The 72,089-nt window shown below is 37.8% G+C and overlaps 1 long non-coding RNA gene across 2 annotated transcripts; it reads left to right on the plus strand.

Annotated features, from left to right (window-relative positions):
* The first annotated feature begins 14,726 nt into the window (after positions 1-14,726).
* Positions 14,727-46,799, plus strand: LOC121830540 (uncharacterized). Of its 2 annotated transcripts, XR_013052428.1 has the most exons (3): positions 14,727-14,996; positions 22,771-22,858; positions 46,456-46,799. It is a non-coding gene; the product is annotated as an uncharacterized LOC121830540 (long non-coding RNA). The 2 variants fall into 2 exon arrangements; XR_013052427.1 differs by lacking the exon at positions 46,456-46,799 and having other exon boundaries at positions 22,771-23,339.
* Positions 46,800-72,089: the final 25,290 nt, after the last annotated feature.

Here is a 72,089-nt window from a genome sequence, read left to right on the forward strand (position 1 = left end):
CTGTGGGACTGGATGGTGACAGAGATTTGTCCTGACTGTGGGCAAGGCAGGAAAACTCAAGCTACACAACGGTTAGGAACACAGGCTGCTCCTCTAGAGAATGTAAGTTCAGTTCCCAGTTTTTATGTCTAGGCTCACAACCACCTGAAATTCCAGTCCTGGGCAATCTGACACCATCTTCTGCCTCCTTGAGCACTGTATGACATAATGCACAGACATACAGGCAGAGAAAATACCCAGACATATGAAAATAGTTAAAGCACCAGTTACTTGAAAAAGGCAATTGAAAGACAATTATTAGACTATTTTCAAAGAAAAAAATGATAAAAGTCATGTTGACTAAAGTTTTTGTTTGGGGTACTGTTTGAAGACAGAAGTATTTTTAAAGGGGCAAGTTTTATTTTCCATAGTTGTTCCCTAACGTGGCTATGCATTTTGTGTTTATATTAATAGTTAATCAAATAACTATTGGTATTAAAAAAGAAGTAGCTATTGTTTTGAGACAATTAGTTAAGATAAGAAATATTATAGTTAATTATGAGAGATTAACTTATTCACAATGAGAAGAGGGAATACAGACTTCTCTATTTATTTAACATGAAATCTTAAGTGACAAGATTCACTTCCATAAAAAGACAGGTGTCAACTCTTGCTTCTGCTACATTAGGAACGAAGCTCACTCCATTGTATCCTTGAGAGTTTGCACTCCAATCCCCAGTGAGTATAGGGACTGACTTACAGTGTTGTCTACAAAATAAAACATTCTCTCATTTCTTTAATTCCTTTGGGTTGAAGTACAAAATAAACTTTTTCAAGTTATATTTTGCACAAAATCCTCCACTTCTTTTGCGTAATGGTGCAGTGAGGTATCCACTTAAATACTGTTTGGACGTTTGGGTAATATACTCAATGTAGCAACATGAACAGCATGAATTAGATGCTCTGTTCATTACTTAAAATGCTCCAAATTCCAAGGACTCCCAAACACCATTCAGTCAGTGGATCAATGGTCATTCAGAATAAGGATGGTGTATGCAGGATGAAATTTTTATTTCTATATCTAATTATCTCATGAACTTTTAAGAGGTGAAGCCTGCCTTAAGTTACCAGGGCAAGCCTTGATGTTCAATAGCCCACCCCACTTCCTGTTTATTTTCTGACTATAGATAGAGGGTGACTAGAAACCTCTTTCTCCTACCTCTGTGCTTCCCCTGCCTGGAAGGGCCCTAGCTGGTCAAACTATCAACCAAAATTAGCCATCCATCCCTTAGGCTATCAGGTAGTTTTTCACAACAATGAGAAAGGTTACTACTGAAGGTGTCTAAAGTGGAGCTTGGTGGAGCCATAGTTGCTAGCCCCGAGGAAACCAGTGCTTTGTGTAATCTTTCTTCCAGTTCAACATGCTTATCATTTGTAGTGAAAAAATCTTCTAAGGTTCTCAAATCAGGGTAAAGGTTGGTGGCTCTAAATAAATTGAAAACATTGGGGGAAAAAACCTGTAAAAGTAATCCCATAAATCCATTGTTGGGTATTCATTTAAAGATGTAGTTTTAATAACTCTGTCCCAAACTGGAAAATAGTCTCTTCATTTCACAGGTTAAGAAGAAAATATGAATTTAAACTACTAAAGTTTAAATATTTCAACTCCAAACTTTCATGATATCAAAAACACACACTTGGAAAACTCTTACGATGGCACTTTGAGATTATTTAGTAACAAAAATAGGAATTTCCCCACTCTATGCAATAGATATATCCCTAATGCAGTACTGTAAATGCTGAGTTTATCAGGTTTGCCTTGAAATCCTCTGTGGTCAGGAGGCTTGGAATGCCATTGGAATGGTCAGCACACAGACACTACCTTCTCTGCTACTCCTCTTTCTTCTTATTCAAGAATTCTGTTATGCATAATTCTATCCATAAGGTTGTTGTAAGAACTTCAGATTTGTTGGTCATTGGTTGACATCAGCTTTTTGAGTTTCTCATATTCACTCATGAATAAGAAACAAAGGGTTAATGGCAGAACACTTGTATTTCCCTGTGCAACCAATGAAGGCAGAGGCAATAAATGACTTGTTTTAGAGCATTGTCTGGGAAAAGAAAGATAGGTTGGGATATTCATTCCTCTTTACACAGTGCTCTAGCTCCTGGCTGATTTCCTGCCTACGTCCTCTTAATCTGTTTCATACCCTGTTTCTATTCATGGAAGATATCTCCCAGTTGTAATTCTACTTTTGCTTTTCAAAGTTTACCATGGATTCTGCCTCCCTCTGATGGCTGTTAGGTCAGGCTTCCGCCATGGCCAAATCTGAGATAAGCTCCAGACCTAGTAGCGTATGTGAGACATGGTCCCAGGAAACAGAGAAAACAGGAAAGTGACGGAGCCAAGGGCATGAAAGTATGACATGAAGATAAAGGAGCAAGCATCTCTTTGGGAAACCGAAGTTCAGTTTTAAGAGAGACTTAGAATTTTCCTACCTAAAGATGAGGAAAGTGTCAAATATGTCTTAAAATATACCTGCCCTGAGATGTAACTGTGTTTTAATCCCCAAATATATCTGGTCTCACTAACCCTACATGAGATGCTTTTGTGTCCAGAATGTCAATGTTGTTGACAGTCAGAGGCCATGGGAGAGGGTAGGTAGACATACTCCTCAGGAAATTTGGGCAGAACACTGTGGATATGTGGCATGCCAACAGGGTCCCCAATTTCTTGTGTCTTTGTGGTTTCTGCTATAAAAAGACACACACAAGGCTGAGTGTGGCTGTGCATGCCTACACTTCCATCATGCCATAGGAGGTAGAATGCAATAGGTCTGAGACCAATCTGGCTGAACAATGAGAACATATCTCAAAACCATCCAACAAAAGAAACCAAAACATGTAGACACTTCCATTTTGCATACTACCAATCTCCTCAGCTAGTAAGGCCAGAAGAGCGGCAATGCCTTAACATGATTGGGTAGATTTTCTGAATCAAATATTCGTTGAGAAACCTATGCTGTTTTGTACCAGTTGCTCAAACTCTTTGAGTTTTAGCTTTCTCATGGGTAAAATTTGAATTCAGCACTTGATTTCCAGGGTTGTTATGAGATTCTAGGAGAATAACACATAGACAAATGTAGAGAGTCACTCTGTGACGTCTTTTTCACGCATTCTTCTTTTTGGTTTATTTTTCTAAATGTTTATTTTGTCATGTGCATGTTCACCTGTAGAAGAAGACAGGCACTCAATTCATATATTTCAGCCCTGCATCTCTCTTCTGCATATTGTCTTCTGTACCACCACTCCTCCAACTACTTCCACTTATGTACTTTGCAGAAATGAGAAAATTTAGAAGACTCCAAGCCTAAGGATGTAATTGAATATGTTTTCTTCAGATCCACTCTTGACTAGTTCCTCTGTGACACACAAGTGGCCTGCTACTTCAAGAAGAACCAGGTTGGAAAGGACCATTCCTAATGCCCTGTGTTATAAATTTCTTCTAGACTCTTCAACACTTTAATTTTCAGGTGATAGGATGTCGTTGAGGCTTAGTGGTTATCCTATTGTGCTTAGCAGAACAAATTAAAAGACATCATAGTTCTCGGCATAGTGATCAGTCTGTCAGTTCTATGAATGCAGAGCCTGTTGGATTTAGTGGCCATGTTTTCCCTCATACATTTTGCTTAGTATTTTTATTTTGAGGTCATAAATTGAGTTCCAATAGTCTAGAACCCATGTCTTTTTCAAAGCTATAAGATGCTGAGAAAGTGTCCAGTATCTTCACTCATAAAAGAAGATAACAGTACCCATTCTGAAAGGTTATGGCAAACATTCAGTGGGGAATTACAAGCAAAATGGTCAGCATAATACACAAGAGAAGCTGGGTGTGGTGAGTGTACCTGGAATCCCAACATAAGAGGTCGAGGAAGGAGGATTAGTAGTTCAGGGTCATCTTTGGCTGCAAAAGGAATTCAAGGTCAGTCAACCTTACTACAGAATGCCCTGTCTCAAAAAACATTGAAATATACATACACAATAGTAAGGTCAGACATTAACATTAGCTTTCTTCCTACTCAACTTTTAAGGTTTCTTCCAAAAGATGGAATGATTGCAGTTTATAAAAGTTTTTGTTTGTTTCTTTGAAGACCCAGTGTTCTCTGTTGGATTAAGTATATAAAAAACAGAAATGTCTGACTGGTAAGCACCATATGCTCTGATGGCTTTTATTTTATTTTATTTTTCAGATGATATCTCTTATCACATTAGTGCAAAGCCCATTTCAAAATGCTTCACAGAGTCTTTTGCAGCCTGTAATGAAGTTTTTTAAAAGGAGGTTTAAGTAAGCTTTTTAAAAATAGGAGTTTGCAGAGCTGAATAAAAGCTATCCTTAGAAATGTGGTTTCAGCTGGAAAAAAATCTACATGGAAGTGTTTACTGGTAAAGCTGGTTTGATTATCCCCACCTGACGTGTCTCACCCTGTGGTCACCACAGGGTAGATTACATAATGTACACTGGTTTTGAAAACATATAATCCATTCTCCCTTGCCACAGTGCCTATGTTTCATGCTGACACATTCAGCTAAAATCCTGTCTGATATATCAAGCTCTTTATTTTGGCTTACTTGATGGTCTGAGAAGGGAAAAAGTGGGCATTAGTACCTTCTTTTCAGCTCTCTTGGGTCCCTTTTAGAGTAATTTCTTTTCAGTAATGGACAAATGTGTGTACGTGCATGGCACATCATTTTTGTCTTTGATAACCATTCCCAGTACTAGAAAATTAATAAATAGCATGCTGGTCACTCTCAGGAGGAATGAGGTATTGTTGTTCTTGACAACCATATCTGCTTGCTGCTGTTCTGAAATCTTTCTCATTTTTGTTCACTCTCCATGTCCACATGGAAAGGCACTTATTGTCCCCACGTTTTCATGGCCTCAACATAAAATGCCCTACAGCGAGCTGCCATTCAAGTCACTATGATATTTGCATTAATGTCCAGTTTTTAAATCATGAGGTATGAAAAGAAGAATAAATTAAGCGTCTACTCAGCCAGTCCAACTTTATCTGAGCACACCACGGAACACACAGGATCACAGTTGCATGGGCTTCGTGTAGTCAAAGAGATGAACCTCTTACTCAGTTCTAAAACATCAGTGAGCTACAAAGCCAATACAAGATAGAGCCTTAAAAATGTGATTCAGGTCATGAATCTTGAAATAATCGATTCTGCTTAGAGTTTAAAACAACAACAGCAGCCGGGCGGTGGTGGCGCACGCCTTTAATCCCAGCACTCGGGAGGCAGAGCCAGGCGGATCTCTGTGAGTTCGAGGCCAGCCTGGGCTACCAAGTGAGCTCCAGGAAAGGCGCAAAGCTACGCAGAGAAACCCTGTCTCGAAAAACCAAAAAAAAAAAAAAAAAAAAAAAACAACAACAGCAACAAGATGCTTCCTCATTACACAGGACTTTGTATTAACAATAATTGTCTTTTATTTGAGGAGTAAGAGAGGTGCATCTTTAGGATGATGAACATGTAGTAAGTAGCCGATGTCTAGAGAGCTCTCCAAGATCCGGTGAACTACAGGCCTGAGAAGACAAATAGAGATTCCATTTACTTCTGGAATCTTTTCCTAGCAGTCAGCAATTGACTTGTGAGGGGAACTTGGCATTGTTAAACTTATTAGCAAGGGAAAGAGAATCCCCCTGTGCCTGCCATTGTCATATAGTTAACTTTGCCAACGCCAACTTCTTAATCTGCTTTGGGAATATGGAAACTCCTTGATAACATCTTCGCCGGTTATTATTTTTAGATTAATTTCTTTATGGAAGGACGGTTTCTGCATAAAATATATTGCTTTTCAAATGGTGGAGATGAGGGATGCTTCTGTTATTTCGTTACTAGACTTTATGATTTCTCTACTCTCTTCATCCTAACTGTACATTAGCCTATATTCTTCCTACTGGACATAAAGGAAATTTGAAGATAAGCATTTTATCAATTATTTTCCTCTTGTCTCCTTCCTTCTTCATTCCCTTAAATTACTATACTATTCCATATAAAGTTGATAACAAAAGTTCTCACTGTAGAGAACTTATTCAGTCCCGATAGGCATAACTTCACACTTTGAAATTGTCAAATTCTTGTACAGGCCGTCACTTCTTCAGTTACTGATGCATCCAACAGCCAAGAAGTCCTTATTTAAATATGGAGGGGTAATTCTTGCTGGAAGCATATGATTATGGTGAACTGAAGGGGTCTGAAAACACTATGAGTATTATCTATTGTCTACAGTCGCTGTAGACTTCACTTTATATCCTTTATGAGCATGTGTGCAAAATAAATCTCATACTTAACTATAATGGCAGCCTTTTCTGGCACATGTAAGCATATCACCAATCATTTTATGTTAGTTCCTATAATTGTGTATTTTTGTATAATTCCTGCCTACAGAGTGCAAATTTTTGTGAACTTTCTGCAAAAACAGAGAGATTCAGATCCCTAATTCTTTCCCTTTTGAAAGGGGTTCTGTCAATATTCCTTCAAGTTGGAAGAGAGTATGGGAGCAGATGGCTGTGGCAAACAGCACATTGAGATTGGGAAGCAGTATGCAGGTACTAGTGAAGACGACATTTGGTATTCCATAACAGTCTTGAAAATTAATTTTAAATCAGGCTTCAAAATCATAATAAAGAGCAACTCATATATAATTCATTTCTTTATTCCAAGGGCTAATGTTCAGAGCATTAAATACAATATATGCTGAAAGAAGGCAAAGAAGTGTGATTTTCAATTAAATATATAAAGTGTGTTTAAAAGCCACTAACATAACCTTAGTTATTTTCCTAGAATCATTGGATAAGTTTCTCAGCACCCTGAGACTTTTAGCCCCTAGGATTTCTTAAAATTAAAAGAGAATACGAAGTGAAAGATTGCAAGGAAACTATTTTGAGAGTTTTAATTTTATATTTTATGCAGACTCTAGTTGAATTTTTGAAGGTAATTAGTTGGTCAGATGCCAGAAGTGGTAAATATTTTATACTTGTTCACTGAAACAGGTAGTGGGAATGTCAAACTCACACACATCATCAAAAACCATGCAATTATCATCGATGCTAATGTGTACATGGCTGCCTCTGGGGTTCACAAGCAATCAGAACTTTTATGAAGAGTTCAGCACATATTTCTATTTCTGTTTAAAATAAATATAACTGTCTGAATAAAAATTTTTTATAGAGATGGTTGCAGGATGGTCATATTATGATGAGAAGGTGATTTGTGACAATATCATCCATTTGGGTTATCGCTTCTGATTATATTAGTAGTATTGCAAGCAGAATATTCTTTAAATTAATAAAAACTTTCATAACAAAAACACTCAAATGCTATTATTTTGAAAATGGAGGTAATAAGGCATAGAAATTATAACTTGAGAAGTAGCTCCATAAACAGAGATTCCAGAACAGACAGGCATTGTTGTCATGATGCTCATTAAGTCATCTTGCTGTCTCTCTCTGTCTCTGTGTCTGTTTCTCTGCCTTCTTCCCTGTCTTTTTTTCTGCATATTAGCCTTTAAAACAGATTTCAATTGTTTAAGGCGTATTGATGTTTTCTGCCTTGAGAGTATCTCATTTAGAAAATCAGAGAAAAATTAAATGTAAATAGAAGAGTTATTTCATGGTGCAAATGATGCAGATATTGATGCCCAGAAGAACTGTGTTGGCTTGCTTAGCAACTACTTACAAAGCTTTGCAATTGGTTATGTAGCCTCTGCACTCCTCACATATGAAGTGAGGATAGAAGGAATAGAAACCTTATAGTGCTATAGAGTATATAGGTGCTGTAGAAAATTAAGATATTTTACTTACTTTTATTATTAGACTTTTGCTAATTGAGAGAGATGTCAGCATGGAAGAATTTAATTTTAATTATAAGACATTTATGGATAGTATAATGTGCTGTACCATTTTTGAAGGGTGTGGTATAGATTCTATTTGGAGTTTCACAATCTCTTGAAACAAAGATGCTAAGAAAAGCCTTTAACTTGCCAGATGTGCAGATTCCTCAAAGAAAAAAAGCCTGGTATCTACTTGTTGCTTTGGGGTATTCATTATGATAAATATGGAAATCTGTGCCTCCAATCAAAGATGAAAATTCTCCTACATTCACCCCATGATCACAAAATACTCCCATACACTGTACTCCCATTATGGGTTCACTGCAAAAATCATGTTACTTGTTTATACTGACATATTACTTCTTGATTCTCTTCTCTATCCATTATTTCAAATTAAACTGAAATTAAGCTAAACTTCAGACAGGGAAGCCATGTGTGTAAGAGGTAATGCAGTTGAATGAGACAGACATTTATCTTATAGTTGCTCTGTGTAATGACACTTCTTGCTGTAGTGTTAGTAGGTGTGCATTAATGTGTAGCTCTACAGTTGTACCATGGTGTCCAAGAAGGAAGTAGCTTTGATCTTGTAACAGAAAGAAGTCGCACTCACTGTTCATCTAGTTCATGCACATGGAGTCTAGATGATGTTGCCAAAGACTGATGTAGAGAATAATTACATTGAATCCCTAGGGTGCTCATCATGCTGGTCTGCTTGTCTCTCCCTTCATCACAGCAGATTCCATTCGTCTTTTCTCTCACCCTTTCTCCTCTCAGAACAACCACCTTTCTAGAAACACAGCTATGTCATTCTCCATTATTCATTGTGACAGTAGGTGATCTAGAATTCTTCAAAGAGTAATAGTTAACAGTCCAATCAATTCTTAGAAGAATTGCTTTTAACAGCAAGGATACTTTATTAAATACAGAAAAGTCTATTTTAATAGTAAGTTGTTCCTAGCTTAAGGATATAGATTTAAAAGCTGTTGCATTTGAATTGTGGTTTCATCATAGTTAGCTGTGTGATCTCAAGACTTATGCAGTCTCTCTGAACCACTGGCCTTCATTTGTAAGGTGGAAATAATAATAGGATAATATTTTATGGTTTTCTGAATGGTGCATAAATTAATAGATACAAAACTTCTTGATATAGCTAGGCACTTAAGAAATCCTCCATGTGTTGTCACTTTTCTATAGCTTTTAACTCTGTTTGCTCTCCTCTGCTGAGGAGAAAGGAAAAAATGAGGGAGCTAAAAGAGAAAGCTAGCCACTATTCACTTACATACACAAATGGTCAAATGCTATATTTAACAATTCAAAGTTTTAGAATTCTTCTTTCCCATAAGATTAATGTACATATTACATATGTGCCCACACAATGATTCACTGCACGGTCTTTGTAGATTTCTAGGAGAATATACATTTTTCTGGACTGCTGTGGGATTAGATAGAGTAACTGGTTTTGTTTGGTGTGATGAAGGATAGAACAAACATGATCTTGAACTTGAAAACTAACCAGGAATTTGTTAAAACTTGGAAAAGAGCCTTTTGAGATGAAAAAAGGAGAGAAAGAATATGTTAAAAATCTTAGGAATATAATATACCTATGCTATAGAATGGTGTCACTAAGGTATTACATGTGTTTTAATTTGAGTTCTTTGGTAATAGGCATGAGATGGATAATTGCATGTAGGGATTTGTTGAGAAGTACTTTTAGAAGAAACTCCTGTAAGCAAGTGAGAAAACAAAGAAAAACAGTATTGAGAAGCGACAGAAACTGACCCACACAGCACATAAAATTACATCTTCATCCTCCATGATTCTTGTATGGCTTCATGAGTTGTCCCTTGTGGATGTGTGAGGACCACATCTTTTGTTTTTATATCAACAAACTGAGGTGTGGGCTATGTTTTGAAGGGGTATCCTTGGAGAGGTCATCTTCTACTGCCTATAACAGGCCTGTTGCTGTATTGCTTCTATATGACTACTTTGATATGCTGACATAGTATTAAAACATCTACAAACAAAACATAAGTAAATTGCACAGCCAGATTCAGATGCAAGTTTGGTTACTAAAAGGCCAACCGGTGTGGCATGGAGTAACTATAACAGCTAGAGGGCTGAGTACTCAACCCTGGAGGAAGAATTTGGGCAGTGACACTGGGTACAACTCATTTTGTATGTCTCAAATTTATTTGTTCTTCTATGCATGCCTCACCTTCCTTTACTATCTGTTAGAACCATCCTTCATTTTATGTTTATTTGTCCAGAGGCATCATATTCCACCAGTCTTCCAAAACTCATCATGGCAGCATGTAAAGAGCATCTTATTGAGCCCCATTTAGAGATCACATTTTAACAAAATAAAGACTTCTTTATCCAAACTAACTATGAGTTAAAGGGATGAGTCATCATCCCTTTCTTGATCTAGTGTCCTGGGGATCTAGCTCCGTGCAGACTTTTTTTTTTCATATACATGGCAGCTTAGACTTGCAGCTTCTTTCTGGCTTCATTCATCTATCAGGTTCAGAAAGTAACTAACCAAAGCTATGCTAGGATTTGATTTTAATTAACAGTCTCGTTCCCAGACCAATTACAGAGGGTTTACATTCAGTTTTGTTGTTTTATTATTAGAGCATCTGCAAATTGGCATCTTATCATGGCATTATCCTAACATTCTCATTTAATCTTATGATAAAGCTATAAACTGCCTATTTGTGAAAACATATTTCGACAAGTATGAGGAGTGTATCTACTGCATTGGATATGACTTGGACTTTGCAATGGATGTGTTTAATGCATTGTGTAATCAATTTGAAATAATCATCAGTTCAGTCCTTAAATCAATCAAGACTTGGGTCTTTCCTGTCTACCAGTGGCTTTAAGACTCTCAGAGGGTATTAAGAGAATGGATCCTTGTAGGTAGGAACAGTACCATCTGAGAGCTGCTGATTTGATTACCAAATGCAATAGGAGGGTCTTAGAAGCCAAGCGACTATTGACTTAGTGGTTAATATCACTGAGTTAGGATAATAGGAACCTGAGCAACGATGTCAGCATGCATTGTTGTGGCTTACTCCCTGTTCTTAATGTTTCTTTTTTAAGTCATTGAAGACTTGAAAAGATGATTTTGGTCTCTCTTCTTCCCATCTATTATTCTTCCCAATAGGTGATGAGTAACATCTGACTAGGGATCAGAAAGGAAGGGACAAGTACAGACTAGACCTTTACTTTCTTTTTTTCTCCCATGAATGAGCTGGCTGGACTAGACATGTGTCTATTTTGGTGTTCAATGTGGTAGATCAACATTCTTACTGCACAAAGTAGGTAAATCAATACCACTTGTAAGTTTCTTTTGAGGAAGTCCATGTACTTATATTGTAGTAATCTTCTAAGATAAAACATACATCCAGAAAAGTACATAATGTATAAGAAGTATGCTGAGTTATTAGAATACACTTAACTATCACCATACCAAGAAATACAACATTGCTGGAACTTACTTAAGAGATTATTTGTCCATTCCAAATTCCAGCTCCGTTTCAACTGCAATAGCTCAAGCCAGTTAATATATATCTATGAAGCTGTCCCTTTACTATCTGACTTCTGTTACTCAATGATTATTCATGCTTCTTCATTATTGAATGAAATTGTAGTTTATTTTCATTCTTCTAACATATTTCACAATATGCATGTTAAATTTACCACTATAGTCCATTTTGTTCTTTGGCTATCTCTTTTCAATATGTCTGAGAAGCCAGCCAAACTGTCCAACACCGACCATCAACCCCTGAATTATTTTGGACTCTTACTCTTTCACATGAAGTAGATGACCAGAATCATTGTTTGCAGATCTACACACTGTGAAGATTTCCTCTCATTATTTTTTAAGCCCATCCCTAAGTGAGGTTGCATTTTAGCTGTCACTCTTGTTTACACTGCACCTACAACCCAAGCCAGTAAATCTACATTAATTATGGTTCTTCGTTTCCATCATATTCTTCAACTTCATCCGATACCTCACCAGAAGCACATTTGGCTTTCAAATCCTTGACAATATGCTCTTTATGAAAATAGCTGTACATTGCTAAGACAATAGTCATATCTCTATAGTACACTCATTTTTTTCTGAGTCCTGCCTGGAATCATATCTAATGTTCATATTTAACCAACAATCTCTGAAAAAGTTTGTTTCTCTCAACTTTTTCAAAACTCTTCCAGCATCCACCGTTATTCTGTTCCAAAGCCACACTACATTTTTAGTAACTGCTAGAGTGTACATTTCTGTCTTGTAGTTGTCTTCATTTGTACTTTTTATACATTATGTTCTTTGACAATTTCATAAATGTATATAATTTTGTTTGTGTCCTAGTATCTTTCTAAAGCAATGGTTCATGGACCCTCTGGGAGTCACAGATCAGATATACTGCATATTAGATACCTGCATTCCTATTCATAACAGTAGCAAAATTACAGCTATGCTATAGGAACAAAATAATTTTATGATTGGGGGTCACCACAACATGAAAATCTGTGTTAAAGGGTCAATGAATTAGGAATGTTGAGAACTACTGTTCTACGGGTATTAGTTGTAATAGAAAGGGGAAAAACTACCTTGTTTTACCTTAATTGCCTTGGTGAACCCTCTCTCCATCTTTAGGACCTCACCATAGGAATTTTAAGTGGAACATTGCTCAGCCCATTACATCATGCAAGACCCAAGTTGACAGTTTTTCTGTCTCCATCTGTTGATTACTAGAGTGTGCAATTTGGTAGTAAGTTGATAATGTTTATGTTTTTTCCCAAAGTCCACAAAGACTTTAGCTGTCAATTTAACATTCTTTGGAGTTCAACTAGTCTATCAAGATTTGCATATGATTGAATATGAAGGGAATAGGAGAGAAGGGTATTGGGGAAGGAACATTAACACTAAAGGCCATTTGAAAATCCATGTACAAACCTACTTCTGCAGTAGCTTACACACACACACACACACACACACACACACACACACACACACACACGTCCATGGTACTTAAGGGTACTCTCTGTACTATTGAAGTTGAAAGGCGACTATAAACATCTCCCAGCTACAAACCCTGCAACCTACAACAGTGACCTGCCTGCACAATATGCTGGTGTAGTAACAGCACAAATGTCTCGGTGTGACCGAGCACTTTCTGATTGGATTTAAAGCCCACTCCATGAGCTGGGATCCATACCTGATATTGCTAAAGTAACCAAGAACCAGAGACCAGATAGGTCACAGGTCTAGGAACAAATCTAGTACTATCATACTGCTAAAGGAACAAAGCAATAAAATGATTCCTAACAATATTCTGCTATACCCACTAGTCAATGCCTTGCTCAAACCACACCAGAGAAGCTTATTCTTGCAGTAGACGGAAATTAATGCAAAGACTCACAACTCAGAAATGTGCAGAGTTAGAGACTTCTGAATATTTAGACTTAAATGGAATGTGTTCATCAAACTCCTTCCCTTAAGGCTCAGGAATCTATGCAGAATAGGAGGAGAAAAGCTTGTGTGACCTAGAGGTGATGGGTGACTCCAAGGAAACAGTGTCTTCCAGACACACTAGGACTAATGCACATTTGAACTCACAGGGACTGCTTCAGCGTGTGCAAGACCTGTACGGGCAAAAGCCAGACAGGGTCCCAACACTGAAAGGGAGATACAAAGACAGGCTTCCACCCCTAACCATGAAGCTGTCCACAGCTGATACACATCGGCAAGAGAAAAATCAATTATCTCAATGGAGAGTCACTGGGTATATGAAGCAGGCCTGGTGCCCATGGTTATTTGGTCAACACAAAATAAACTCCATGGTAGTATTATGTATTTTTTTTTTTTGCTTTGTTTGGACATATTTTTTTATCTTAATGGTCTTTTGCTTATTTGTCTTGATTTTTATTTTTTGTTGTATTTTCCCTTGTTTTTTGTTTTGAAATTTAGAAGGAGAGAAAAATGAGTAAAAAGTAGGGTAGGTAGGGAGGTGGGGAGATTATAGAGAAATTGGGGGAGGGGAAATATGATGAATTTTTTTCAATTAAAATTAAGAATTTGAATATGATCTTCATCTTTCTCCTATACTCTCAGTTAACACATGTAAATAAAAAGCCCCCTGGGTATCACAACTGGCTTTTAATTACCAGTTGATGATAAAAATCCTTCAGTATTTGTTCTACATTTGTTTCCAAAGTCCAAGACAGGTGCATTCCCCGGTATTAATGCCCATCTCCCAATTTCCTGCCAATGGAAGTTCTAATGTATGTTCAATGCTTGCACACAGGTGTTCACCACTCATGTTGAATCTCCATGGCCAACTGGGCAGGGAATGAGCTAGCCTCAGATTCCAACTTGTCAGCTGCATTCTCAGGCTGCCTCTAACACAAGCTGTCCCATGTTGATTTTCCAGAAGCAGGTGCTGAGATGGGGCTCAAGATGTGATGCCCTCAAGAGGGCTGCAGCAGGTGTGAACAGAGAAAAAAGCTGAAGTGAAAGAAAAACACAGGGAACTTTTAATCAGGAGCAAATCTGTAAGGCTCAAAATGGCCAGACTTTCAATATTCTGTCCTATTCTGTAATCCTATGAGTTGTTGCCCTGAGCAGGTGTTTCCTTCCTGAAGGTGAAAGTACTGTGATAAATTAGAGAGCAGAAGGGTGCTGGCTGGCAGTGGTCTATACAACTGGAAAGGAAGTCCTTCCTTGAAGGAATATCTTGCAAGGAAGGTACCCAAGTACAGCAATGGCACTAGTCTTCCAAGTGTGTCTCTAGAGTAGAGTTTCTGGACAATAGAATGTCCATTTTGCATTAGCTCATAATACCAAACTGAAAGAGTAGTTAGAAGACTCCTGAAAGTGTTAGTGGTTTTGTCGCTATGTCAACTTTTGGAAGAGTCTTTTGTTTTTGTTTTGTCATTATGATGTTGCTATTTCCTAAGAATCAAGATTTTCCATCCTGGAGACAGACATGGAGAGAGCTAAGTGACCCAGCTTTCCTTTGAGTTGGTGCCAGTGCTGCTGCGGGCTTAACACAGAGATTTGTTACCCTGGAGGGGCAAGCAGCGGCATCAGGGGAAGCAAGCAAGGGAGCAAGAGAAGGTGTTTTTGCAGGAGTGGTCTTTTAAGGGGAAAGCAGGTAGTCTGTGCTAGGGTAATCTGGTAAATCCTGATTGGACAAATTAACCAAATAATTACTTCTGACTGTTGGACCTTGGTGTTTTGTCTCAGGAATGAGTCAGTGGCCAAATAAAGGAATAGACCTGGGGAGCTAGAATAAGTAATTCAACAGTTTTTAGCAAGGGAGAGGAAAAGGAGTAAAAGGGCAAAACCTGCCTGCAATTGTTTGGGTGCTCAGGCCTGTGTTTGCCATGCTCGGGCTTTTTGAACCCCTTCAAAGAGAAATGGTGATTTTTGTGTTACCTGATACTATAGTGATTTTTTTTTTAATATATAAAATGGGAAATGGGTACATCTTGCTATTTTGTTCATAAAATCCTAGCAACATAATTGTGTGGCCCAACAATATCTGCTAAAAAATACTTTGGTCTTTCTGTGGGTATCTGCTCCATGATTAGCATCATGTATGATGTAAGGTAAGAGACAGGTCTGCTTTTCTGACAGCCTTGTTAGCCAGAAGGACTGTAGATAATATCCCAACTATGATAATGAGCAAATTTCCATTCAGAAAAGGCTAGATCTTTCCATAGTAGCAAATAAGTCTCAATGGTCAAAACTCCACAAATTTCACATCATATTTATGTCCTTCGCTTTCTTTGAGTAAACTGTAGTCTTATGTCACAGCCTGCATCTGCAATAGTAACATCTTGGTGACAGTAAGAAGAGGAGAAAGCAAACACAAGTCTTGAACTTTCTGATTTCAAGTCATTCATTAATTCATTTTACACTGGCCAAAGCTAGTATCTGGTGAACAAATCAACCATTTATGTGTAGATTATTTTCACACAGAGAAGAAAACAAATGTGGGATTTATGATAAGTGTGGGACTTGGGGATTAAGGTTTGTGAGGAAGTTGTAATCACTTGTCAGATTTACTATGAGTACAGAGTTGAATGTTGGAATATTGAGATGTAACAAATATCACTAGTATTAACTGAGATCATTTTTGCTACTATCATAGTCAAATTCCAAACTCTTGGAGGTACCAAATATAAAGTATGAAGTGATAAATGCAATGGGTATGGTAAAAATAAAACAAACAAATAAATAAAGGGAAACATTATTCCAGTGATTGACAACAGAGTATTCTTAGAGGAGCTAGGATGTGAGGACACTCCCTGATGAATGGTCAATAACTGCGTAGAAAAGGCTTCAAGGCCCTGCACCCTGATCTGGACCTACCCCGATTTCTTTTTAAGTTATTCATAGCTTATTTGTGGAGTTTCATGTTGAAAACCCTAACCCTTTTTATTGCAGAATTTGTTCTTACTTTAGGTGATAAATTCTAGGACAGGGAAAAGTGGGACAGCTACATTTATTGCAACAAGTACAAATTTATAAAAGGACATATAATTAAAATTCTGTTTGCTGAATTTCAAATCACACATTCAGAGAAAACCTATTGTAACTGCACTGTGAACAGAAACAGAGGAGGAGTGGATGGGGCAGAGGAGAAGTGAGGGGGGGACAGAAGGAGAGGAGGGAGGGGAACTGCAGTTGGGATGCAAAACAAATGAAAAAATTAATAAAAAGAGAAAAAATGCAGAGCTTAAAAAAATTTCTCTCATTTGTTTATTTTGTGCCATGGGAATTAATTATAAAACCTTTTGGTAATAGAACTTTAAGGGCAAGCTTTCTAAATTTGTAAGTCAAAAAGTTTCAAGTTATGTTTCCCTAAGTAATTGTAATGAATATCTATGTCCAAATAATAAACCACAACACTAAAACGATATGCTATTGTGTCAAAATAAATACAAAACCCTATATATAGCTACTGCAAACAACAATGAAACTTTAAAATTCTGGCATATTTTAAAGTCCTAACAGGTAATTTAAAACTTTAATACAATATAATATATTATAGCTTATTTTCATGTGTAAATCACTTTCTTTTTTATCTGTATAAAAGTCACCTTTTCAATTTCAATATGACCTCTGTAGATTTCATCTTTTTAACATGTAGTGTATTTTTGCATATTTAAATAATTATTTGCATATTTACCCCAAACTAATTTTAGAGAGAGGAAAAGAAATCAGTTTTTGCATTGGCCATATTGCTAGAAAATTGGGATTTTAATTGACTATGTGTTGAGATTGCTTCCTTTCAAGCAGCAGAGTTAAAAGTTCTCAGCTCTTACCACAATCTTTCTCATCTGATTTCTAACTACTTGAGAGAGTCTGTTCCTTATCAATGTTTGACACTGGTCTGAATAGGAACGAGCAGAATACTACAGATAAAGTAGTATGTATGTGTCCTTATTAAGCAGCAACAAGGAGAGCAGAGCATATGGCCTAGTGCTCAATAGAATCATCTTTAGGGTAAAGCCCTACCTCTTTCAGAAGACACCAACTTTCCATAGCTCCTTAGCTAGGGCTGGGAGCTCAGGAACTCCTTCCACTCCATGTTGGTTTGGTAGCTAGATGGAGAGTCACTTTTCTTTACTGATGTGGTTTCTGGTAGATTGACCATGCTCCTCCAGTGGCTGGTCCACACTCAAAGGTGTGTGGACAGCACACACTGGAGAACATGAAGCTGTGAGGGTGGGTCAGAAGCTGTGGGGGGGTCAGAAGCTGTGGGGGTGGGTCAGAAGGTGTGGGGGTAGGTCAGAAGGTGTGGGGATAAGTCAGAAGCTGTGGGAGTGGATCAGAAGCTGTGGGGTGGGTCAGAAGATGGGGGTGGGTCAGAAGCTGTGGAGGTGGGTCAGAAGCTGTGGGAGTGGATCAGAAGGTGTGGGGTGGGTCACAAGCTGTGGGGGGGTCAGAAGCTGTGGGGGTGGGTTAGAAGGTGTGGGGGTGGGTCAGAAGGTGTGGGGGTAAGTCAGAATGTGTGTGGGTGGATCAGAAGCTGTTGGGGTGGGTCAGAAGCTGTGTGGGTGGATCAGAAGCTGTTGGGGTGGGTCAGAAGCTGTGGGGATGGGTCAGAAGCTGTAGGGGGGGTCAGAAGCTGTAGGGGGGGTCAGAAGCTGTAGGGGTGGGTCAGAAGCTGTGGGGGTGGGTCAGAAGCTGTGGGGGTAGGTCAGAAGGTGGGGGGTGGGTCACAGGTGAAAAGAGATTTGAGAGGACTTAAGAAAAGACTGAGGGGATGAATATTATCAAAATACGTTGTAGAAAATTTTGAAATAATTAAAATGTTTTTTAAAATTATTTTCACATACTAACACGATCTGTTATTAGTAGTGCAGAATACAAGTAAGCTTATACATTAAGCCTCACAGGAAAGACATATTAGGCTCAAGGACTCCTGAAGCAAACATTTTTTGCTTGAACACATTTCATTTTTAAGGATTTCGTTATTTTGGTTTTTTGTTGTTGTTGTTGTTTTGCCTTCTGTATTCTTTCCTGGTTATGATATTATGTATCATTTAAAAACAAATTCCAGTGCCAGCTGGTGACTTACCTATGCCCATTTTTAAGCTACCTATCTTCTTCACCCATGTTTGGTCCTTTCACATTCTGCTGTCAGATCTTTACTGTCCAGTTTTCCACAGGCTCATCCTAGGACTGTGTTTGTGCTTTTCCTTTCCTTCCATGTTCTTACCCTTGCTGGCCACATCTTCCTGATGTCTTACTAATGCACAGTGTCCTTGTCTCTTCCCCAGTGCTCCCTTGTGATACTTAAATCGTGTAGCCACATGAAGAGGACATAGCACTCAAATATTGGATCAAAACTTATTCTAGATATGTCTGTGAAGTTATTTCTTTAGATGCCAGTAATATTTGTATCATTAGATGTATGATAAAGCAGATCATCCTCTATTACATGGGTAGTCAGTGCCCAAACTTATTAAGTATTTATAGACAAAGACTTGCTGTCCCAGAAGAGAAGGAGACTTGGTCAGCTGACTACTTTTAAACTCAAACTGGAAATCTTCTCTGAGCCACTATTTAGCCATATAACTTGGAGAGGTTGGACTTAATAAATCTTCCAATTTCCATGAGAAATCTTAAAATCAGTCCCTTAATGTCCTTGATTACTGTAGGCTTTCCATGTCTGTGTGTTGTGTCTGCATGGATTTAACCAAATTCAGTTTTATAATACTTAGGGGAAAATATAAGACAATTAATTGTGTCTATAAGGAATTTTTACACACTCTTTATGTTCCAAATACTCTTCAAGCAACTATTTACATTGTATTTTCATTGTGAAAGACATTATAAGAAATTTAAAGATGGTTTAAACATGCACGGAAGAATATGTATAGGTCATATGTAAATACTGCATCAATTTATATAAGAGACTTAAACATATATAGATTTTGATACCAAGCTGAATCAGCGAACCAATTCTCCCTGGATGCTGAGGGATAACTATACTCCACCCTTTGGTCTAGTTTTCTGAAGAACCATTGCATATCCTGATCTGGCTTAGTATGATCCTCCGCTCTGAACTCAAAACTTCAGAGCTGAAAAGTTTATCATTTCAGGCTGGTGCTGTGAATGAGTTTCCCTTATTTAACAACTTCAGGTCTTTGGATAGCCCTGACAACTTGTTCATCACAAATAATAGTCAGAAACATCATTAGGCTTGGCAATTGGTCTGCACTCTCAATCAAGGGCAAGGAGCAATATACATAAATAACCTGTTCATTGCATGTGCCCCCATGAATTCATGTCTCATTGCATGATGTTTATGAAACAAGTAGCAGGACCTTCTAAAAAGCCTAGAATATTCATTTCTCTTCACAAATAGCAAAATTATAGACAACATAATGATATAGACACCTCCCACCTGTTCCTTCCTCCATCTGTACTTGTGGGCAACTTGCAGATTAAATTTTATACATGTTATCATAAGCAGTAGTCTGGCTATTATTACTCCAGGTAGCTACCCACATTTAAATGAAGTGAAACTGATGGTTACTCATGACCTCTTTTCTGTTTTGTCTCCATTAATGTGGTCTCATATCTTTCTGATTTTTCTACTTGAGTGTTTTAAGAGGGGCAAATTTTCAAATGTTCAGAGTTAATGAACTCCAGGCTATCAAATATTTTTTAAAAAACTGAGGAAAAAGCCTAGAATATATTGAATTTACTGATTTTTATAGCATTATTTAGCAAATAGTTTAACTAACATGTTTGTATATATATATATATATATACATACATTTATATATACACATATATATACATACACACACACACACACACACACACGTGTGTGTGTGTGTGTGTGTGTGTGTGTGTGTGTGTGTGAAGTGATTTTACAAAGTTGTGAAAGAAATCTCAGTCATCACAACCTGTTGGTAGGCCTTCTCCATCATCTACACACCCTCAAAATTCCTCATGTCCATTTGCAGGCCACGTGGCTACTCCTAACCCTGAATATTAAAAACACCATCTTTTTTATTTCTATGCAGATTTCCCCTGTCTACTCATTTCCTATAAACGAAATTGCACAAGTAACCTTTTGCATGTGGCTTTTCCCATTTAGTATAATGATTTTTAGGTTCATCCAGTTAGTGTCTTGTGTTGGTGACTCCTTTTTTATGGTTAATGTTCCAAACTGTGGATACATAGCTTCTACATTTCCAAGGAGACTTTTCTGTGCATTTTCCATTTTTAAGCTGCTATGGATATTGAACTCTAAACCAGTGTCTTAACTGTGCATATCTTCTGTAGGTTCCTTGCAATAGTATCTCTGAGTCACATAGCAAATTTGTTTGTATTTTTCAAAATGTCAATGCATTGTACCAAATGGCTATAACATTTTACATTTCAGCAACAGATGTGGATGCTCCATGTCTTTCCGACTGAACCCTTATTATTTTTTGTCTGAGTATAGTCACCTAAGTGGATTTAAAGGAATGTTGAGTTAAATTTTAAAATTTGCATTCTTCTAATGATGAGTGTGGCTTATCATCTTCCTATGTGCTTACTGACCATGGCCTTATTTTCAGTTAAATGCTTATTCAAGTCTTTTTCTTATTTTTAAATTGGATAATGTGTCTTCATATTTTGAAGGATTTTTAATTCAAAGATGTGATTTCCAATGATTCTCATCCAATCTATGCTTACTTTATATTTTAATAGTATTTTTTGAAATGGAAAATTTCAAATTTTAATTGGTGAGTTTTAAATTTGTTTAATGTGTTTCTGAAATATTAAGAACTCTTCATGGAACTGAAGGTCATAAAAATGGTTTGTATGTTTGATGCACAGGCTTGTACTTTCTCCTCTTACACTTAGGTACATTATCTACTGTGAGTTAATTACTGCATACGGTGTGCAGAAAGGTTTTAATTTATAGTCTTGGATATCAAATTGACTATCCTTTCCCCATTGATTCCCTTGGCACATTTGTACAAGATCAATTGACCATAAACATGAGGGTTTATTTCTGGACTCGATTCTGTTTCGTTGATCTCTGTCTATCCCTTGCCAGCACCATCTGTGATGACCGCAGCTTATAAAGTTTTGAAATTGGAACATTTATTTCCTATGAGTTTGACTCCAAAATCATTTTCACTCTTCTAAAAACTTTGCATTTCCACATGTATTTTAGAGTCAGCTTAATTTTTTTTAAATCAAATGCATCCATTTGGTTTTCATTAATAATTGCAGTTATCTTTAGTTCAGTTTGAGAAACTACCATATTAATGACACTGAGTTTTCCAGTCCATGGACATGTTCTATCACTGCATTTGTTTAATTTATTATGGTCTTCTTTAATTAGTATAAAACCTATTTGAGGACTTAATACTTCAAATTTAAATTTTTGTAGATTCTATTTCCCAGTACTTTGCTCTTCTCAGTGTTCTTTTAAAAAGAATGTTAGATTTTTTTAATTTTTGTGATTATAATATAATTACATTTCCTTTTCCTCCTCCAAACCATATCATATGTCCATCCTACCTCTCATTCAAATTCATGGCTTCTTTTTCATTGTTATTATATGTATATATGTATATACAAATATATTCCCAAGTATAACTTGCTTAGTGTTTATAATGTTACTCATATGTCTGTCTTTAGGCCTGACTATTTGATAATGGATAATCAGTTGGTGTGCTCCCCCTTTGAAAAGACTATTTCTCCCTTTCTCAGAAATCCATAGTTGCCTTCAGTTCTTTGTGTGGGATTGAGTAATTTGTGGTCTTTCTCCCATTTTCAGATTATCCATTGCCTGTGGAGATGCAATTCATTTCTTCCTCTTTATTTAATTGACTTTGGATACTATAAAACCTTGTTCAAAACAAATACGCTTATTTGTATTACTAGGTATTAAATACATATTTATTTATTCAGTGTATCTGTGTGTGCACACACATGTGCAGTTATGCATTCCAACATCTGAATATGAATTCACAGAACACTTTCAGGGAGTGGTCCTCCTCATCTTGTTCTTGAGCAGAGGCTCTCTTGTTTTTGTTCCACTGTGCTGCTTTTCAGGCCCCTGTGGGTTCTCCTGTCTCCCTCACACACACACATAGAAATACTGCACACAGCCAGCAGGAGACCTACCCCATCTCATAATTTGACATGAGTTCTGAGGACCAAACTCAAGTTGTCAAGATTATACAGGGTGTGTTCTTATCCACTGAAGCATCCCACAACTCCTCAGTACATATTCTGAAAATTTGTTTGGCACGGATTTTGTTGTTTTTGATACACAGGATCAAGTCACTTGACAAGATATTTACTTTTTCCTTTCCAACTTGATTGAATACACTTTGTTTCTTTTGCTGACCTTACACAGATGAGAACACTGCATGTAATCTAACAAGAGTCGAGAACAGCCATCTTGCCTTGCCGTTTGTCTCAGGAGAGCACTGTGTCATCCACCAGTGAGTATCATCTTAGACACAGAGTTTCCAAGCTCCCTCCACACTGAGAACTTCAATCAAGATGAGGACTCACTTGCAAAAAGCTTTTCTCCATCTACTGAGTTGATTGAATGTTTTCTGTCTTCTCTTCTACAGAACTGACCCACAAAATGATGATGAATCAGCCATGTATCATAGAGGTGATTTTTTTGGTCTGGTCACAGTTACCATTGATTTCTTTCATTATTTTACTCTTTCCTATTTTTTTTATTTTCACACTAATTAATTCCTTACTTCTATCTGCTTTTGAATCATTTCTGTCCTGAATTCTAAGGCACAAATTAAGGTTATTGTTTTTGTATTTTATCACTTTATAACATAAATATTATAATTGTGTGATGGTGGCAGTGAAATAATCTTAGTCTAAAATAATATAAATTTGTTTTCATCCAAGATTAAACCTTTTTTTCAATCTGTCCTTGAATTAAAAACATGATGTATATTTTGATTAATGTGCTTTTGATAGAGTATTGAAACTGTTTATCCTTTCTTTGTATGACATAAATTTCTGGACTTAACAATGGCATTTTGGTGTAATATAATTTCGTCAGAAAGTTAGAAAAAAAGTTTCCTTGAAGGTGGCAATGACTTTTAATTATACTTCCTTGAACATAGCTATCATGTGGCTACTTTACGGTACAAGGGAAACTAGGCTGTAAACCTAATTGGCTTCGGTGTGTTCCTTACTATGAACTCTGTCAAGTGGGAAGCTTGTATTTCATGGTTTTAGAGTGAAAGCCATGGTAATGAAGCCTCTAAAATGTGCCTTCCTGAAGCCTTACCTACAAGAGTCTTCATTTTAACACCGTTAACTTTTTGCTCCAGGGGCTACTAAACATTAATTTTTCTGGGGCTTAAGGTCATATATGCAGAGGAGAGAGGGAGAATGCTAATTAACTGTGAACTGTGCATTCCGTGGTTGAAATGCATGGGATTTGCAGTCTTGGCCTTGGCCTAGCACTGTGTCAGTGGTTAGCCCCTGAGCTTCTCTGAGTCTTCCAAGTCCTCATTGCATCGTCTGTGCATAGTGTACACTCTTTCTCCTAGACTGTAGAAGACTAAGTGACTGTGGAGCACTTTGCCCAGAATCAGCCTCCAGCTCCTGGTCACCAAATGTTGGGTTCCTCTGCTCAGAGGCCATTTCTAGAAAACCCACTCCAGCGTGAAATGTAATGTTACCCTCCCCACAATATTGTTTCTGTTGTTATAAGATCACAAAGAAAAGAACTTTAATTTTGTTTCTTTTATTTTGTGGTGCTAGGGTTCCAACTCAAGACCTCAGAGAGGCTAGGAAGAAATGATAGATTCTGTGCTTTCAACTAAGAGTAGGTACATGCCTAACCCACATCACAGCCTCAGATTTTGTCCTTCTTGGACTGAGTCAGGAATCAAAAACCATCACTTCTAAATGAGCAATACTGTTACATGAGCTGGAGGATGGTAGGGGATTATTTACTGCTTAGGGTGTGATAGGAAGTAAGAATAAAAATTAGCTGATTAAAATATATCCATAAAACATATTGGAAGGATTATTTACTATATATTTGTATATCATACATGCAGAGTATGTATTTCTCATTGTATTCAAATATAAATTTCTGATGTTAGAAAATGTCAGTTTGCTCATAGATAATTGTGAAGGAAATGAAAAATAAATGAGATTCCATGAATATACCAACTATCTGCTAGAAAAAGTCAATAAATATGAACACACACACACACACACACACACACACACACATATATATATATGTATACATATGTGCATAATATAATTTTGCTTTTGCCCAGTCAAATGTAAATGATAAAATTAGTTCCAAAAAATGACTATTAGTGATAATGCTTTTTGTGTCTCTGTTAAGTAATCATTTATGATATCTACAGAGGATTACAAAACAATTTCTATAGTGAGTTAAGGCAAAGGTCCCACCCTTTCTGTGCCATCATTCTGAAGTCGCACATGTAGGTTTTATATTAGCTTTACTACATCTCACACTTTGTCCAAGGTTGAGAAATAAATGAAACCTGTGTCACAGTGTCATCTGAAAGACACTGTAAGGAGGGGTAGCTTTTCTGAGAAGCCAGGATTAGAAACAAAGCAACCTGGAACAGCTAAACATGAAGCAATCAGAAGCATCTTTTGTTTTGATTACAGCAATTACCATAGCTCTTGCCAATTTTTCTATCCACTGCTTACTTATTATCTCATTATTTCTCCAGAGAAGCTAAGGTTGAATGTATCATTGCTGACAACAGAGTCAGTGTGAAGACATTTGTTCTTCTCATGGGGTAGGAGTGGAGGGGGTAGGTACATGGTGCTATGGTGACTGTCTGTTGACTGGGATGACAGGGATGGTGTGTGTTTATAACTGGTCCCTTGAAATTAGGTCACTGTTGGTGCTCTGCATTGTTTTCATTTTCCAGAATTCATTGCTGAAAATTGCTGGCCACCTTTCTACTGTGTCCCCTTCCTTATAATAGCTCAACTATAACTTCTGTGTTTCCTTTGCCTGAAACTGAGCCAAGGATTGGTACCTAATAAATCCTGCACCTCTGACTGGTGGTGTACAGGCACATGGCAACTTCAGGAAAACTAGTCAAAACCCATGAATGGTAAAAATACACAGACCTTTCAGCAAAACTCATTACATGAAAAAAAAATCTTCAGTAAGACACATAACGATCATATTGTTATGTGTCCATAGCACACTGAAGTTATTCTACTGTATAGGAATGCGAAGGTGTAATACTCTCTCAGACAATTTGAGTAGAGGATTGGCAGAAGTCCAATTAATTCTTAGGTGAAATTTTCGTACTTAACACATAGAGGCTATCAAGTAAATCAAAAGCAACTGAAACTGAAGTTATGGAATGGCATAGCAGAAATGGAAATGATAGGAAAGGCAAAGGTAAATGATGTCTGTGTAGGAAATGGCTCTACACAGCAAGTGTAGGGAGCACTGGGCAGTGAACGTCTTGTAATTTCTCCTCAGTAAACCTCACAGTTTGTTCAGTAATTACTTTTTCTACCTGGAGTTGATATATACCTGCATTTTTGTAGCTCATTGAGTTTATTTAAGAAGAGTATTTTGAGGGTTTTTTTCCCTCTCTTGAAGGATTTTTTTAAAAAACTGTACCTATCATCATTGCCAAAAGAAGCATTCACTGTTCAATTCTTCATCATGCCTAAGTGTGTATGTGCATATGTGCGTGCGTGCGTGCGTGCATGTGTGTGTGTGTGTGTGTGTTTGTGTGTGTGAATATGTGTATGTGTACATTTGTGACTATGTGGAGAAACATGTGTGTCTGTCTATGTGAAGAAACAACTCTCTTTCAGTCTTCCCAAACTGCATTCCTTATATAGGTGAACACTATTTCCACTAGATTCTTACAAAGTAAGAGTTCCTTTAAAATACCTCGGCAGGTGGAGCTGGGTCACAGGCAGCTTCCATTTTATAGTTCAGGAGCAGAGTTAGTGGGCATCATATTGGAGGAGCAAGAGGGGATGATCTGTGTTTGGTCCCTGGAGAGGTAGTACTGCCCTGCTCCACAGCTGAGTCAGGCTTTGGTTGGGGTACAGTTAGGTCTCTGGTAGCAAAGCTAATACTTGGAATGTGGGTGGTTGTGGCTAGCCTCCATTCCAGGGGACAGACAGGGTTGACTCCAGAGCTGATGGTAAACTGCGTGGAGAGGAGTTGACAGGAAGAAGGGGCCCCTGCCAAGTCTAATAGATCCTCAGTGGCAGGCCTGCACTGGGAAATGGGTCTAGATTGTCACAGTCATTTTCAATGGTCACTTATTTCCTATTTCTACAAATGTTTAACAAATACTGCTTTTAGAGTGGTCCAGACATTCCTTGAACTTAATACACAAAGAAACAATATTCCATTAAAGTTTTTGTTTCCAGGGCTCATATGGCTTTTTGTGAATTTCACCTTGGTCATAGTTGTTTTTTTGTTTTGAATAATAGTTTTTATTTATTCATTGAGAGTTTCAGACATATATATCTACCTTGGTGATATCCATAACCCACTCAGTTCCTCCCCAGCATATCCTTCTCCTCTACATGTATCATTTTTTCATGGTGTCATTAACAAAAACAGAATACATCTCTGCCTTGGTGAGCTAAGGGTCAGGGGAGGCAGAGAATAAGAGGAAAAACACTTAATATGTTAGTATTAAGAAAAATATATATAAAGTAGCAGAAAATGTACTCTGCTATGCAAGTTTTTTTTTTAGAAAAATTTATTTAAATTACTTTGGAGAAAATTTCATTTCCATAAATCACCACTATATCACAATATGTTTTGGTGATTTGATCAGAACATAAATGCCCATGGACAGGCCCTGGAGAAGAGATTGAAAATTATAATTTTATTATTAACCTATGCAGTATTAGCATTAGTTAATTTTTAAATTGTACCTATTTTCAAAATTACAGACTTCAGCATTATTGTGTGTTCATTAAGAAAATTATTTTACAGAGACCATTTAGTGCATGAATAGACACATTTGAGATCATTGAACACAATATAATAGAAGCAGAGGCTGTAGCTATGTGACCACACAGCCGGTGAGCCACCCTCTCTGTGCAGGCATGGGACGCACTGGTGTTTCCTTTTTACTGCTTCAGTGTTGAAAGACACTCAGAGCATCATGTGGGTGTGAATCTTCAAGGCAGTAATGGAATAACTCAATTAAACAGGACACAATGTGTGGATTTTGAAGTACAATATGCAAATTAGCTAACAGATTATCTTGCTACAGAAACATTTTTTTTGCAGTTAAATATAATTTTATGATTCTTGCCAGTTGAGAAGTCTTCCTGCCCATTCATTTCAAAAAGTTTTTCTTGACTGAATTTCATGTGCCAAGAAGTACTCCTTTTACTTCCTCAAAAGTAAGACACTGGCCTGGGGAGGTAGCTCTGTCAGATGAAGCTTGAGTTTTACTCTCAGATCCCACACAGAAAAGAAGAAAATGGATGTCGTGGTGGGGTTGTGGTCTCGGGAGTGTGGAGGAAGAGACAAGTGGGTCTCTGAAGCTTCCGGCCGGAGAGCATAACCTATTTGACAAACCCTAGGCGAGCGGGAGACTGTATTAAAAAAAATGGCAGACAATATCTAAGAAATGATATCCACTGTTGTCCTCCTCTGGCTTACACCGCACACATGCACACACACACACACACACACACACACACACACACACACACACCACTGCACACATGCACACACACACACAGATATTCACACACACACACACACACACACACACACACACACACACACATACACACACACACACCCCTGCACGTACATGTACTCCCACATACACAAACATGCACATTTAACACAAAATATGATAGCATTTTTCTCGTCAAATAATTTATGCTTACTAAGTGAAATGGATATAAATATGTTATTATATAGTTAGTATCATTTTAATAAGCTCTCCTTGCCATTTAGTTTCATTTTCTTTCTTGCTTAATTTACCTTTTCATTTTAATTTTATTGTTTGTAAGTACTTTCCATCACAATGCAGGGAAGAGTTTGAGAGGAATTTCTCACATTATACAGTGAACATTTAAGAAAAAACACTTTTTTTCTTTTGTTTTTCACTTTTAAGGGGAGACAGCATCTCATTGTCCCCATGTATGCACACAGGCAGACCTCTGAAGAAGGGTATCCGACACCTCAACCCTTGTACAGGATCTAGTCACCTACTTCTCTTTGGGCCACAGTTCTACCTCTACCTCACAGTGGTAAATTGTTTTATTTCCTTTTTTCAAGAAGAACACAGGTCTCATAGCAACCTGCTTTGCCTGCTCTAACACAACAAGAGCACACTGCAGTTTTGTCAGAGAAGAAAAGACTCCTGCTTCATACATCAGTCATTTCATTTCCTTCTTTATATAGCATTTCATCTCTTGATCACAGAAATAAGCCCTAAAAGCATCTCTTGTCTTTCAGGTGATCTTCTTAACAGGCTTCTGTCACCCGTGTCTGAGCCTTTAATGGTTATAAACATTTCAACAAAGACTTTGACAGAGCAGTGGACATATAGCTTTCAGGAGTTGGAGAATAACCTAGAAACATTGTTGAAACACCAAATCCAGGGTCTCATTTTAGAGATTTTGATTACACAATGTAGTAGGAGCAGGGCAATAGATTGGATTTTTAATCTTCAAGGTCATGCTTGTCATTTAGGAGCACTTTATTAGAGTGATTAACATATTATAAGCTAATATTAAGTGGAGACAGAGAAGAAGTGATTAGTGTAAACCAGTGCTTAGGGAGGAGCCATCGAAAAGAGGAAATGCACCGAGTTAGAAAATTCAGGCAATGACAGAAAAGCGGACATCTCAGGGATATAGGTTGTTCTAGCAAACCAAATAATTAAAGGAATAGTAAGGGAGAGATGGGAAAATGTATTTGTATGGATGGAAGATAGACCATATAGGAATAAACATGGTCAAGAGAGGAGTTGAACATTAAATAGTGAATAATATTTTGTTATTTTTAAATGGTATTATATGGGCAGTATAACAACATGATAAACATCAACTTTTAGGAAGACGATGAGGAAGTAACAGGAGAAAAATAAAATGGAATGAGACTAGACACAGCAAAAATAAATGCATCAAAATGTGAAAAGCAAAGTCATCTGGGTAAATCAGGATGAGGGTTTAGGGTAGGACGTTGCCAAGATAACATAGAACTGTACTTGGTAGGATCTTCAGGTCATTGATTAGATGCAGGAACTTGGAATTGATTGCTTCATCAGTCTTTAAGATTACTGGTACTATTAATTACAATGATAAGGTAACTCTTACAAAGGAAACTTAGCTCTCCAACACTGACTTAAAGGTATACAGTAGAAACTTCATGAGAATAGCTATTTGACATACAGAGTGTACCAGGAATCTTAGAAGGTCTTATTAATAAGATCAAACCTGAGGCCAGTTATTGGGGTGAATGCTGGAAGATCATAGAAGCAGAACAAGCCACAGCTACCTCACCTCACCAGTTCCTCAGCTGATTCTGTTTCCTCAGACTGAGTCCTTATCCAAATGAATCTCAGCTGAACTGTTTCTCAAAAGCCCTAATGCTTAACCAGGCTAAGAGCTTCTAGTTTCTGGTCTTCATGCCTTATATACCTTTCTGCTTTCTGCCATCACTCCTTGGGATTAAAGGCTCACAATCTGGGATTAAAGGCATGAGTCACCATGCTTGGCTGTATCCTTGAACACACAGAGATTCAGGTAGATCTCTGCCTCTGGAATGCTAGGATTAAAGGTATGAGTGCCACCATTTTCTGGCCTCTGTATCTAATGGCTATTCTGTTCTCTGACCCCAGATAAGTTTATTAGGGTGCACAATATTTTGCAGAACACAATACCACCACATACAGAGTCATTTATTTCCTCTCTGGACAGTTTTGTATGCAGGCCTAGAGTTTAGTATAAGAGCCTACGCTGAAGGAAAACTAATTGTAGGAATTTTTAATTATCATATTGTCTTTGGGCTAATAGAATTGAACGAGATCATTCAGCAGACCATAGAAAAGAGAAACTTAGGAGAGAAAATGCAAGCACACTAATAGTTAAAGAATAATCAAAGAATGAAGAGCATACCATGGACCCTGTGAAGGTTTAGTGAGTTAAAAGGAGGGACAATGGCATACAAAAGGTCAGGGATCTCTAATAGCTCTGACATACGCATGGTTTAAAGGTTCCAGTTGCAGCGAGTACAGAAAGGACTCCACTGTATTTGGCAGTAAGAGAATCAGTGTTGAATCTAGTGAGAATTACTTTAGGAAAATGACAAATATGGAAACCTTATTTGTATAGCTTAAAGACTATGGTGAAGAATTTGGCACAGAGAATAGACTTTTTCCTGGGAAAGCACTTGAAGACAAAGTATTGTCCTCCCTTATCAAATAACACCTCAAATCAGTACAACCTATGAATTGGTACCAGTAGATAATCAAGATTAAGGACCAACCAGAGGTCAAACAAAGGATGCCATGAACTTGATGTAGGACGCTCACAGAAAGAACCAAATCAAAGGAGGAGAGAATGGCTGTCAGGGAGATGGAGAGGAACCCCCAGCAAGCAATGACTGCTTCTAAACTCATTCCAAACACATTTAGCTAAAAGAGACATGATCAAAGCTTCAGAGAACCCTGTCTCAGAAGTCTGATTGTGCAACCCCAACTTGGCAATTAGTAGCTGAAAAACCACATTCACTGTCTGAAAACCACCCACGAGTACTTTGACATTTATTATACGTAAGAGAATACACAACCCTGATCTGAACCGAAATGAATGGAAAACAGAAAGCTATTTGCAATCATTTCAATCAAGTTTCTCCAAACATCAGACCACAGAGTGATATTGCCAAGTCCAATAAATAATGTCTTGAGAAATAGTTCATTGCATTTTTAAAATATCTGTGCTCCCAACATTGTATACACACACACAGATAGTCACTCTGAAGAAAGCAGTCATCTCAACTGTTGAGGATGGCTGCATTTCACCGTAGGCAGCAAGTTATGAACAATTTACCTAAGTTTCTATTGTTGATTTTTAAATAATATAGGAAATAACTAGTACAGAAACATATTTAAATTGTGAGAGTATTATTATAGAATGTCTTAATTTATTGGATAGAGGGCTGAAAAAATGAAAAATTATAAATCTCTTAAGAGAAACACATCTAAAACATGATTATAAAAGCAGAGTGGGGCCAGGAAAGTTGGCTCAGCCATTAATATCTCAGGCTGCTCTTCCAGAGGACCCAGATTTGATTCGCAGTACCCACAGGGCAGCTAATAATAGTCTGCAATTCTAGTTTTAAGAGATCTGACACTGTTTTCTGGCCTGCATGGATACCAGGTAGACAGGTGGTATATGGACAAGCATGCAAGCAAAACACCCATTCAAGTAAAACATTAAGCAAAATCGAGAAGAAATTATCATAACCTAATCATTAACAAAAGTTAATAAATAAAAATGCCTGTCTCCCTTCATTAAGAAAATAAGTGATAAAAATTACTGGCAAGGAAGTAAACAGAAGGAAGACATCATACACGGCTGGTAGGAACGTAAACTAATCCAGTCACTATGGAAATCAATATGGACATTTCTCCAAAAATTAAAAATAGATCTTCCATAGGAATTTGTTCTACCACTCCTGGATATTTACCCAAAGGATGCCAAGTCAACACTTCACAAAGCTATTTATGCATCAGTGTTTACTGCTGCAGTGTTCACAATAGCATCATTATGCAGCAGCCTAGGCATCTGTTAACCGAAGAATGGATAAGGAAAAACAGTGCCACCCTCTCTCTGTGTATATGTGTGTATTTCAACCATAAACAGAAGGATATTATTTCATTTGTAGGAAAATGTGCACAAGTAGAGATAATTAAATTAAGCCAGCCTCAGGAGGACAGATGGCATGTTTTCTCTGATTTATGGTTCCTAAATTTTTATAGAGATATATAAAGTTATATGTATGTATTAGACATGAATATAGAAGAAAAACTGTTGAGGTGAGAAAAGGTTACTACTGGTAGACAAGAAAACAGAAGATGGAGGTGCTGAGGAAAGGATGCTCAGAATGAAACATTTTCCTGCATAAAGATGGTCAAAATAAATTTAATAAAAATAAACTTGACTAACTTGTTTTAGTAATACCCTGCTCTTGTTAAACAGCCTGCCACTTCTACAGTGCGACTCTGTTGCTTTAGCTAGTTGTCTCAAATTGCTAGCAGCCTTTAGGTATTCATAAATCTTCTTTAAAAAGGAAATGTTGCATAATGCAGTGGGTTAGCTTTCTAACAGTTCTGTAACTCATCACTGACCACATGGTGTAACCAACAGGGGTTTGTTTTCTCACCATTCTGAAGGCTGAAAGCTGGAAATCTAAGGACATGATGAGGGAAAGGTTGTTTTATTCTGGTGGTTCCACGAGAGAGTTCTGCTCCAGATCCACCACGCAAGAGTCACTTCTCTCAGAGTCTTCACAACCACTTCTTCCCCTAGATGTCTATGTCTAAATTCCCTTTTTTTAAAAATAATAATGTGTGTTGATTTGAATAGCCTCCATAGATTCGTATATTCAACAGCTTTGTAGAGGTGTTTGTGAAGGGATAAGAGGTGTGGCCTTATTGGAGGAGGTATGTTGGTGGGGATGTGCTTTGATGTTTCAAAAGCCCATGTCAGTCTGAGTGAGCTCTCTCTTCCTCTCTCTTAGTCTGGTACTTGTGAATCAGATGTAAGCTTTTAGCTACTGCTTCAGTGCCATGGGTGTTAGCTGGCTACCATGCCCCTGTCATGATGATCATGAACTATAACCTTATGGAACCCTGAACCCCTACATGAAATTATTTCTTTTATAAGTTTTTCATGGTGTTTCTCATGGCATTGGAAAAGTAACTAAGACATAGCACCAGTACTAGTATCCTCACTGAAACTTATCATGTTTATTAAAACCTGTCTTTGGATATAGCCAGGTTCTGAGATATAAGGAGTGAGGAACTGAACAAATAAATTGAGGATAGAAGAAATAATTAAACCCTAATACTTATCTTCAGTATCTATTACTAGGTTATTATACACCTGGATCATAAAACAGTGGCTTTGTTCCCTCATGATCTATGGATCAGGAACCTTTGGTTGATTCAGTTTCTGCGAGACTGCAAGCAAGCTTCCACTAAGGGTTGAGGTCTCTTTTCAAGACTATGAGCAATCAATTCTGATCTCACATGTTTGTTTGCAGAATTCAGTACCTTGCTACATGGGTCTCACCAACATAATCAACTTGTATTATCAAAATCAATGAAAGAGGAAGTTCCTTTGTGGGAGTAGTGTGCCAGACTTGCCATTACCCTTGCCACACAGGATGGTTAGAAATAGACTCAATGGGCAGAAGAAGAGACAGAAGAATTTGAGCATCAGAAGGGAGGGATGCTGAGGTTCAACTTAGATTCATTCTATAACAGCAGCCTTCCCTTGCAGAGTTACACTGATTTAAAGATATTAAAAGCTCACAGAACACCATAGGGGGATAGCCTATTAGGCAATTAAGATAAAGTATGTCTCTCATCTCAGCATCCAAGATGGTCTACAATTTGCTTCCAACCCAGTTTTCTAAATAATATTCTTATCTATCCTTTGATTACCATATAACTCAGTGCTTTGTACAGCTCACTCTTTGAGGTCCCAGGATTCTATCTAAAACTTTACTAAGTCGCCTTTCTAAATTCTTTGTATTCTTAAATTATACAAGCCCAGAGATTGTTTTCTTGAACTTCTCCAGCTGGGATGATATATCCCTTTAGTTTTTCATTCAACTGATAACTCTTTGGGGAAATGATAAGATGTTTCCCATGAAATTTATAGCAAGGAAATAATCCAAATTTGTCTTTGTCTTGAAATTTACATTCTAGAGGAGCAGACAAGCTTTACAAAGAGTCAATTAAGAAGCTGTAGACAGAGCAAAAGACTGTGCAGAAATATAACAGGGTGCTTTTGGATTGAAAGGAAGAGTAACATGATTTTGGTTGAAGTAGTCAGAAAAAAACATGTGACACTCAGCCTTCAAAAATGGAGGAAAAAATGAGACAATGATTTCCAGTGAAAGAGGACTGTGGGACTGTGAGAAAAGTCTGAATTAGGACAGAGAATGACGTTCATAGAAAGGAAGGAAAGCTGACCTACTCAAAAGGCCATACTTGTTCAGCCATGTGAACAGTGTGTCAGGATTCCAAAGAAGACTAGAAGTCTTAAAGATGGCTCAAAGCCACCTCCATTTCTATATAAAGTTATTGCCAGTAATCTTTGAGCACCATTAAGAAACAAGTGGCCCTATCACATTTAAACTTTCAAAAGACCACTCGTATGGTTTTCTTTGAATAGACAGAAGAAAGATAAAGAAGTAGGGAGATCAATTATCATTGAGCTTTTAGTATATAACTGGAAATTAGTTCATAATAGCATTGTCAGAACCAGAAGTTGAAAACTGTATCCCTAAATGCCATTGTTATTTATTTCACAGAACACATAAGCAAAAAATAATTTCCTTATTTTTATAAGTTGTAAAAATGAAACAAAGTATGTGAGATTGCATATAGCTACAATACCTAAAATATTTACTATCTCGATTTTTTGTGTGAGAAAACTTACATTGTGGTAGCCATTTAACAGTGATATGTTGTGTTGGATTCATTATATTCTTCAAGAAATGTAATCACAATTCTGTGAGTTTCTCAGTATCTCTCCAACAGTATATTTTTCTCCTCCAGCATCTATGTCTGATGCTTTTGACTAAGAACCATGACTGATGAAGACATTTAATTTGATACTCCTGTGGGATAGTCAAGTGAAGACATTAAACAGAGTCAGCTATATGAGCCTGAAGCTCAGAGGAAAAAGAAGTCTTGGATACACACAGAAATTTGGGACTTGTTGGTTTATAAATGTTATTTAATACTACAGGAAGGGACAATATTGTTTAGGAATGGAGTGGAAAGTGAGGGAATGATATAGAACATGGAATAGTCCTACTTTTTTATAAGCATGACTTAAAAGGAAGTTTTATTCTCCATCATTCTGTTGTCACATAGCAAATTACACTTGCAGTATAATTCTAGATTCTGTCTTACATGAGAGAAATGAAAATAATGTCAATAATTATATTCAAGGAAAGTGACTTGTTCATATACGTGGAAACTTGCAAATCTCAAAGGAAATGTGGTTTATTTTCCTCTTGTGCCACACCTGTAGACATCACACTTTATATGTAGTAGACACTCAATATATGTCTCTATTCAAATTAACTCATCAGTCTTTTAAAACCTCTCCTCAAATTAAAAGAAAATGTTGTGAACAAATAAGTTCAAAGTGGTCTTAATACAATTGCTTTCCACATTTGGTAGGTTTAGGTTATCTTTTGGTCTATTGACAAGGTGCTTAACAAAAATTAGCAGGTTTTTTTTTTGGTAGCTATTTTCTACACTACAAGACAGGTGATTATTGGACCATACTCTTTTTCAAAAGTCTCATTGGAGAGATTAATTTAGAAAATCAACTTTCTACCCTTTAAAACCAGATATTTTGTTTGCGTAATAACTTTCTGTCACATTTGTGTAGTGTGTTCATGTTGTCCAATACATGTTCCTTCGTAAATGCATGTATACATGTGGGTTCAAGTGAGCACGTGAACATTGGCATATGGAAACTAGAAGTCAACCTCAAATGTCTTTTTAAATCTTTCTCCTTGTTTGTTTGGTTTGCTTTGGGATCTCTCACTAAACTGTGAGCACTGCCACTTAGGATGGTATGAGTTAGCTCCACAGATCTGCCTGTCTGTCTTCCCAGCTCTGGATGGTAGGCACACCCTGCTGCACCTGTGTTTCAGTATTAATGCTGCTGATCTAAGTCAGGTTACGATACTTGTACAGAAAGCACCCCATCAACCAAACCATCTCCTTCTGCCTACAAGATGCCAGAGATTTGACAGTGTTCCAAGATAATGCATCTTACAAAGCTGAGAAATGCTTAGTAGGCTTAACCATGAATCCCCTGTTTTAATCACCTTTTAGAAAGGCACATTAAATAAAGTCCACATCATTCACGTGTATTTAAAATTCTCAATGAAAACTGTCTGCACTTTCCACTGTGTAGGTTTGCCTAAGCAAATACTTTTATCCGGTATGTTTTACATTTGCACATGTAACAAAGTTGCCTTAAATTAGTTTCAAGTCCATTATAGATCCACCCTGAGCCAGCTACTGTACATGAACATAAATGAAAGCCCACGGAGAACTCAGTCAATGTGTCACTGGAAGGTAGGTACTCTCTTTCCACTCCTCCTCCTGTTTTTCATCTACTAACTTATTTATTAAATATTTGTTTCAATAATACAGTTGTAAAGTCTTCCTTTGATATGAATTTGTAACTGAAAAACTGTTTCATTAAACTTGCAACTGAGAGTGATTTCAACTAAGTATCTGAAGGTTACCATAAAATAGGATGTTCATATCACCTAAAGTTGTGTGACTTTTGGTTAAACCTCACTTCGTTTATAGTTTCTACACACAGAGCACTTTCTGATGTTTCCCCATCCAAAGCATAGTCAATCCACTGCTCGGTAAACCTTGTGTCCTCCCCATAAGTGTTGATAAATGAAGTCCATGTTTCCTGTTTCACTGATACTGCCAAAGCCCAGGCAGATATTTGTAAGAACTATTGTCACGAGTCCTAAAGTCACATAGAGTGACTTGCATTGCTGTGCTCTGAGGTATGATCTTCAGAGTCGCTTTTGGTCCCCCACACTCCCACTCACTAATCTACATAAAACAAGCTGTATATTAACAGTTTCCTAAAGCCAAAGCTGTTTGTCACTTTTAATTCTACAAAACTTAAAGACTGTGTTGTAGAATATTAGTTGAAGATGTGTTACATATGTTTATGCTGTGGAACATTTGTTTAATGATGCAAAGATGTATTGCATTCTTTTATTTTATTTTATTTTACAATATAATTTAGTTCTACATATCAGCCACAGATTCCCTTGTTCTCTCCCCTCCCGTCCCCTCCCCTTCCCCCCAGCCCATCCCCCATTCCCACCTCCTACAGGGCAAAGCCTCCCCCAAGGATTGAGATCAACCTGGTAGACTCAGCCCAGGCAGATCCAGTCCCCTCCTCCTAGGCTGAGCCAAGCATCTCTGTCTCTGCATAAGCATTCTTTTATGTTGCCTTTGTTTAATTCTATGAAGCTGTGATACTTTGTCTGTCTAAAATACCTGATGGTCTAATGAGGAGCTGAATGGTCAATAGCTAGGCAGGAGAAAGGATATGTGGGGCTGCCAGGCAGAGAGAATAAATAGAAGGAAAAAAGGGGGGAATGGGAAGAGGAGAAGAAGGAGAGAGGATGCCAGGGGCCAGTCACCAAGCTACACAGCAAGCCACAGAATAAGAAGTAAAGAAAGGTTCATAGAATAGAGAAAGATAAAAGTCCAGAGGCAAAAGGTAGATGGGATAGTTTAACTTAAGGAAAGCTGACTAGAAACAAGCCAAGCTAAGGCTGGGTATTCATAAGAAAGACTAAGCCTCTGTGTCATTATTGGGAGCTGGGGGTGGGTCTCTCAGAGAGCCAAAAGAGTAAAGAAACAACAACTACAATTGTGAATTGGGACATCATTTGAAATACTGGAATTTCTGACATGAAATTTAAATCATTTCATAGCATTAAAAAATTTTATTCTCTTATGTATTATATCCCAATAGCAGTTTCTCCTCTGTAGACAAATTTCTAAATGGTCTTATTAAATAAGAAACACAGAGTCAAATATAGAGATCAGAGCAAGAGCCACATCTACCTTTAGCTTACCACTCTCTGTCGTCCTTCCCCTTAGAGACCTTCTTCCCATGTGTCTTGTGTTTTATTGCTTTTCTGTTCTGACTTCTCATTGGCTCTAAGCCCAGCCACATGACTTCCTCATCACTGCCTATCTATACAGACCTCCTGGTCTCTATGGTTTGTACTGAGATTAAAGACTCAAGGGTCACCATGCTTGGCTGTGTCCTTGACCACACAGAGACTCTGCCTGCCATGTGATCAGATTAAGGGCATGGGCAACCACCATCTGACTTCAATTCCTGGCTCTGAGTCGCTATTGACCTCTGATCTCCAGGCAAATTTTATCTATTAACATACAAATAAAATCACATTTCAGCACAATTAAAATATTACCACACCTCTCCTTCCTCTCTTCCCAGTCCCATTCATTTTTTCTCAAAAAGGACCTCCCATGGATATCAACCCAACATGGCATACCAAGTTGTAGTAAGACTAGGCTCCTCCCCTTGTACTAAGGCTGGATAAGGCAACCCCTTAGTAGGAAAGAGTCCCAAAAGCAAGCAAAGTAGTCAGAGACAGCCTCCTCCTCCAACTCTCACTGTTAGGGGTCGCATAAGAACACTAAGCCACACAACTGTAACACATGTGCAGAGGACCTATGTCAGATCCATGCAGGTTCCTTGGGTTGTCGGTTCTGTCTCTGTGAGCCTTGATGAGCCCAGGCAAGTTGATTCTGTGGGTTTTCTTGTGTCCTTGACCCCTCTGGTTCCTAAAATCCTTCCTCCCCCATCTTCTGCAAGATTCCCCAAGCTCCACCTAGAGTTTGACTGTGAGTCTCTGCATCTGTTTTCATCAGTTGCTGGACAAATCCTCTCTGGGACAAGACCAACTAATGACTAGTCTAACTTGAGGCCCATGCCACAAGAGGAAGCTCACCTCTTACACTACTTGGAAGGTGCAGATCCAGAGACAGGAAAGCCCAGAGAAGATAAAACCAAATATGACTAGCATAAAAAAATAGACAATGAAATGATTCCTAATAATAGTCTGCTATACCTTGTGTTTTTTAAACTTATCTTTGTTTTTATTTGATGGTTTACACAAATGATCCTTGACCCACATATGCTAGAGATAAAAGTGAGAAGTCCATAGCAAAGGATAAGGAATATCTCTACCTATGTGGGGTATTACACACTATGTTTATCTTATTTTTGTAACTATGGAATTACAAAGAGTTAAATACATATGATAAAGGATTTGGCTCCTTAACATCCGTAGGTGGTTTCATTGCCTTTTTATACCCATAATATAGGCAGTGATTTTTCACTAGTATTGTGTGGCTCACTACAGTGAGAGTGCACAGGCCTCTTTCTAAGTACCATGCATGTAAAAACATCTCTTGAGGTCTTCACCCTACAAAGTATCCTGAGCTCATGTGGCCCATATTGTCATTTTTACTTCTGATCTCATTCTCCTTCAAGGTCTTTGCATTAGTTATGTCTGATTTTTGAATCATTTTCTTAAATTTCCATCTTTAATGAATAGCAGTTATTTTTATTCTACCACCATTCCACTGTTAGCACAGATATGAGGTCAGTCCTGACTTCTCCTTCCCTGAAATGTGAACATCTACATCTCTTCCTATATCCTCAGCATACTGTGCAGTGCTAGAAAACAGTAGACTTGGTTAAATCATTAATGAAAGAATAAATGGGTTAATATGACTACTGTCATAATTCTGGTTAATATCCAAGAGGAAATCAGTTAAAGAACTGGTTGTGGTGCTGAGCACATGTATTCTGCTGCAGTTAGGAGATGCTGTGTTGCTGGGCAGTGGTGGGGCACACCTTTAATCCCAGCACCCAGGAAGCAGAGGCGGGCAGATCTCTGTGAGTTTCAGGTCAGCCTGGTCTACAAAGCGAGTTCCAGGAAAGGTGCAAAGCTACTCAGAGAAACTCTGTCTTGAAAAACCAAGAGAGAGAGAGAGAGAGAGAGAGAGAGAGAGAGAGAGAGAGAGAGAGAGAGAGAGAGAGAGAGAGATGCTGTGTTGCTAGACACCAGAAAAGAGGCAAGAATGCCCCAAGTCAATTCTAATTTAAAAATCTTCCTTTCACACCACATAGTCGAGCTGATAATGGCAGATGGTAAACAGCTGCTTATTAAATATTCCTCATTTCAGGAAAATAGGGATTACATATTTTCTATACACCATTTAGTAGCTAAAACTTACTGTTTAAAAGTTATATTTGCTCATGTTTACAAGGTCCCAATATTCTACCCAAAATAGTAGGATATACCAGACAGTTCCTAGCTGTTTATTAGTTGTTCAAATGAGAGCACTTACCAAATCTAAGTGAAATCTTGTCTTATAGTTTTAAAGTATCATTAATGTCTTCTGGATATTTCAGAGAGAGCACAACAATAAATAAATAGATAAATAAATAAATAAACTCCTTCACTGTGTAATTATGCAAGCAGAGATTCAAACTCTTTCCTGAACATAGAGGTCACCTAGCATAATTATTGGTAATCATGCTTGGCTGTATGTACTTTAATGCTTGTTCCTCTGGAGATTAGCTTGCCTTCATATATTATTTCATTAATCCCTACCCCAATTGTGTAAAGGAGAAAGCAGGGGGTACTTTTTATGCTTAAAGTGTTATTTCTTCTCAGCTGTGGCAACCAGAGTCCAAGGAGGTTAAGCAACTGGCTGAGGGTCACACCCTTTGTCAACTGCTGATTTAAATGGTTTTATTCTCATCTCTGCCATTTCCTGTGTGAACCACACTGCCTTCAGATGCATTCCCTCAGGCTTCACTATGTAGTATCCTGACCCATAGCATGGTTGAATTTTATTAAGTAACAAAAGGTTAAACCTTTACAAAATAGGCCCCGGGTCAACAGGGACTATACTACATCTTGCTTTCTACAAGGTCTTCTTCATATGAATGAACTGTCAGAATAATTTCATAATTCATTATTCTTCCATGTTTGCAGATAGGATTCTTCTGTTTACTGGTGAATAGAGAGCACACAAATATGTCAAGGCAAAGCAATGAAAATACAGGATCCTGCTGTCAGTAGAATTAATGTTTTCTCCTAACAGCATCACTACAACATCATAACACTCAGCGACTTTGATGTCAAGAACGTAAATGAAAGGAAACAGATTCTGAGCTGCCTGATTGTCCTAAATCAATAGCAAATATTATTTGAATATTACACTGAACAGCTGTAATTCTAGTTTTACTTTTCAGCCCTGGGGCTGCAGCCATCATGCTTCAAGAACAACAGTTACAAGCCAAAACAGTATTTTGAAAGGCATTCTGTCAGTTTGCTTTAAAAAGTATTTCTTGTTCTGATGAAGTCTAATATAAAATGATGAATAAACTTCACTTCTATAATAAAGAAGGCAAGGTCATCCCTACATAGGAATAATATAATATATATTTATATATTATGTATTGTTAATATTATAATTATTAATATGTATATATTAATATTCAATGTATGAAACCTAAAACAATGTTTGGCTGAGGCAAGTTCAAAACAAAAACAGGAAACAAGATGATTCCAGAAGAGTCTCATGATACTTTAGAGCAGTGCTTCTTGGATCTAGCTTCAGCGTAAGGTGAGGTAAAATCCAACAGGGACCCACTGCTCCACATCTAGAAGGTTTCTCTGACTAATGACTCTATGAATAACTTCCCCAAATCTCTCATTCTGCTCCAAGAATTTCTTAGCCTCATTGGATAATTAATTCTTTTCACTGGAATGTACTGTCCAAGCTTTGCTACATATTTTTCCTCACATCTAGAATTCCTGGAAAGAAAGAGAAATAAGACACTGTCCCAACCATGAGTGCCACCCTTGAAAGATAAATATCTCCTGTGTTTGGGGTTTTGTTTAAATCAGAAAAGCAAAGCCCAACAAAGTTGCACATGCCCTGAGTTTAAGATTCAGTTTCTCTGCTGTGTTCCCAGAGACAAAGCAAATGGTAGAGAGAGAGAAAAGTCCATGCACAACAGAAGCCAAGACCTAAGTGTGAGACCACTTCTTTTTTTTTCCCAACTGATTTCAAATATTTTAGAAACATACACTTTTAGAACATGGACACACAAAACAAATTGTAAGGACATTGTAATGAGTTCCTGAAAGATGGTTTTTTTTAAATGAAAGAAGCATTAAGTTCTAGAAGCACATACCATAACTGAGTTAAACTTGACTTATAGTGTACTTTAATAACCTGCAGGGATGATAGGGAAAGAACATGGAGATAGAATGATTAGGACAAATTTTTTTATATCAGTAGACCATTTTCATATACAATCCCTTGATATGTTTCTGATTTCTTCATGCTGTTTCCTGTAATTAATTGTAATTCATGGGTACCTTGAAATTTCTCTTATGTATCAGTTTGGTCTTTCCTTTGAATTCTGTCTTTCTACTACCTATTGATGAGAACTTCACACAGTTTCATTTGAATGAATGGAAATCACTTCCAGATGAGGGATAGCCAGCTCCTCATGCAGACTTTGCTGCCAATTGTAATGGCTGTAATGTAAGCTCCTCACATGCCACTTCGGGTCTCTTTCTTCTCATTGGTACAACGGAAATAACTCCAGCATAGACTCAGAGGACTGCTGTGAGAGTAAAGAGGTAACACACTGTCCTTAGGACGCTGTAAACACTAGAAAATATCAATATTTATTTGTAGCATTATCAGAAAGTTTTATTCTTTCTTTTTCTAATTATCCTTTCCATCCCCCACTATTTTCTGTCACTTTTTAAAAATGAGTGTCTGCAGTGGAAAGAGCAGTGGACTGACTGGGAGTCAAGGTAATTGTGTTTCTGTTCTGGCCCTAAACCTCTTATTTTTTATGAATGATTACTTGGGAATTTCACTCACTACTTCAGGTTTTTAATTTCCTTGTTTATGAAAATGAAGGAGATAAATTATAGCCATATTTTCAAGGCATTCAAATCAACCTATGAATTAAATATCAAATAAAAGACACAGAACTAGTGGCCAGATATTTATTTTATTGACAAATCACATTCCAAAAACCACAATGCACAATATAAGAAATGTCTGCCTTCATTGCACACAAAGCAAAGGAAGCAATAATCTTTAAAAGGAGATGTCTTTTTTATTAGATAAATGTAACCTTAGGTTAAAGTCATGTGACAGAATGATAAAATGGAATATTTTACATCAGTTCCAGCTGACTGCTCAAGACAGTTGGTGCCTTAATATAAGCTGAATTATGACACCATCATGAAAGAACAAATAGTGAATTTATGGAAACAAACTTGGTGAATTTAGGCTTTCTTAGCCACTTTACAAGCACAAAATTATTGAAAGTGAAGATAACAGTGAGAGTTTTGGGAAAAGCTGCTAGGCTACAGTCTACTTCCTAGTGTCTGTCCATAGCCTTTTCAAAATATTGAGGGACAAAGGTTCAACCAAACTACTCCGAGTTTGTGATGTGTGCTCTGGAGTTGGAGAAGCACAATGTTTTGCGAATTATGGTTGTCTGAAACATCAAAAGAGAAATAGAGCAATATTCTTTCCTTAGGAGGTAAATGGTGTGTTAAGCTTTCCACAGATATAGTAGGCAGGAAAACACACAGGAGAAAGGTAGAGAGACAATCAGGAGGACCTGACATACTGCCCAGGATTCTTTCTGTGACTGAGTGACTTGGAGGAAATAAGATTGTGGGCTGAGGAAACACCAACTTAAGAAGCAGTAGGTGATGCGGCCATCTTGATAAGATGTGTACAGGTAAGAATCCGTGAAGGATGGAATAAACTCACATGCTCTGTGATAATTCTTCATCAAAGAAGAAGATCAAATCCATCATTAGACTGGTTCAGAGAAGTGAAGCCAGGCATCATGACAGATTTAACTGGAGGGATTTTTTTATTTGAAATTTAAAAATTCATTTAAAATTATTTATTTTATTATGACTATGACTGGCTTGTATGTGTCTATGTCTGTGCATCACAGTACCTATGGAGGTCAGAAAAGGGTATCTGATATTCTGGAACTGGAGTTACAGTCAGCTATAGCTGCTATGTGGGTGCTGGGAATCAAACCTGGGTTCTCACGAAGAACAACCAGTGATCTAAACCACTGATTCAATTCTGCTCCAAAAAATACTTAATTGTTTCTCTCTTTTCTATAGAAGTTTGAAATATTCAGAAATCAAAGAGTGGAGAAAGTGGTAAAAGAACAGGACTGGAGGAGGGCAGAAAATGCCATATAGATTCTATTTCTGTAGTGCTGGTGCCTACTATGAGGTACCTCATGTTGTGAAGAGGGGACTGGGTAAAGCTTTTATTATCACACCTACAGGCAGTAATAATTATGGAACATGGATTGTTTTCGAGTAAGCTAAAACTATCATGTCACTCAGCCTGAGTTTCATGGGCAGGAAAGCAAGGTCAATGAAGAATCATTAAAAGAAAAGAAGACAAGAGTTGAAATTGGGAGTCTAAACACCCATCTGGCAGGTATTAGATTCCAACAACCTGAACTCATTGTTGTGTGATGAAGCTGTCCTCCTGGTTTGTTTAGGGCTTCTGCTTAGTATTTTGTACTGCAGATCCTTGCATTAGGATATCAAGAAACTGGTTAAAAAAAGAACACTTGATAATATCTATTATTTTTAACAATCATAGATATGAGAAAAGTTGTGAAATATTCACTCATAAATTTTTATTTATCTTCTAAGCCTAAGCTCATTCGGATATTTTTATTAGATGATAACACTGTGACAACAATAATATATAAATACCTTCTATGGAAAGATATAGCAATTTGTTATTTTTATCAACATATAAAAAAACTGTACAATCTAGCTAGAATAATAGGAAACATTTCACAAAACTCATTTTGGTCTTAAATTTGCATGGTCTCTTAAAATTTTAAGTATTGTCAGGGGCAAAATTTTGATTTCTTTATGACAAGAGAAAGGATAGTTTGGGATAAGGATATTTACCCTCATGGGTTTAGAGTTATATTAGAATTTAGATTTGCCAAGATTGCCAGCCTTAGCTGAATGGCTACTATGTTCCACACAGTATGCTAAGGGTTTTATGCATAAAACTTGAGGTAATCCTCAGCAGATACTTAGAGAATACTTATTATTATATTAACTAATAAAGAAGTTCAGTAAATTGATGCTAATTTATTTACATTAAAATTCCCTTTATCACAGTTGTTAAATGGAAGCATTAGAATTTAAAATCAGGGCTTAACTTACCCCAGTGACCATGACCTTTCTATCATACCACAGGGAAATTTGTACATATTTCTTTATTTCTAAAGATTAAATTGGATATGTTGGGAATGTCTGTATAATATAAAATCACTTTATGTCTCAAAGTATTAGCATTATGACTTAAAAATAATTATTTCACCTTTTGTCTTAGACCTTCTAGAGACCCGAGTCCTTTACTCTTATTCTCAAGGATGTAAAGACTGTAGGTAGATGTTTAGACTAATCATTTCAATTAATTTTTTTTCTGAAAGTGATACTTCATTTGTCTCTTTTCCTACAAACTAGACAGTGTCTGGAGCTTAGTAGATGCTTCAAAAATATCTGTTGATGAAAAAAAACTGATAATGACCCACCCCTTCTCACCTTAATCATTTAATGTACATTTATTACATGGTGAGTAAATGATAAATGTAGTGAGCAAGCAAAAAATTGTCTCAACCAAATGGATTGCATAATCTGGTGGGGAAGACATTGAATTGAGCACCAGTAGTTAGGAATGGTCAGCACTCCATGTGAGATTCTAAGGATGCCATGAGAGTGGCTAGCTCGGTTCTTTCTATAGCATGGTCTGGATACTTGTGAGTGTGGAGGTTGGGCCTGGTCAGAGCCATTTTTTTTTTTTTATATTTCACATTACACAGCAGGATGCTGTACATATTGAATCTGTATTTTCATCCTATTGAGTAGAGAGGAAACTGGACATCAGTGGAGAGAAAGTTAACTAAAAATGGAAGCAGTCTCACCCAAGGTCCATCACCCAGAAGGAAAACAGCTATAATAGTTACAGCTCCAGTGGTAGGACCACCAAGGAAATTCCCAGTGACCAATGGAAAGTGTTTAGTAGAATCTTTTGCACCCAGTCTGCTTAGCTGAACTCCTCTGGCAACATTTTTTCCCTAGAGTGAAATGATATGTGAAGCTTCTCAAATACCAGATAAAGGAGGAAGACGGGCATCAAGAGGCCTCTGATATCCTACCCAGGGTTCTCTCTGTGACTGAATGACTTGGAGAAAGTGAGATTGTGGGTCAAGGAAACACCAACATAAAAAGTGAACCTACAGGTAAATATCTGTGGAGAATGGGGATCATTTCACATGCTCTGTGCCAATTCTCTACCAGAGAAGGAGATCAAAGTCAACATTAGACTGGTTCAATGAAGTTGACCCTTAATCGTTGTAGATTTAACTGAGAGTTTATTATTGTTGTTTTTTAAAATTACAATAAAAAATCTTTTTTTTAAAAAATATGGATTTATTTTATTCTATGTGTATGCATGTTCTACCTGTATTTATGTCTGTTCATTAAACCACACAGTACCTGGCAGCCACATTAAACAATGTATTCATAATTCATTTAATTTGTTAAAATGGAATTCCAATTGTTTTTATTTACCTATTTAACATTTTTTTGTATTTCTTATATGATCTATGGGAACATATTTCTGTAAAATTATTTTTCGCTCTTCTTCCTTTAAAAAAATAACAATCAGATGCCGGGCGGTGGTGGCGCACGCCTTTAATCCCAGCACTTGGGAGGCAGAGGCAGGCGGATCTCTGTGAGTTCGAGGCCAGCCTGGGCTACCAAGTGAGTTCCAGGAAAGGCACAAAGCTACACAGAGAAACCCTGTCTCAAAAAACCAAAAATAAAAAAAAAAAAAAAACAATCAGAAGAATGCAAACTAGTAATTTTCCACTTTCAGTGCCTTGACTTACATGGTGTCCCAGTCCATTTTGTGCCATCAATAACCTTGTCACAGACTGATGAATTACAATGAGTAGAATTTTATTCAGCTCACACTTAGGGAGTCTAGGAACACTCATGACCAAGAAGCTCTACCCAGTGAGAATGTGACTGCATGACTGCTGTCTCTGTCTGTCTGTCTGTCTGTCTATCTATCTATCTATCTATCTATCTATCTATAGCTATGTCATATATATATATACATTACTATGTCATATATATGTACATATACACATTGCTATGTCATATATATACATATACATACATACACACATATACACATATATATGTATATATATACATATATATATATATATATGTGTGTGTAAAGCATTACATGAAGATAGACTGAGGGACAAACTTGATTTTATTACAGTCTCACTCCAGAAAAATGACATTACTCTATTCTTTAGGGCTCTGACTACATGACCTATGCAACCTTAAGGATGAGACCTCTCAATACTGTTTGTTGCTTCCACATTAAGTTCCCAGGCCTGGAACTAGGAAGAACACATTTATAGGATTGTGCACAGTGTTTTCAGTTACGGAAGGCATCCTGGCAGACACACAGAGTGTTTATTTGGCTTTCTTCCTTTTCTCTTCTGCTCCCTTTGCACTTCTTTCCCTCTTCTTCTTGTCTTCTATCACCCCCCTCCCTTCTTGCCTCTTCTTCTCAGGCACACACTCTAATCTACTTTGACTTTTTTCCAAAGTCTGTCATTTTCCATTTATTTTTTCACGGAAACAGCTTTTCACTGCTCTCAATAAAGTGTGTTTGTGTTTCAATTTTCTTTATTTACCATTAAAGTTTGTCATGGTCCTGCTTCCAGTAACCTTGGGTCTTCTTGTAACTGCATTTGTTGAAAGAATCCTTTCTAAACTAGCAATGATACTTTGTTTTGTTTTATCAAAGAACAAGAGAAAAATAACTTCCACAGAAATTATTATGCTACATTATTAAGACTGAAGCTCCTTCAGTGCAGATTTGAGATTTTGGACAATTCAAGTGAAACTATTCAATATTGCTTTACTGAGATCTAGCATGAGTTTTATTTTTTTTTAAATATAGCCAAGTATTTAGTAATTTTTTTCTATTTCTATAGAAAGTGTCCAAATAACATGTTTTTAAAGTCTCTATGTAGATGTATGGTTTTAATTGGATTACATAGATTAAATCTAAAAATAATTTTTCGGGGTAGAAATATCATGAAAGCCATTGATTGCATAGCTTCCAGTAGCTAATTTTTTTTAACTATTTCCAAGCTGAAAGCAAATTGTAAGCACATTTTTCTCTGATTTTGGTGTTCTCTGAAAGAGTACTTAGTGTATACTAGTGCAAATCAGACATTTGGGGCACAATTTAGGAATACTTTCTTTTAAAATTTGCATCATGAAAAATTTAAAAAGTCAAAAGGAAATGTACAAAACTTTCTCCCAAAAGAGCTGCATAAAATGAGTCCTTGAGACACTGGATTGACAGAAGCATCTGCACATAGTGGCCTGTGCTATCTATGGACCTGGGACCTCAACCTCTCACTCTATCTAGGAGTTTATTTGAAACCTCTTAAGACATACAATGAAAAAGTAAGAGAAGGGCACTGAGCAACAGATAAACACTACAAGTGAGCTCCCGTACAATTTTACCACTGTACTGTTTTCATTGTATTTGATCTAAAGATGCATTTGCAGGGAGGAATAACGAAACACATTTTGAAATAACTAGTTAACCCAATGACAAAACATGGTAAAGGAAAAGAAGGGGAACGGCTTTGATTTCCATTCTGCTTCAGGTCATGTGCAGGTCATGTTTCACACAGACTCCATTTTCATATATTTTAATAGACTCTGTATAGGAAATTTAAATAATGATTGTGGAAAGAATCGGATCTACAGGAGCATAGCAAAACGTCACTTTAACACTAACCTCTCAGTGATGGATAAGCGAACAAAAGCAGGAGAAAGAACACTTTCTCCAAGTTAAAAGGCAAAAAAAAAGATGTCTGTGCCCTGGCTGTTGATGTGAAAGGAATATTTGATTGCAGTGGCCTTGAAACAGGACAGTCTGGTTTAGAATTATTCTAGGAATATGAGATTAAATACCAAAACATTTATTTTATTTAGAAATTCATTAAAAATGAGGAGATTTAAGGGTCACGCTGTTCTGTCCTTTAATGTTTTTTTAATGACAATAGCATAGCAGTTGAAATTGCACTGATTTCCACCCATGTCTTCTCATCTATGCCTACATCGCCAGAGCCAGCATCTACTTCTCAATAACTTTGCTTTGGTTCTCAGTACAGGAAGCATCTTGGGTCTTACTTATATCTTGGACTCCTGTTTCTTATGCCTTTTAAAGACACATGTAGCATCTTTTCAGATAAGAGCTTATTCTGCCAGGAAGAGGATAATTGCAGCTTCAAGCACAATTTCAGACTTCCAGGCTGAACTCTTTCAGCATCTCCTTCAGACATAACCTTAAAAACAGCTTTGTTTCCCATGGGTGGTATTCTACTTATTTCTCTAATTTACATGTCTGTTTTCTTCTGCATTGTGTGACACATAAAATAATTTAAAGAAATCCTGAGTGAACAGTACAATGTCCGCCACCCAATCGCTTGAGTCAGTGTGTAATAATTGGACTGATATATGGATAGACCATTATGAGACTTGTTAAAGTTTATGTCAGGTCCACACAATAATTACTAAAGGCCTAATTCAGACCAGCTTTCCCCCACAAAATCAAATAAAGGAGGTACTGGATACACCATGCATCAGAGGGATTAGCCAATTCTCTCTGCACAGCAGTGACCTTTGTATCCCTCCATTAACGAGTGGGAAAGATTTAACCGCACTGCGGGTGTTATGCTATTTTCCGGCCATTATTTAAAACATGTCAAAATGAGTTCTGCAATGTTTCCGTCTTTTTTAACCTAACCTGTTCCCCAGTCAAAAATCACAATCTTCTCTTCCTTCTTATCCTGTTTTGTCCCCTTTTCTGCCTACCTTTCTATCTTCCCTTCCTCCTTCTCTCCTTTCTTCCCTACTTTCTTTCTAATCCATCTTTCTTTCTGTCATCCTTTGTGTGTGTTTGTGGGGGGGGGGGCGCGGTGCATGCATGTCCTACATAATTCTGCAGGCATCTAGGAACTGCACGCCAAAAGTCCTTTATGGTAGGTAGCTACACTGCTTGTTCACTAGGAAGTGAATATCTACACTGACACTTGCCTTGGAGTTTGTCCTGTGTCTAGTGTTCTGTGATCACATACCGGATGTAGGTTGGAATCTGTTAGAGGAAAAACAGATTCAGACTTGATGAGGTAATCTTTTACCCTCCGCATCATAGCATCATACTTCACTTAAGTAGTAGTCAACATGCAGCCTTAATTGGCAGTCAAATCAGAACTCTGTTGACTGTAGCTAAATGCATGTTACCTAATTGTATAATTACATAACTTCATGCAAAATTCAAGGTATGGATGCACTTCCTAAAGATGCAATCTCTGAGTATAAATCAATGACTTACTTTTTTGAAATCTTGAGAAGTTCATTTATTCATTGGCCTGTGACTTCATGGGTCAGTTAATTACTAGATTTCAAAGTTAATTTGGGTTAATGGACATGTAAGCAGTACAACTGATATGGATCCAGTTATTTTAATGTTTCATAAATGTAGCTGCCTTTTAATCTTCTCCAAGGATACAAATAATTAAAAATTATGTGCATTAAATGAAAGTTTTTCTTTTTCCTTTTGTCTTCATGCACACTTGTCAATTTTGTCTGCATTAAACGGTTTTTTAAACACACACACACACATATATATATATTTAATTTTAATTGAAATGAATAATAATTTTAATTTCTTAAATTTTATTTCCATGGAGTAATTGAAAAAGTTCAAATGATCAGGATGTTGCTTGTGTCTGTTTTCTGCTTACAGTCATTTGACCTATGGTTTTCAATTTTATGAAACAGTGGATAAAATTGGCAGTAGAATTTTGAATTTTTGGTTTAGGCGGGGGAGATGCTGTATTACACTCTGTCACAATGTGGAGCAGAAACATCGAGCCACAGCTGCCTGCAGCCTATGGCCAGCAGCATAAGCATCCACAAGAATCCAGCCTTGTGAGCTGCCCTGTGTTATTCAGCTGTGATGCGTAGGAGCTAGGCATATTGAAGGCATTTGGGACAGGATATTTTCAACATGGAGCAGACTCATCTAGGACTTAACCTCTCTGCTAGGTGAAGAGAGGAACTGAATTTCTTACCCTTAGGAGAAGATTCTTTCCTTGGATCATGCACTGACCTCAGCCTCCCAGATTGCAGGAACTGGCTCCCTTTCTAGAGAGTCCATTATAATGTCATTGGTATCTCCAGAAGTTTTAAAGTTCTTTTTTTCCCCTTTAATGTTAAGTCAATGTCTTCCACTCTCTGTCTTCATTTCATTCTGTCATTGAGACTAGGAAACTAAACTAAATACTTTCACATGACAACCATTCAAAGACTTGCAGTCAGATATCATGCTCTCTCTATCGCTGGCTTTTCAAACTACAAAAGCTCAACTGCCATAGCGGAGCTGTAGAAGATGTACCTTCATAGCGCCTCCAGCATCACAGACCCCTGCCTTTGGACATTGCCTCCCTCTGTTCAGAGGTTCCCAAAGGAAGATAGCCTGCTCCACATGTGTTATATAAATAAAAGAAAGTATACATATCTCCATTATTTGTTGCCTGGCTTTATAAGTTTAATTTTGTTACTTACCCAATCCATTTAATGCATAAATGATCAACCAAGGGAAAAATATAAAGCCTTTCAAGATGATTTTTCTTCTAATTTGCTTGCAAAATTGCTATAAATCCAGAAAAAAGTTTGTAAGAAGAGATTCTGAACTCTCTAAATATACTGTGATATTTTTAATCTGAATTTTGGGACAAAATTTATAATTCTTGTGCTCAACCTTACATTATTTAATAATAAGAAAAAAATCTTATTGAGTTTTTACTCATGCATTATTTATTTGATTGGGTTAATTTTTATGTCTACATACACTCTGAAATATCACACTGAAAGACTGACATGCTATATCTGTCTCTTCAGTTCATTCCGTAAATTAATAATAAAAATCATGTTCATAATTATCTTCATTAAAAAGGCAAATTTTTCACATACAGTGTGATAGAGAAGGTGAAACTCAAGAAGGTAAAAGAAAAGGATAAATGCCCCCACTCCTTTGAAGTGTACCATCCCAAAGTAAACTTCACAATATACTGTGGAAAGAGGAGCTACCATTCCCATTTTACAAATATAAACATAAGGTCTAATAGCTTTTTAGAAATTGCTTGGTTTTAAAATTATGTGCCTTCTACTGAGTGATATTTAGGGAATCCTGTTTAAAAAAAAACAACTAATGAACCAATGTGTTATCAATAAAACCATTAATAAGCTACAAGATGCCGATAAATAAGAATGAAGAAAAGGACATGTTGGACACCTAACTAAAAAAGTACTGTCTGTATTCTTTCTGGTAATGAAAAAAAAAAGGTGTTTGAGTATAAAGGAAGGTGAGGCCAGAGAGATGGCTCAACTGGCACAATCCTTGCCCAGCATGCAGGAAGCCCTGACTTCAGTCCCCGACACCTTATAAACCAAGCGTGGATGGTGGCACATGGCTGTAATCCCAGTACTTGGAAGATGTAACCATGAGGGTCAGATGATCAAGGTCATCTTTAATTACATTTCAAGTCTGAGCTACATGAGTCCCTGCCTCAAATTCTTCCCTCACTGACTATTGGTTTAAAGAAAGCTCTGGTCTAGCAACTGAAATCTGAACAATTCAAAAGGGAAAGATTTAGTAAATATCTCCCATAGTATTGTTGTTGACTGAAAAATTGAAACTATTTATAAAATGATTTTAATTTTCAAATTAAAAGAACTCAGAAGGTCTTGGGGGTCATGCTTAGGAATTTGGATTTTATCTTGTGGTTTGTGCAACAATGGAGAAAGGCAACTCACATTATTTTTTGTACAACACTCACTACAGTATTATGAAATGGAATGTACTAGAGCAGCTCATAATGTGCTTTGATTAGGCTACTTGCTTGTCTGTAATAGAGCATTGTAATAGGCAGAAACTCATCACAGAGGTCCTAGGTAAGAAGAGGAACTGGAATGGATGCTCCTGTTGGAGCTCTCAAATGAGAGTGCATGGTGTTCACCAGAATGCTTCACCAATAATGTGACTTTCCTTTCCTGAAATTTCCTGTTAAACATACATCTCAGAGTGCCTATTGTTGCTGTCATAAGTTTTATCATCTCCCATATCCTTGCCTCATGGTCTCTTTATTCTTGTGACAGTGGGCTACTTACAGTTTTCATATGACAATAGTCCACTGGTTCTCCTAGCTTTCTCCATGGTGATTACCTTTTTTCTTTCAACTCCTGGACGTTTCATACTCCCTATGGATAAACCTGGATGAGCTAACTGGACATAGCTTTCTACATATGATGGTATGGGTATGTTTAAGGCTGAAGTTGTGTACTCTTACCAATGCTTATTTAGTACCAAACAATTATTGCTGGATGAAACAATGTAATGTGTGTGTGTGTGTGTGTGTGTGTGTGTGTGTGTGTGTGTGCCTGTGTGTGTGTGTCTGTGTGTGTGTGTGTGCATAAATACACACACATGCAGAGAATGGTCCAATTACAAGAATATATTCCTTGTGGAATATTACAGGTAGAAAGATATAACAGACACAGGTAACTTTCTCCAATAAAATGTGGTCCCACAGTTATAGAAATTAGATAGTGTGAAGGTCATGGCAATGGAGAAGTGATCAAGAACTATTCAGAAGATAAATCTGCACATTTAACTAGTTTGATGATGAAAGAAAAAGCAAAGCATCAACAAAGGTCCTGGTGATTCTGAAGGCTTTGATTTAGTTGATACTAGGTAAACAATTGAGATGGGAAGTAACTGATAGACATCAGTTTTATAAATGAGCAAAGGGAAAAATCATGAATAAAATTTGAAAAAATTAAACTTATTTGCCTGTGGGTCATCTGAAAAAGACAGAAGAAGCTAAAACTCCTTTGGCACCAGATCTGAAAGGTTAACTTTGAGGTCATAAATATATTTGGTAGATATTTTCATAAACTAGGTATGTGAATGCAATGTCCTCTATGGATGAAGTAATTTTAAGGGTAGACAAAGGTAGACAAAGGAGGAAGACCATCAAGGACATGCAAAGGAGCTATTGGAGACATTGGAAGCATCTAAAACAACCATGTAACATGCCAGATAAACCTAAAATGATGCTTTAAAAAATATTCCTCAATATTATCAAAGCAGTAGAAAGTAAAATGTGACAAAGTGCTGTGGGATGTCTTCTGTATGCTGTGAATATGTATGACTCCCATTGGATAATAAATAAAGCTGCATTGACCTATGGCAGGGCAGAATAAGGTTAGGTGGTACATTCAAACTGACGATGAGATAAAAAAAAAAAGGGGGGGTGGAGTTGGAAGAGATGCCAGCTGCCACCAAAGGAGCAACAAGATGCCAGCAGACTGGTAACGCCACTCATGTGGCAACATACAGACAAATAGGAATGGGTTAAATTAAGATGAAAGAGCTAGCTAGCAAGAAGCTGAAGCCATAGGCCATACAGTTTGTAATTAATATAAGCCTCTGAGTAATTATTTTATAAGCGGCCATGGGCCTGCAGGTGGGAGAGATTCGTCTAGTCTGCTAGGCAAGGCAGGACCAGAGAAATTTCCCTCTACAACAAAGACATCTGTTTGACTTGGAAATTCAATATGACTATTCTCAACAGAAAACGTTCTGGAGATGTTTTCAAGTTCAAGATTATTGTTGGCTGGGTAGGTAGAAGGTAGACAGGAGAGAACATATATGTGGACTGTTCTTTTAGGTTCTATGCTTTTCCTCATGCAGGCCAGTTTCCTAAACTTCTGAGCTGTGCCTATCGGAGTAACAAATGAGTCATTGTAAGATCGCCCTAAGTGTAGCCACATGAAGCCTCAGTGTGAAAGATCATAGGTGTTGCTTTCCATGTGGAGCAAGTCAGTGCAGGCACAGACATAGAAAATCAGTCTTTTGTTATAATGAAAGATGAACAACAACAAAAGACCACAGAGTTAGAAGGTATGGTAGTTGATGGAAGCAATAAATTGCTAAATCATAACTCTTCTCAAGATTTAATGGATGATATAACAGTAATTCTATTCAAAAGGTAATGTTTTAAATTTAGTTTGACTTATGCATAATTTTTATTAGTTTTTATTAATATTTTCTATATCCTTAGCATACACAAACCCACTTGCTTAGTATTTGTAGCACATCAATTGCTTGCAGTTGAACACAATATAAAACAGCACCACTACTGGTAGCTCCCCAAAGCCTCCCTTTCCTCTTTACTTTAGGAACTGGACCTATTTTTCTTCACTGGTTTTATCTTTCTTTTTTTTTAATTGAAAATAGATTCTTCTCTCATACACTACATCCCAAGCAGTTTCCCCTCCCTCCACTCCTCCTAGCTCCCCTCCTTCCCCTCCCACAGATCAACTGCACCTCCACTTCATCTTCAGAAAAGAGCAGGCATACAAGAGACAACAGTCAAACAGGACAAAACAAGATACAATAAGACAAGGCAAAAACCCCCATATGGAGGCCGGACCCGGCCCAGCGGGAGGAAGGGTCCCAGTATCAGGCAAGTGTCAGATATCCTGCTCTGGTGGAAGCCCCACCTCTCTGCCCAGACCCCGCCCCTCAGAAAGTCCCGCCAAGCTCCTCCCCCAGAGCTGCTCTGTATCACTCCCACAAGGTATTTAAACTGCACCCCAGAAATAGACACTTGGCTTTTCGGTCTCTCTTTCCCGGCTCCTGTCTGGGGGTCCAGAGAATCACCTGGGAATGCTTTAACCATTAAACTGGGGCTTTTTCTAATTCGGTCTGATTTGGTCTGATTTGATTTGTTGCATCAGCAGAGAGACCTATTGGGAATCAAAAGCTTTTCAGATAAACCCACTTCCACTGTTAGGAATCTCACAAAACACCAAACTAACAGCCATAACTTATTTTCAACATTATTTTTATTTTCCACTGTTATTCAAATATTCTTTGTAGCTGTTTTGTGACCATTGTCAATCCAAACTTTGCTGAGATTTTCCAGATTTCAAATATGAACTCATTTAAAGTCATTAAGCTCTTTTCCTCCTACATGTCTTGGGGTTCAAGGGCCCCTTTGGAATGTGTATAGATTACATATTTCAAAATAAATGAAAACAGCTGAATTAAACACAGAATATCTTCCTTTTAACTTGAAATAGAAATTAACTTTTCCTTTTTGTTTTTATAACACTTAAAATTTTTCCTTGGACTTAAACATAGACATTCAAGTTAAACTGTCATTAAGTACTTTGTAGCTAATTCATAGGAGTCATAAATGTAAGTAAGTATAAACTTATTAATAAAATCGTATTAGGGGATCACTCAGTCTGTAAGGTATCTGTCACGAAAGCAAGAGACTCTACCCAGAAACTACACAAAAATGCTATGTGTGGGGCCTTGTGTCTGTAATCCTAGTCCTAGGAAGGAGAGATAGATGGTCTCTGAGACATGCTGAGCTTCAAGCCAACGAGTGATACTGTCTTAAAGAAGTAGACTAACTTCCTGAGAATAGTACTCACAGTTGTTGCCTAATCTATACATATGTGTACCATATATACATATATGCAACTGCAGGAACATGAACAGACATGTATAACCACACACCCAAATATAAAACAAATATATATTCACACACATATTATAATGAGAAATTTTAAAATCTAAGGCAGAATTGTTTAATCCAGATTAACAATGTAATATGGCACAGTATTCTGGCTGCTTATACGAGCTCTGCTCACTTTACCCCCGGAAGCACAAATATAGACTGTCTTTCAGTGATAAATGTATCTAAAGAGGGTAGATGGAAAATACACTGTAGAATAAGCCAAGCAATATAATAAAAGTGAAAAGAGTTGTACTTTTCATTACAGTCTATTTGGTGGTATCCAACACACCCATGATGGGGGTTGAGATGTTTGCTCATTCTTTGAGAAGGGACTATTCCACTTTAGAACCACTGAGAATCAGCTTTTAAATGTGTATCTTGTTTTAGAGACCTGCAGACTAGAATAAGCTCATAAATGATTAGATTGAAGTTCATATTTCCGAACAGACAGAGCAGTCAGCATGTCTGTCATATGAGCATTTATGTAGTAGCCAGTTTAGATTTATTCTTCACCTCACTGTCAGCTGAAGAGAATGAGCAAGTCACTGAAGCTATTTTATTAGCAGTGCTACACATTGAGTGCTCTTCGGAAGCCTCCTTTTATCACACTTTAAAAATCATTCTCTAATTTAACAACGATATTAAGAGAGCTCTTTCACTCAGTCCAATTATGGGAAAGCACACTCATTTTTTTTAAGGGGTTAATCTTTAGGGATGAAACAGATTATCAGCTTTTGAACCAATTTAAGTAGAATCTCCAGAAACAAAGCCAGGACAAATAATTATTGGCAGTTCACAGAAGGCATCCTGTGCCCACTGCTCGGCAGGATTCCGTTAAAGTCAGCCTGCTTGTCTTAATGGGAAACACCTGTGGTCCGAAATGCATGAAGACAAATCAAACTAACTGTGCTCTGAGACACTCAAACTAAATTATGGAAATAAAAATCTCTTGGTCTCAGCATCAGTAATGTTCCTCTTTCCCTTGAAACAGATATTAAAGAGAGACTATTTAGAAAGTATTATTTCCCCAAGGCATTCCAGAACTCTCCACATTGTCAAAGACTGCATCAACTAGAAGACAAATTCCCAAGACTCTATGGCCATTGTTTCATCAGAGTTCCATTACATAATTCTAAAGGAGCAAGTTTGTGAAAAGACATGCAAATTCCTTGCATCTTAGACTTGGGGAATTACTCACATATTAAAAAGTCATAGAGGGTTTTTAATACCACATGTGCCAGAAAGAGATTTTAGATTCTATTACTTTGTATGGAAAGAAAAACATTTAACTTACCTTTGAAACAGAGAAAAAAAATAAAGTTTTTAATGTGACCTGATGGGAGGACACAAGAAACCTTATCATAAAAATGACAAAATAATACACTGTGCATTAATGGATGCTTACAGGAAACTCAAAAACGGTCTTTGGAAAAACCACATAGGGAACCATAGGGAAGGAGGAGTTGGTTTGCTGGAGCACACATGTTGCTATCTGAATCTAAGGTAACATTTCTATCTTTGCTTTTGTATTTTACTGGAAGAATAGTCATTAAATTGGATGTTATAGCAGGCAGTTTATTCAGAGCAGAAATATTTTCCTGAGTCTATTAAATTTGCAGGATACCGGACAGGAATGGCTGAAAACATATTTCAATGATTTTCTGGCCAAGAATGGCTTTTATATTTTGTAAAGAGGTGATCATCATCAGAAAGGCAACATTCATGGACTCAGATGCCCGTGGAGGACAGAGAAAGAGGAGGCTGCCCTGCTATAGCCACACAACCATCTGGGGGATTGGAAAACTTTGTTTCGCCTCTTCAATCACAGAGCCTGCCATTTTGTCCCCCCGTTTCTCTAGATGGGGAAGTAGGTATCTCACATTAGGGAATGGGAAGCAACAGGTGATTGGTGGCAATAAATTTGAGTGTGACTGTCCAAAAAACAGTAGGGAGGTTTGGGAACTGTGACAAACATGAGAGCATATGTTCCTCTAATAGAAACAATCCAGATAATCACACCATTTAGGCAAAAGGCCCAGAGTTCCTCTATTGTCCAGCTATTCAATTAAAAAAAAACAACCTGGAATTCCCTAAGTGTCACGGCTCATGCCTGTAATCTCAGAGCTCGTGAAGCAGAAGCAGACACATTGCTGTGATTCTGATGCAGCCCAAGTTAGTTAGATAGTTCCAAACCAGCATGGGTAATAGAGAGAATCATGTCCTAACAAACTAATACAAAGAAACAAAAGCAAAACAAGACCCAACCTCACAGCAACTATCAACATCTAGATAAGGGATTAAAACATGTCATCTAGGCTTATCCATGTTTCGATGAGGATTAATGTTCCAATGTCACCTTAAGTATAGTTTTCATCCAATGGTTGTTTAAAGCACAGAATAAGTCAACGTGCAGCAAGTTGAATTAATACCTCTTGTCTCTTGGCCACGTAATTTCTGTTGACACACATTTTGGTATCTCTGTGTTATAGAAAGCAGACTCTAAGGCTAAACAAAAAGAAATTCAAAAATGGAGAGTCACATGAAACTCTCTCCCAAACCCTGGTAACTACTTATCTGGAATATTTCTAAAGGACCTGGAGAGTGGATGAACTTTATTCCTAGACAGCGGATGCTCCTTTGTTGTGTGATGTTTTGTTTGTGTTCTGACAAATAAAGCTTGTCTGGAGATCAAAGAGCAGAGCTAGCCACTAGTTAACCAGGCAATGGTGGCACATACCTGCAATCTCAGCACTGGAGAGGAGGAAGATCAGGAGTTCAAGGCCACCCTGGGCTACACAGGATTGAACCAATCTAAAAGAGAAATAGAGCCGGGCAGTGGTGATGCACACCTTTAATTCCAGCACTAGGGACATGGAGAATATAAGATGGGTGGAGACAAAATCTGCCCCCAATTTTGTCTGAGGATTCACAGAGGTAAGAAGTCTCTAATGGCTGCTGCTCTGCTTCTCTGGTATCATACAACACTCCTTAGGTGGGTCATACCTTGTTTATTCCTTGCCTGAATTTGCTCAGCTTTTACATGCTTACATAAACCTTTTTAACTGAAGAATTACCTATGTATCTCTAGGAATCTAGGGTACTTTAGCCTTGGGGAAAAGTGAACACACTAAGACAAACAGATCAAGGCAGGCAACCTTCTCTCTTTGAACACTGTGTTGATTTCTGAGCTCTTAGGGGAATTTGTATGATGAGCAAAATGAAGGTGCATTATTGATCTTGGATTTTCCACTCCACAGAGTATATCACATGGTGGGTGGCCTTGCTGTCAAGATCATGTTGGGTAGTGCTGTCCACACAACTCTGTAAATGAGCTCTGCATCCTCTCATTCCTGTGAATTACTAAATGCCATTTTATACCTTGGAAGCATATGGCTTATAACTTGTTCTCAATGACAGTACAATGAGCTGTCTTAGACATGAGTATAAGTGTATGCTTTAGCATTCAGACTAATATCCAGAAGTCATTTCACTGATTCAGAGAATGTATACATTCAAAATGTGATTGCCAATGTAAAAACCTTCACAAGAGCTGATTGTGCTCTTACCTATGTCATCCAACAACAACCAGCATCCATATACTGAGGTTTGTGAATCTAAGGCTTAAGGTATGTTTCACTAATTTAGTTTCTAGTGAGGTTAGCACATTTTTATACATAATATTGGCAATTATAGTTTATAAGAATGAGTAAAATAACCAGTAAAAACTAGTGATCTTTAACAATTTGGGCAAGGAAAGTAGTTTACAGAAACAAGAAATCATGTCTAATATTCAAAGCAGTTAACATATTTAGCAGTATATATGTTGAATTCAGTGAGGTTGATGTTCTTGGAATGATCATATATTGCAATGATCATTAGTATCAAGCCAAATAGAATTGGTAATTTGATATTTGTCTTATAGAACACTGAAAGTGGTGCTAACATTTACTTAAAATTTTTACAAACATTTAATGTTTTCACTATGAAATGCATACAGTAGGACTGGAGAAGTGGCTCAGTAAGTCACAGGATTTGCAGTATAATCTTGAGGTAGGAAATTGATATCCCAGTACCCACATAAAAAACTTGGTTTCCCCATCCATGCTTGTAACTACAGCTCCAAGCATGTGCTTATAATGCCAGCTCTTTGCAGGGCAGAGACAGGAGGATTTCTTGGGCTTCCTGGCTTCCAGATGAGCTGCAAAAAAGTGAGCCAGAGGTTCCTGGAAGGAATAGATGGGAAATGACGGAAAAAAAACCTGACACCCCCTTTTGACCTCTTCATGTGTGCATACAGACCTACACAGACTTGCGTACATTTACACACAGAGAGACACACACACACACACACACACACATACACACACACACACACACACACACACACACACTACATAAATAAAAGTAAAACAAACAAAAGAAAGTATTCCATAAAGTAAAACAGTTGGTATTGAGTTATGTCTTTCTTCTAAAGCCATCTTACTAAATCAAATTGCAGAAATGGAGCAATTCCTTAATAGTGAAGTATTTAACCATGTGTCAGCTGACTTTACATCACTGCCACAAACACTTGAGAGAAACAGAGTGAATATTTGGGTCATAGTTGTAGAGACTTCAGTCTGCAGTCACTAGGCCAGCTGTATCTGGAGAGGTAAATCTTCATGGCCTGAAGTGCAAAGGAGATCAAAGCTGCTCTGCTCCTGCTAGTCAGGAAAGAAAGAGGAGGAAGGAAGGTAGGGGGTCCAGGGAAGGAGAAGTGAAAGGAAGAGAGGATAGAGGTCAGAATGAACCACAGCCATGGATACAACCCTCAAGAGCCATGCTTGAAGACACAGTCTGTTCTACTAGGTTCCACCTTCTAAGTTTCCACCACTTTCTAATAACCCACCATATTATAAACCAATCACTGGGTTGCCCCGGATAAGGCCAACTCTCTCATAACCCAATCAATCCTTCAGAGTCTCACTGCTGACTATTGCTGTACTTAGGATCAAGCTTTCAACACATAGACCTTTGAGGGAACATTTCATATCAAAACTCTAACTACCATTAAAAATTGAAAGAATAATTTAATTCCATTTTAAAATAGTGGATTCAGTATACAAGCATTCCAGTGGTGGTATCTTCACTTTTGGAAGAGACTGCAAGGTAAAGTTTTTGTGCTGCCCATAAACTCTGAATCTTTAATGAGCAGGACTTGGATTCATGAGCTAGCTTCTGTAGTTTCTCCCGACTTCTTCAACTTCAAATAAGTCCAGGTCTCATTTGATAACACTGAGGAAGCAAAAAAAAAAAAAAAATTCTGCTTTTTTGACATGAATTTGGTTTCAAAGTCACTATTTGTGGAATTGCACATTTCTTCAGTGTCAAGATGCTCACATGAAAACTCACATGTACTTCCTGATATCATATTCAAGGTTGTCACATTTATTGTTGACTTTTTCTTTGAACCACAGTAGCTGTAGTTGGCACACAACTTTTGCTTTGTTTATTATTATTTTATTTCCTTTCTGAAGATTTCATGTTATGGAATAGCACCCCTACTACTATAGAATTTAAATGCATCATGTAAATTCAAAAATTGTGTTATACATAGTGATTCCAGTTTTCAGATTTTTCAAATCAAAATGACAGTTTTGCATCTACTAATATATATCAATATCATTTGCAATACTTTTATATGGTTAGAGTTTCTGTTGATAGAAGGGAGTAATATCAGATTATTGTTCATATAGTTCATATTGGTATGAACTTCTGAAGCATATGGATTTGTTTTGTTCTGTAAAAGATCAAGAGAAAGATAGTCTCATCAATAACACCAATGAAAATGGCTTGTTATAGCTGCAATGACTAGAACCAAGGAAGGAACACTACTGCATTTAATGTTTCTGAACTGATATTAAATGTAATCTCTAGGGGTTAGGCTTTGGGGAAACAGGGTCAGCATAGATGTAAATAATCTTGTTTTTTTTCTGTTAATAAATAGTTTCAGAGTATATAATGGTATTAAAAATTGACATAAAAATTGAGTGAAGCTCAAAAGCAATAAAACTGATCGAACCATTATTTAGTTATTGAAATATCAAGGTCAGCTGCAAAATACAAAATCCCATTGTTTTATTCACTGATCAGATTACATAATCCTAATTATTTTACGCTGTCATTGCCGACACCAATATTCACCAGACTAGTGACTTCCTGGACAGCCAGTCTATGAGAGGTGTTAAAAATCAATTCTTGGGAAAGAGTCAGAAGAAATGTGGTTCTAGTTAACTCTGGTTTACACCACCAACTGCTAACAAAGCTGTCAAAATGGAACACGGTCCAGCTGCAGAGCATGGAAGAAATCTCTTATTTGGAATCTGAATATGTGACAGAAAAGAAATGCTTATTTATAACCTCCCATTGCTTTTTAAGACTGGTGACTTGTGCTTAACTATGGGTCTTTTGTTTGCTGAGTTTTCACACAGAAAATCCCCATCTTCATTCTAATGGTCTCTGGCATCCTAAACACAGTAGTGGGTGAGGGTTCAGGGTGCTGCAGATTGAAACAAGACAGAACTCAATGGCTTTGACTCAAAAAGGAAAGGGAATTGGGAGGTAGAGGGTTAAGAATAAAAAATTCAAAGCAACTTAGGAGAACAGGCAGTGGCTGGGAGAGCTAAACCAAGAGGGACCTGGAGTCAGCAAGGCAAGATGAAAAGGGGCATAGTTGGGGTCTCAGAAAGCACAAGCTGGGATATGTTCAATCTGCACTCTCTCAGTGTAACTAGAACATCTTTGGGAACCGCGCCCTTGGCTTTGTAAATGAAGGTTGTTTGAGAGGAGTCAAAGAAAGTTATGAAAGAGCAGCAGGCACATAGGATTTGTGAGTGTCATGGGGAAAGTTATAAAAACACCAATGAAGAAAGTAGATAACTTGGGTTAATTGACAATTCTCTCTTTGTCTCACTAAACAAAATTTGAAGGACACACACACATACACACACTCACATACACACAGCCAATCATAGGTGTGCTTGGTACAATTTGTACTGCTGATAATTACATCCAAAGAGAGCTATCCCAGGAGCAAAGAATCCTGATGCCATGATGAATGAGACAATAGGGAACTGGAACACATCAGATCCAAAAGGAGTAATTTAAAGCTGAACGTTCTTGGGAAGTTTATGATGACGTTAACAAGGTTAGTATAGTAGGGAAAATATTAGTAGTGGTAGGAAAAGGAGACTGGTAGGAACACAAAATAAAAAAATCTTTTAACATCTAGCGCTGCATAACAATGGAAATTATTAGGAGGCCATGGGAAATCATCCAAGCAAACATTGGTTATTCAGGTCATCATTACTCCTTTACATCACAATCAATTGTTTTATTACCATTCCCTCCCTCCCTCCCTCCTTTCATCCATCCAACCCTCCTTCCCTGTCCCACCTCTCTCATTTTGTTTATATGTGAGTTGGAGTGTGCGTATGTGTGGGTATGTATGGAATATATGTATATGTATGTTTGGGTGTGTTAGCTTATACATGCACTAGGGGCAGAGGAGGACCAGTATTCTTTATCATGCTCTACCTTGTTCTTTTGAAGCAATGTCTCTCAGTGAACCTGAAGCTCCTATATTTTAGCTAGGCTGACAGACAGGAAGCCCAAGCTGTACTCTGATCTATTGAAATTATTAAGACCAATCCACATAGTTAAAAGGAAGATTTATTTAGTGGATAACTTACAAATGAAGGGATAGGTAGGTCTCGGGGTCTGGGGAAGGTGTATCGCAATCCAGCGGTGTTCTCTGGAGCTCTGCTCGGTCAACCTCCACCATCTAGGGTCCAGAAACAGAGCGAGCGCTGGTCCATCCAGATCTCGGGTCTCCAGGTGCCTCCCTTGGCCCTGCCTTGTAGGTGTGACAGTTGCCGAAGCCTCAATGGGGCTTGGAACTTCCCAGATCCAAGCTGGAATGGCTACCCACTATACTGATCTCCTCATCTGACCTCAGTTTTGGGGTTACAAGCATGCCAGAAACATGCCCAAAATGGGGGTCCTGGGATCCAAACTACAGTCCTTATACTTTCAAAGTAGGTGCTCTTAGTGACTGAGTCATCTCTTCTGTCCCCTCCCCCCCCTTTTTTTCCCCAGAAATGGTGTCTCTTGTATCACAGCCTGTCTTTTGAGCCAACTACATAGGTAAGGATAATCTTGAATTTCCTATACTGCTGCCTCCACATTCCTGGTGCTTGGCTTATGGGCCTTTGCCTCTCTTCTTGGCTGACTTTCTATTGGTTTTCAATAGCTTATATAGCTTCTGCAGTTAGATACAGTATTCTACAACTAGACCTTTGCTTATTCTTCTGTCTATTAATGAGTTTGAACAACCCAGAAGGAAAAATACATGTATCATTGAATTTACATTTTAGCCGGTTATACTAACCTTGTTAACATCATCATGAATTTCCAAAGTTTAGTTATTTTCATATTTTGAAAACAAAATTTACAATCACATATAGGGGAAATATGATTTAATTTACTACCAGCCATCATAAAGGAGAGGGGAAAATAACAAAACATTTTCATCTGAAAGATGATTTCAGGGACTGTAAGATTTAATTTAAGTAACTTATATGAAGGAGAAAGCCAGGCCAGGAACAGCAAAAGATAAAGGGATGTAAGGGAGAAAGAGAAGAGAGGGAGCAAAGAAAAGAGGGAGAAGAGGTAAAGAGAAGGGGAGAGGCCTGGGCAAGCATGGGAGAATGTGTGTGTTCTATTTCCCAGCTCAGCACCTCTCAAGAGGATGCCTGAATCAGTACAGTTATGGGGAGGCGGCCACAGAAAGCCAAACCTTGAAAATAAGCAGTGCAGAATTCTGACTTGCAGGATTATGGACCGCAAAATATACCAGACTGTGAGAACCACCACCTACATTTGCAATGCCTTACAAGTTAAAAATGTCACGGTGCATAAAAATAGTTTTTGTCTCCACCCCTCTGGACTGGTGGTCTGAGGTTTAACTTACAGAACCTCAGTGGTTTTGATTGCCTGAATATGCATTCCCAGCATTGAAGTAAAATGTCATGGAAGGAAAGAAGGAGGGAGGGAGGGAGGGAGGGAGGGAGGGAGGGAGGGAGGGAGGGAGGGAGGGAGGGAGGGAGGGAGGGAGGGAGGGAGGAAAGAAAAGACAGACACCAACCAACCAACCCTGTTTCTTTGTTTCTTTTTAAGGAAGAAATAAGAGACCCTCGCTCTCAGAAGGGCTTGTGATCAGTCCTCTCAGATCCAGTGTTTCCTGGTTGGTCATAATTTCACAAAGGACTTTTCGTGTTTGTTTGTTTTTCATAAAACCAACCAACAAACAAAAAACAAAACAAGCAACAACAACAACCTCTGAGCTAGCTAGGAAAAGTGAAACGTGAAACAACGCCACACAGCATCTCAAGGCTAGACTGACTGCTAACTCGCTCTCCCAAAAGCCTGGGGCTTGCTTGAAAGGGTTGGAGCTCCAGCCTCAGCACAGAAGCTCCTGCTGAAAAGCTTCCGCTTTGATCAAGTTCACACAAACAAAACGGGCTCTCTTCCAACCCGCTTGCATTCTCTGCGCAGCCCGGTTCATTTTCTCTAGATCTGCTTCAGTCAGTCCCGGGGCATTAGCAAACTCCAAAGGTGTCCCAGGCATATGGCAAACCCCATGCTTTCCGCGCGGGCTTTGGCTTTGAGTGCCTCTGATGATTCTATGTCGCATGGAAACCCAACTGGTGATTCCCTGAGCCCGGCAGCACTCCGCTTTTCTCCAAATGACCCAGGAGTGGATTTTCCTGTTTGTGGATTACCCTCTCCTACAAAGACTTAGCTTCTGTTGTCCTGACCCTCTGGTCACCTCAGCATCCTGGGAATGTAGCTGGAAAGACAGCTCATCTCCTTGTCCTGCCTGGTGCTGCAGCCAGGCTGAGGCCAGGTGGGGCTGCAGGAGCAGGTGAAAACGACCCATTAGTGGAAACAGAAACACATTTTTTAACTAGGCTCATATGTTCCATTCACCACTGAAGGTTTCTATTTCCTCTTTGAATTGTTTTCTTTTTAACTTGTGGTTTTCCTCTTAACCCTGACGTTGGTTCATGTAATCAAAAAATTATCCATAACGGAGAGTTGAAGGGGTCTTTAAATTTTTTTTTTTTTTACATTCTATCTGGGGGGAAATGCTAACAGGCTCTTTGAAGTTTGAAAACATCTGGGGTAGCCTAAATGTTTCCACACAGTGTAACTGAATAACGACTTATCTTTCTCCATCCACATCCCTCTTTTTTCTCACTTTGTCTCTGAAGGCACATTCTCTCTGCCAGGAACATTCTCTACCCTTTCTTTTGCCTTCAAGAACCTACCAAAACAGATGCCTAGAAGTTGACTGAATTCTTGCTTATAAGCCTCACATAGTGCTATATACTTTTAAAATGTCAATTTTACAGCAATTTTAATTAATCGTTAAGGGTGTAATAATTAAGAAAAACTCAATCTCACCCCTTTGGTCAGGGTTAAGCTGGCTAGTATCATGATATATGATATCAATATTTCTTCGTGGGTGTTATCGATCAGCACAATTCCTGGCCCATACTGGCAGCATTTGATAGTCATTTAGTGGTATAAAAGCTGGTAAGAGGGCCAGGAAGATGGATTAATGGGTAAGGTGCTGGCTGGTAAAGTGTGAGGACCTGAGTTTGATACCAAACACTCCCATCCATACAAACCTGGAATGGTGGCATCCACTGGTTTAAAAAAAAAAATGTATTCTGGAGTTAGGGACTGGCTGATGCAGACAGTTTAGTCAAATCAGTGAATTCTGGGTAAAACTGAGAGACATTTTCTCAAAAAACAAGGCAAACAGAGTTCTGAGAACAAAACCTGGAGGATACCCCTGGCCTCAATACCCATGCCCACACACATGTGCACATGCAGCTGTGCAAAACACACACACAGACACACAACACACACACACAGACACAAACATACACACACAGGCAAGACACACACAACACACAAACATACATACACATAGACACACACACACACAACACACACACACAAACATACACACACAGATAAGACACATACACAGACACACAAACATACACACACAGACACACACACAACACACACACAGATACACACATACACATAGACATACACAACACACACACAGACACACAAACCTATATACACAGACAAGACACACACACAACACACACACACACACACACACACACACACACACACACAAGCTGACTGGGTTGATGAATGGATGACAAAAACCCTCAAGAACCCTGTGATTTCTACTTTAGGCAGGCATTTGCATTCAGTTAGCACATATACTGTTTCAAAGGATCAGCTGCTCAGTTTTACTATTTAACAATTTTATAATACAAATTCTTAAAATAATATTGTCATTCTGATTTAGAAAACAATGGCATTTTAGCAGTTTTACTTTAAAATATTAATCCAATAATTTCAATTGCCTTTTAGCTTGGCCCTTGCAGAAACTCCTTGAGGATTACAAACCCCCTTTCCTCTTTTGTGTTATTTCACCCTCACTGGTGTGGGGAGTCTCATTCCCCCAGTTTCTTTCTTTTGAATGTTTAATACTGTTACCTAGGTCAATCTCAAGGTTATTTTTAGGACCTCTGGGCCAGCAGAAAGGAGGGAAAATGCAGAGAATGGAGATGCTAGTGAGAGTTAGAAGTGCCTCAGGACTGGAACAGAGTGGAAAGTGCATTGAGGTGGCTTGTAAATCTGAGCAGATGCTCCTCTGGAAGGGGCTGGAAGTTGTCTGGGTACTGTCAGCCTGCATGTTTTTAACACATGTCTCATATTCAGTAGACTTTACCTAAAGCCTCCCTGTCTAAAGCTCCAGGTCTAAGGACAGCTTCTTTAACAAGTGCTTCCCCTTCCCCTGTTCAACATGTCTCTGTTCTGGGTCTGAACAAGGGAGCTCTTGCTCTTTCTAAAGGGTATCCTGGGGCAGGGGGATCTCTGACTCTAGAATCTAAATATCCAGCATGAGTCTCTGCTCACTGCCCACTCTTCCTATATATTTGAACCCCGTCTACTTTATGAGGACAACATAAGGCATTGAAATCCTGGGTGAGCCTATCCAAACCTACCACTCTTCCATTCTTCTCAAGTTCATTGATGAAAAATACATCCTAAAAATACTAATGACTCGTAATGTTTCAAGCCATCTACACTATCACATTCAAAGGTCAAAACCTAGTTATTAATAAAGTGCCAGAGCTACTGGTGAAGATGGGCTTCTGTAATTAGGTGATCTAAATAGGAGCAATTATATGTAAACGATTTTCTCTTTTATAGGTTTGGAAAGTAAGACTCAAAAGTTATATGGCTGTAGTTCAACCTAGAACTGAGTAAAATCTCCATCTCCTTCCAAAATGATTTTTTAAAAGAAGTTCATTGGTTTGTTGAGAATTTTAGATTCTTTTTCAGGCTTCCCAGGAAAATAGTAAGAGATGTGAGTGTTTAGCTTTTCAGAAAGTTTTAAACTTTAGATCTCTGTTTAAAAACTGCACATGTGAATGAAATTTGCATATAATTTCATGGGTTTTATAAAGTGCCTTAAGCCAATTTATGGATCTTTGGCTTAATAACCCCTGCAGTATGGCATTATGAGCCCCATGACACAGAATTCCTTCACAGGACAGAGCTGGCTTGGGACTCCCAGGTCAGATGAAAGCCAGCTTAGATTGGCTACAGAGAGAAACCCACAATTTCTCATCAGCAGCACTGTTGATATTCTAAGGCATATCATTCTTTGTAGTTGCTTCTGTCCTGTGCATTGTGGGAAGCTTCCCGCGAGCATCTGTCCTCTCCATTCACCAAGACCATCAGTTATTACCTCCCTTGCCATTCCCAGGTGTTAAGATTGCAAATGCCTCCAGAACTGTACAAAATCTCCCACATCTAAAAAGCCTGCAGATGAGCATCGCTAGATTAAGATAGTGTGTTTAAATATCTTTCTTATACTATCGTTATTTGAGGTTTCTAGCTATAGGAAGGTTTATATTTATTGAGCTCTGGAATCCTTAGGGCTGGTCAGAGAGAGAGGCATGGATTCTTGGCAGCTACCTGGCTGACAAGCTGTGACTTTGTCTCTCGTGCTAAACTAGATGGAATTGAGGGTGGGTGGGTAGAGCGATGTTCACAAATGTTTCTAGTCCATAGTCACCTCTGGGACACGCTTTGGCCTTAACAAATTCCTGCTTTGAAGAGTAAGTCCTCACTTGTACCAAATCATGCTTTATAATTCAAGCTTGGTTAAAAAAATTAAGTCTTCCATAGCATTAGTTTGTGATTCAAGTAATAAAAGTACAAGTAAAGGGGTGTGTTTTATAAACTAAAGTCATGTCTATGGGCCTAGAACCTTGAAGGTCCATGAAGTATGTACCATCTGACCTTGTAGAACACGAAGCAAAGACTGACTAAAGGAGGAAGAGGTTCATTCCATTATCTTCCCCCCACCTCCCTTGGGTTCAGAAAAACTGCAGGACTTGTCAGACTTCACATTCACATTGTAACTGAAACCCAGTTCCACAATTTCTTCCTTCTTGCCTTCCTAAGCATTCATTTCCTCTTTCTCCTTTCTCTACCTTTTCCTTCTTCTCCTTTCCCCTTTCTACTTCTATGCTTTCCTTTTCCTGTTAGTCCTTCATTTATTATTTAAAGTGATACATAAAAATAAAATATATGTGTGCATAAAATTAACAATTAAATCCCCCAAAGCCTCCCTACTCACCATAAAACCAAGCTAAGATAGTCAAAGCTACCTTATGATCATCCATCTCTGTATAGCCCCACCTCTTTTTAGAGGCAGCTATTATCTTAAACATAGTGCTGTAATTGTTTTGCCTTTTAAAAATTCATGTGCAAACATCTATGTACATGAATATGTAAACTTCTAATCAAGAACAACTAGATGGCTTGGGTAGGAGCCATTCAAACCCATGGACAGTGTCAGTGAAATCACCAAGTCCCTTTAAGTGAAATTCACTCATCCAAAGAGAAAGCTTCCATTTCCAAGTGAGTCCCGCAGAGGACACACAATGTTCCATCTTGAAAGAACTCACGAATGAGAAAGCGATATTATGTCCCTAGGAGTCATTTCTGTTTTGGCAAATAGCTGAAGGGCATTTTATGGTACTAGACTACAGTGCTCTTAGGAATATCCCATATTTATTTTGCCTTTTTCCCTGTCATTGGATAATTGGATTGTTTTCACTTTTTTTTCTATTAAATGATGCTGTTACGAACACTGTGTACAAGTTTCTGGTGTGGAGAAATATGTACCAGATGTATTTTTACATTGTTTATTTTGTGAATGCATGTGTGTGGGGTGGGGTGGGGATTGGGCAATGTGTTCTAAAGCAATTGTATGGAATTCAGAGAACAAGTTGTTAGAGTCAGTTTTCTGCTACCACAAAATAGGACGCTGGAAATGAACTTATGCTATTAGGCTTATAGCAAGTTCCTTTTCTCTTTAACCAACTGGAGTATCTCGCTTGCTCTCAGATGTATTAATTTTCAGTGTATAAGACATGCCCAAGAAGTGGCGCTGCTGAGCTGCAGTGTATGACAATGGGCATGCCTCTATAAAATGCCACCAACTGCTTTCTATGAGGCTTTTCCCCATGCATAGGCCCTCAAGGATATCTGAGAATCTGTATGGTCAGGCATTGCTTTATATGTTTAGTATTTCAGACACCTTTCCGATCAAGGTTGGGAAGTGACATCTATTATGAACTGAGTTTGGATTTTGCAGGTTAACGAGGTGAGCATTTGTTTTCTCATCCATTTACTTCCCACTTGAGATTCCTTCTATCTGTAACAACTGCCCACCTACTTACCTATCTCTAGCTTCATTTTTTTATCTTACTGTTTTACAAAATTTTAATAATAAGCTTAGGTTGTAATCTATGTTTTGCAAATATCCTTTCCCCAGTATAACTTGTTTAC

This window comes from Peromyscus maniculatus, chromosome 6 (genome assembly GCF_049852395.1).
Source record: "Peromyscus maniculatus bairdii isolate BWxNUB_F1_BW_parent chromosome 6, HU_Pman_BW_mat_3.1, whole genome shotgun sequence".
NCBI classification, from domain to species: Eukaryota; Metazoa; Chordata; class Mammalia; order Rodentia; family Cricetidae; genus Peromyscus; species Peromyscus maniculatus.